This window comes from Phoca vitulina, unplaced genomic scaffold (assembly GCF_004348235.1).
Source record: "Phoca vitulina isolate PV1807 unplaced genomic scaffold, GSC_HSeal_1.0 scaffold17, whole genome shotgun sequence".
NCBI lineage: Eukaryota > Metazoa > Chordata > Mammalia > Carnivora > Phocidae > Phoca > Phoca vitulina.
This window is the reverse complement of record NW_022589720.1, coordinates 14,572,831-14,644,919: the sequence shown is the minus strand read 5'-3', so window position 1 is coordinate 14,644,919 and position 72,089 is coordinate 14,572,831.

Sequence of the window (72,089 nt, the reverse complement as noted above, 5' to 3'; positions counted from 1 at the left end):
TGTCAAATGTGTCTAAATATTTTAGTTTTTCCTTATTTTAGCCATGATCGGATTTAGCCTATGCAGCTTTGACTGGAACACCCCAGGAAATGTGTTGTTTCCTTCTTGGTGCATTATAACAGGAGGCACCTGATATCTCCTCAGGCCAACAGTGGTGATGCCCATGCCGATCACTTGCATAAAGTGTGCGCACCAGTAAATCTCTCTCCAATGTGAATCTATCATTTTGCTCTGTGTCATTAACTAGTAAGTTGTAGGGAAGTGTTTTGAGATCATGTAAATAATTTATTCCAATGGAAATCTTTTTAAAAAAACATACCAAATAAATCTGTCCACAGACATAAAGACTAAGAAAAAGGCAAATATTGGGTAATATATTGAGGATGTTGCTCTATGTAATAAAAGCTGATGCTACTGGGAATTGCTAAAAGCTTAAGAAGTTTGTTGAAGTTATTAGTCCAAAGATTGGAAGACTAGAATACTTATATCTTTGCTCATACACTGAACTCGTTGAGAGATACCCTCAAAAGTGTTCATTTGGGACTGTGGCTCCTGTGAGCTGAGCAAGTATGGGGAATTCCCAAAGCAGAAAGAATTACAATTGTCTGAGGTGAGTACATGAGTATGGTGCTGACAGCATGCACAGATGCAGCTGCATTCAGCAGCAGGCCAAGGAAAAAAGACACATGCATCAAAAGCATCTGCCACATAGCTAGTTTGTTCGTGGTGGAAAACAACACCAGATCTCTCTCATAATCGCCCTAATTTTAGGGACATCACATCACTTTTTTTCTTTTTTTTTTTTTTCTTTTCTTTTTTTTTTATTAAATTTTTTATTGTTATGTTAATCCCCATACATTACATCATTAGTTTTAGATACAGTGTTCCATGATTCATTGTTTGTGCATAACACCCAGTACTCCATGCAGAACGTGCCCTCCTCAATACCCATCACCAGGCTAACCCATCCTCCCAACCCCCTCCCCTCTAGAACCCTCAGTTTGTTTTTCAGAGTCCATCGTCTCTCATGGTTCTTCTCCCCCTCCGATTTCCCCCCCTTCATTCTTCCCCTCCTGCTTTTTTTTACTGCATACAGTCATCACTTTTGCAAAAATCAGAGATTAAAGTGTTTTACTAGGGTCTGGTCTGTGTAACTTCTGAGAAAAGGCAGAAGCTCTTGTCACCTATTTTGAGGGTCAGTGCTAGTCAGAGCAGCCTTTTTCATTTTCAGTTTATATCAAGATATAAAAGGTTATTCTCTCTGCCACACACATTGGCCACATTGTACACACTTACTCATACTGGGTTAGGACAAGATGCTAATTTTATCACTAGAACAATTATTTACCTTCTCTGGAAGTAGGAAAGCATCCTAAACACCGAACATGTGAGAATCCCCAGGCAGCATTAGGGCCCATTTTTATTAGGGATCATGATGCAGTGAGGTTAATTGACCTGCCGCAGTTGTTTATTCCAGCCTCATTGAGGTGCGTGGGTATGGAGGTGCAGATTTTGAGTAGTTGAATTCACCACAATTTGACATTGGCCAGGAAACTAGGTCTAAGATCAGAAAGGACAAGGAGTTACAAAAGAAAGTATTATTAGAACGTGCTAGATACCATTGTATTAGAATGACATTCCATGGGGTCTAATATGGAGGGAAGATAAGATGAGATTAGAATGGTATTGCCAGCCATAGAGGGGAGGGGGATATGGGGAGATGTTGGTCAAAGGGTACGATGTTTCAGTTATGGAAGATAAATAAGTTCTAGGGATCTAGAGTCACAACAATGTGACTATAATTAACCATACTGGATTGTATATTTGAAATTTGCTAAAAGGGAAGATTTTAAGGGTTCTTATCCCCACCCCCACCCCAAAAAGCAAATTTTAACTATGTAAGATGATGGATATGTTAATGAGCTTGATATTGGTGATTATTTTACATTGTATACATATATAAAAATGTCAACTTGTACACATTAGATATATGCTTTTTAGTTTCAATTATACCTCAATAAAGCTAGAAAAAAACTTTGTATAATATGTCATCTGAAAGAGTAATGTTGTATAGAAGAAATCACACCATACTTGTGTCAAAAGATATGGGTTTGCTTCCTGATCCTTTCCAGAATCAGTAATGATCCGTTAGCTATCCCCTTAAACTCTTTGAGACTTAATGTAGTCATCTGAATTATCCAACAGAATTGGCACTGTTTCCAGAACTGTCGCTAAATAATGTTACAAAACCTTGTGTTTTGAATTAAATACCTGGTAGCTGCTGTAATGAATTCTGATAAAGCAAACAGCCCCCTAACATTCCGTAACTGGTTTGATGCTTAGACTTGCTTATAGGGTAGGGTTCAGTGTTATTACAAACTGGTGTGAGGTTCACAGCTAGGCCATGTCATTATCCTGGTGAACATAAACAATCTCACAGAACATACCAATATCAGGTCAACTTTGAGTGAATGATAAAGTTAGACAAAACAAGGTCACTGTGCAACCCATGAGGTATCAAACTTCCCTTTCTGCTAAAATAAATGAAAGCTGCTTCTTTACTAGTTCGTCCTTCCTATAGCTAATATTTACTGAGATACTCAATCTTAAAATTATCCCTTTTCCTGACGACATCCAATCATGAGCAAAGCCTGCCTTCCTCGGACCTTCCCAAGAATTACCCAAAGTTCAAATCATATAATAGGCTTTTCTAACATCCTTTTACTGAAAGGCCCCACTGGATCTCTATGCTGTGTATTTTCCTTTCCTGCAAACAGTAATAAATCGAACTCTGACTATAGGTGTGTTCCTAGTAGCCTTTGGTTGGAGGTCTTTGACAACTGATATTTGTCCGATTTAAACAATCCCAATGCTTTATAATGAATGCTATTTGAAATCAAAATCAGTGGCTATATAAGTTCTTTTCTAGCATTCTTTTTATTCACAAGATTAATGACAATCTGAAACATTCATAATATTCTGCATTTACGTCTATTTCTCCTTAAATATTTAATTTATGACACTTCATGGAAATAGGAGTTTGGGAAGAATATTTATGTAAGAGTTACTATATGCTTTGAATCGTATCACCATTATGTCTTGATCCACAGGCCACATTGATTATGCTAATAAATCATCTAAATTATACCAATTTATTTCAGAAAATAATTTGACTTAATAGTTTACTTAGCTTATAATTATAGTTGTAAATGTATTGATCTTGAAATGTTTAAAGCATAGTTTTTTCTTTCTTCTTTATAAAATTATTCCAAATGGGAAATTATATTGTTTGAATTCTAAATTAATATTTGAAAGTTACTTCAGGTTCTAGGCAGGGAAAAGTATTTTTTTAAAAGATTTTATTTATTTATGTATAAAGAGAGAGAGAGATTGTGAGCACAAGTATGGGGAGTGGCAGGCAGAAGGAGAAGAAGGCTCCCCACTGAGCAAGGAGCCCAATTCTAGACTTAATCCTAAGGACCCTGGGATCATGACCTGAACTGAAGGCAGACGTTTAACCAACTGAGGCACGCAGGCATCCCGAAAAGTATTATTTTTGTGGTTGCATTATTGCATTATGGAAAACTAGCTGACTGTATCAGGTGGTTTCTATCTTATATGCTTTGGTGTGTTACATGCTAATTATTTAGTTTGAGTTATATAAGAGTTTTTTGATCATATTGACAAAATTAAATTCGGCCAATTTCATCTTTGCTCATGGCTGACTGAAGATATCTCAAAGATGACTTGGTGTATTTTCAATAGAGATCGTTAATGCATGTTTGAAATTTAGTCTTTAATCCATGTGAGAGTATTTTGACACTTGATTTTCCTTAAATAATCAGTTTCACAATTCTTGTATTACATAAATCATAAGTGTTCTCTAAAATGATTATGTAGAGATTAGAGACCATTACTTCTATAAACAAAACACATGTATAAGATATATGTGCCATGTCTGGTCATATTGATTTGCTTTTGGCATGAAAGCTCATCAACTTATCCTAGAGTTCTTATTTTAAGGAATTAAAACAAAACAAAACAATGACAAACAAATGTCTTTCCAAAAAGCTTAAAAAGTGACACAAACGTCACTCAGCTAGCAACTGACATGTTTGAAACTAGAAATGAAATGTGTAATTATATATATATATGTATATATATATTTAGAGAATAATTATTTGGCAGTAACAGATGGAGCTGTGGGGGAGCAAAATCATAGCAAAACTCAGATGAAGGCCCATGTATGAGCACACTAAGCAACTTTCATATCTTGGACATAAACCAAAGAATAGAAAACACAAGCATGAGTCACTGTGTTTGATGTGGAACAAAAGGCTGAGTTGAATGAATGAGACATGTTTCTATTTAGTGCTTCAGAGTCTGAATAAGATAGTCCACCTTCTTTGACCATTGAACGAAATATAAATATAAAACTTATACTGATAAATATATATATTTTATTCAACAGTCAAAGAAGATGGATCACATCATTCTAACTTGCACACTACATGTTTTATTCATTTAAGTCATATATATGTGTATACATATTATATACATAAATTATATATAATATTTATGATATAAGGAGAATAATGTTGCAACTAAATTATCTACAAATGCAGATGACCAGTCAAGGAATGATGAAAAGTCTTCCTTTCATTCAAAACTTAAATCCCCCTCCCCTTGCAAACTGTTATATCCAACGTAAAGAAATATCTTCTTACATAAAGTTGAAGACCCTTTAGTACATTCTAGGGCTCATATGAGTTTGAAAATAAAATAAAATAATTCTTCTATAATAATAGAAGAATATTATGTATGGTACCTAAACATTTAGTATTCAAATTCTTACCTTTATTTTTTAAACTTTAAATCTTTCCTGCTCTCTCAATATTTTTTATTTCTTATTTTGTTTCAATCATTTATCATGCCCATGATAAATAGTAATCTCATGAAGCATCATGTTATACCCTCACTGAAAATATTTCAGTGTGTTTAACTACCCAATCTGGTTGCAATTTAGTTTGTTTCAAGTGCTTTGATTCATCATGTATTACCAAATAGATTTTTGTCTCAGACTGATTCTTAGAAAAGGATTTTGACTCCTAAGGAAATATCAATTAAGATTAATGTGTTAAAGATGAGAATCCATCAAGTTAAAAAATATTTTTTTAAAAAAGGATACTTAGAAAAAAGAAATAGAGGTTAATTTATGAGCAGTAACCTGGCCCATGTCCAAGGGAAATTCATCAGGGAAGTCTCGCTTCTGGAGTTTTCTTTCCCTCGCTCATATCATGGTTCTAGATATGATTCTTTCACCTTGTAGGCTCTTCTCCCCCTTATTCAGAGCAGATACCACTGGAGAACAATTACAATTGCTGTGTTTTTTTGTGTCTTCAGCTTTCTTTGCTACATTTATTTTCTTTCTACTCCTGAATCTGCCACTCTCTCACCTTGTGATTTCATACTTGCAACTCTAAATTCAAATTATCCAGAAAGAAGATTCCATTGGTTCCTTCCAGAATATGGATTGGTAAGGTCTCCTTTAAAAAAAAACAAAACAAAGTAAAACATTGATCCATTATCCTCAATAGGAACATGGTTGTGCATGACTATTCTAATGAGATTACAGGCTGGGTAAGAACAAACACATAACAGTGGTTACTATATAATGCATTCCCCAAGGCCAAAAGTAATAGATGAAACTATCTCTTCTCTTGTTTCTTTGCCCACATTGAGTTTTATCAAATAAAACTGACTTTTTTTTTGAATCCTTTAATATTGAATGAGTTCAATGGTATGTATATTTTGAGATTCATATGCTATTTCTTTATGAATCATTGGCTAACATTATTTCTATAGTTTTTGGAAAGAGTTTTTATTTATTCTTTTCCATCCATGCATTTCTACATTATTTTTTTCCTTTATAGCTGCGTTTTAGAATCCTCTTTAACATCCATTTTTTTAAACATTTAGTCTAGATTGTTTTTTTAATATATATGTAAATAGAGCTATTTGTGTTATTTTATACTAAGTATCTGCTACTCTAAAGTTATTTTCATAGACTTACTTATTTCCTGATCATTTCAACACATATAGAAAATTCTGTTAAGAGAAAGCATTATCTATTGCTGCATAACAAATTGCCACAAACTTAGTGGCTTAAAACAATGCATATTTATGTTCTCTCGATCTCTGTTGGTCAAGAATTTTGACAGGGCATAGCTGAGATCTCTGCATTAGGATCTCTCAAAAGGCTGAAATTGAGGTGCCAACCCAGACCGAGTTCTCATCTAAAGACCTAACTGGAGACTTCTAAGTTCACGTGGTTGTTGCCAGAATTTGATTCAACCATCATTGAACCAAAGTTTGCTTTGCCTTTATTTCCCTGACAAATGGGTCTCTAAAATAGCAGCCTGTTTTATCAAAGCATACAAACTGAAAGAACAATAGAAAGAGTTTACTTGCAAGACAGAAGTTATAATCTTTTATAACCCAATCACAGAAGAGGTATCTAATTATGCTGGTTATATTCTATTAGTTAAAAGCAAGTCACTAGGCCATCCCAAATTTAAAGAGATGGTATTAGATAAGAGCACAGCAAAGGGGTCATTGGAGAGGCCATCTTAGAATACGGTCTGTGTCAGACACTGTTCAATAACAATGTTAATTTATACATGATATTGAATACATTGAAAGCTGAGAGAGAACTCTTTCTGTTAATTTCAGTGTGTTAGTAGCAGAGAGTTTCAGTGTTCTCAGAGTTAAAAATTATACTTATTTAAAATTTGTTGATAATTAAAATCCCTCTTTAAAAAAGAAGATTTTATTTATTTATTTGAGAGAGAGAGATAACAAGAGACAGAACATGAGCAAGGGGGAGAGGGAGAAGCAGACTCCCCACTGAGCAAGTAGCCTGACATGGGACTGACCCCAGGACCCTGGGATCAAGACCTGAGGCAAAGGCAGACACCCAGGCGCCCAGATAATTAAAATCTCTTATACACATGGAAGAAATATTTGCAAATCATATATCTGTAAGGGATTAATATCCAGAATATATAAGGGACTTGTACAATTCAACAACAGAAAACCACAATCCAAATAAAAAAATGAAGAGAGGACTTCGGAAGAAGATGTATAAATGGTTCATAAAAGGGTTTAATTTGATTTTTTTTCAGTTTTATTGAGGTAAAATCGACAAATAAAAATTATATGTAATTAAGGTGAACAATTTGATGTTTTTATATATGTATACACTATGAAATAATCGCCACAATTAAGCTAATACTGTATCTATTAGGTAACATTTTGGCAAACTCTTCAAGGAAATTGTATGACTTTAGAGAGTCCATTGATATTGTAATTTTCTTTGATTGCCACCAAAGTGCTTATTTATAAAATCATAAAATTTCCCTAAAAAATTTGGCGTAAGGCTTATTACATACATTTTCAAAAGATATTTCAGATGTTTAGAGAAATGATAAAATTTGAGTTAAGTTGAAAAGGAATTTTGATATTGTCTTGTTCAAACATACCCTGCTTTTAAGAATGTTTGGAAGTAGTAGTTAGAATATTATAAATCTGTGTAAATTTCACCATAATTATTTTTTATAAATACTTGTCTTAATTATTAAATTGAAGACACTTTATTTTTTTAAGATTTTATTTATTTATTTGACAGAGAGAGAGAGAGAGAGAGAGAGAGCGAGCGCACTAACGGGGGGAGGGGCAGAGACAGAGGGAGAGGCAGACTCCCCTCTGAGTAGGGAACCGAATGCAGGGTCTTAGGACCCTGGGATCATGACCAGTGCTGAAGGCAGATGCTTAACTGATTGAGCCACCCAGGCACCCCTAAATTGAAGATACTTTAGTTCATATTCACCTTTACAGTCTCACTCCCAAGCAAAGATTTGGCTACACATTAGGTAATCAAAGACTACTTGCTTAAATAAATCAGATTAGTCTTGTCCTGTGGAACTTTTGAATATTACTTTTTCTGTCTTTGAAATATTACCGAAATTATTTCCGTCTTCTTTCTTTATTTAGCATTCAAAACACCTAGTGGGTGTCTTCCTAGACATGAAATAAGCATTGAGTATACAGAGAAGACTAAGAAATATATGATCCCTGGCACATGAAATTTTTCATTAGATAAATTTGACATGTAGCATTGCATAAATTTGATACAATTATAGTTAATATGATTGCCATTGCAGTGACATTTATTATATTACATAATTATAATACAATATTGTTTATATTATATTGTGCATTAGATCTGTGTGGCTTATATACTATTTCTTACACATGCACTTTATTGTCCTCAGTTAAGTGTATCACAATCTCTTGATTTTAAAGCACTCTTTATTGAATTTGGTGCTCACCAACTTAACCATAGATTTATGAAAACAACCACTTACATGCACACTGTTTGCAAAATATACTCTTTTTCCAAAACACTAAAGTGAAAAAAAAATACTTGATTTTGTTAGATTTGGGGAAATTTATACCATATGTGTATACATTGTACAAAAAAAGTCTCCACACAATTATTGATATAAGAAAAAACAACTCTGTGAGAAATCCCACATAATTAATTTCACATGTAAATTGAAAGAGAAATGTTTACTAAATATAAACCATGGGTCATTTAACTTTTATTTATCAAATTAGTCAAACTGAAATTCATGGTTACATTACATACATCAGTAACTATATATTAAAATAAAACTATACAAGGAAGTGTCCTTGTTGCTTCCACATTTGTTGATGTACATCAGCTAACATTAGAGGGGTAAACATATAGGACAATTGGGAGTCTAAACATGAAGATGTAAAGTGGAAGAGATTGTTATTATACCAGGCTATAATTAGTGTAGTAATTGTTTTTGCTAGAAGCATTTTTTTCCAATCATTATAGCATTTTTGACAAAGTATTAATAACAATGGTTCAATTAGCTACACAAAGTGTAACTCAATGTATTTATGTTGTGGAAATGTGTTATATAAAGTGCAGAGATAGTTCAGGAAGATATTAACTGAATTTTGAGATGTAATTGGTTGGTGCTTAAACTGTTCAGTGAAGTGGTCTTACATGCTCTGGAGCAGAGCCATTGTAGAACATTCCAACTATTACTTTCAATTTAGACCATCAGCTTCGGTCCATTTACTGAGTGGTGAAATCAGAGCAATTGATTCTTCTGAATCTCTGCCAGTTATACCCCATATAGTTCATCCAAACCATGTGCCTTCAGCTGAGTGTTATATTTGGACTTCAACAAGAATTGCTCTACCATGAACTGAATAGGCATAGATTTAGGATGAGGTTCATAATTTGAAGGGCTGAAATTGCTCACCCAGGTAACAAGCAACCCTTCAGTAAATTACGGATAGAATCCTAATCTAATAAAGGCCATTAGGTTATGTAACACCTCATAACAAGGTCATTTTCCAGTCTTGTATTACTTCTCATACGAGCATTATTTGTGGATGTGAATGATGTATTTTCAGTAACAAATATTTTCACAAGTCCTTATCAATTTATGATCCATCTATTTAATAACTATGTTGTATTTTATATCTAGTACAAGTGCACACTAAATTTATTATAATCTTTGCATCTTGTTAAGTAATTATAATCTGTGGTATGGTTTACAAATGAGTTGAAAGGGGTAGCTGATATATATATGATCTCTATTATAAATTCTATATACCAGAGCACTTACTTTTTCGAGAACTAGATGAGTATTAAAAAACTTACATCATTTTTAGAAGAATTTGAGTTATTTTAAACATTTGCACTCTAATGATCTGACAGTTTATTCAGTACAATATACATGTACATTAAAACCACACATATATGTATGCATTTACTATACACTTGCATATACATGTGCATTTATTAAACAAATACAAGATCAGAGGAAAAGCAAAAAATGCAATACTGAAGCAAACTTATTCGTAGTCTACCAACTATTAGTCACTGGGCTTAATATTCTATTTATTTTTAGAATATTTTCATGTATTAATAGTATAATTTTGCATATATTTGAGAATGTAGAAAATGTGTACATATGCTTAGTGATATCATTTTTTTAAATGTAGGTAATGGGTAACATGGAGCCAATCCTAAGGAATCCTAAGCAAAATTAATTCAATTAGTTGCTTAATTCAAAAAACATTTATTGGAACTTTACAAATCACCAGGTCGGGTTCTCAGAGTCAGATGTATTACTCTGAATAAGACAGAAAAGCATCCCTAAGGATTTACAAGATAACAAAATAGAATTTCTTTTTTCTTTCTTTCTTTCTTTCTTTTCTTTCTTTTTTCTTTCTCTTTCTTTCTTTCTTTCTTTCTTTCTTTCTTTCTTTCTTTCTTTCTTTCTTTCTTTCTTTCCTTCTTCCTTTCTTTCTCTATTTATTTTAAATTTATTATTATTATTTTTTTTGTATTTTGGTAAAAACACTTACCATGAGGTCTATCCTCAACAAATTTTGGACAATACAGTATTGATAAACATAGGTACTAGAATGTATTCATCTTGTACAATTGAAACTTTATATCCATTGAAAACAGCTCTTTTCCCTCTGCCCCAGCCCCTGGGATCCACCATTGCACTCTCTGTTGGACTATTTTAGATATTTTATATAAGTGGAATCATGCAGCATTTATCCTTTTGCAACTGGCTTATTTTAGTATGATGCCCTCCAGGTTCCTCCATGTTGTCACATAGATGGCAGGGTTTCCTTATATTCTGAGGCTGAGTGATGTTCAGTTGTATATGTATTCCATATTTTTTAGCCATTCATCTGTTGATGGGCATTTAGGTTGCTTCCATATATTTTACTATGTTAATATTGTAGCATGAAGCATCTATGAAAGAAATAAGATGCCTTCCTTGCATGGATGACCAAAAAAAAAAAAAAAAAAAGTAGATATTTCCCCAATCCCTATAACAATGCTCTTGTGCCTCCTCAACCTCTGCCACAAGGTCCTTTGTCTCAGAAATCCTGGAACCCTTACCCTCTGCAACTACTTGAGTATTTATTTCACATGGTGCCATGGCATGTATTTCTCCTCCTTGAGCACTGTTGCACTCTTTGTCTCCCCATTTACCATTCAGGTAAATGGCTCAGGGTCAGGTCTGAAGGCCACATTCTGGCAGTGTGGATTGGGCCTTAGCATCAGCAGCTCCAGTCTGAGTCTAGGTCTTGGATTTCGCTGGTGCATTTCCTGGTTCCTGTCTTTCAAAGAAAAGCCAGGTCTTTCCTATTCATAGAAGGTTTGGGAAGGGAATTTGAAATCCCTCAATACATTGTTTACTATTACATTTCAGAAGGAGTTTAATCATCATTGGCTCAAATATTTTTATATAAAAATATGACTAATTACTCTTAATCATGCCCTCTTTTGAGGTAATCCCTGAAGAAATTAATAATAATAGAAATATTAGCTAATATTTACTGAATATTACCTATATGCCATGGACTGGACCAAATGTAAAGATCTATTAAATCATCTCCCAAATGAAGTAATTGAGGAACAGAGGTTTTCTTTATTTCCTAAAGTCACAGAACAAGTACACTGTGGGACTGGTGCAAATTCAGAGCCTCATGACTCTAAAGCCAGATCTCCTAAGTGCACCATTCTAAGTCTTTCCTTGTTTAATATATGATATCATGTTAAAGAAGTATTCATTAATTCTAATCTTACTTGGTAATGAGTATTGACTTTTCACCAACTACTGGGATGATCATATCATTTATTGTTTTTTTTAATCTATTATTAATAATGGTGAATTACATTAATGGATTTTCCAAAATGGAAAAGAAGAAAGAGAGAGACTAAGAGAGAGAGAAAGAAAGGGAAAGGGAGAGAACAAATGTAAATATTTTATGTACCAGGTCAATTCTCAATAAATATAGAAGAAATGATAGAGTAAGAAATAAAAATTTGGGATTTTCAATGAAGTAATTGATTCTGACAAAGATCCTTAATTCATGCTAAAGTGACGGGTGAAAGTTTGTTGGGGCAGAGGATCTAGAGGTCTAGAGGTCCATAGTATTCATATTAGTTAGCACTTCTTACTTATCAAAGAAAATAAGTACTTTTACAACAAAGAGTTTTCACAAAAACCACCTAAATCAAGTGAAAAATGACAATCTTTAGCCATTGATTCATACAATGGAAATTAAACAACCTAAACTCTACAACCCCCCCACCCTCCCCACCAAAAAACTTAAGCTCAATAAACTCAAGTGGAAGCAATTAGATAAGTCCCAGTAATGCAAGCAACCAGTAAAAAAATAGCCCGGATTACTCAAATATGTCAATGATCTGAAGCACAAAACAAGGAGAGGAAAGTTAATATTACCATATCAATGATAAATAATTGATTTATAGTAATGGTATCATGGTTATGAAGGATAATGTTACTGTTTGTAGAAATTGCATGCTGTAATAGTTTGAGGGAAAAGGTTAAAATTATTGCAACTAATAAATAAAATCTTTAAAAAAAAAAATAAAATAAAATTATTGCAACTTATTTTCAAATCATTTAGAGTATAAAACCTTCATCTATATGTGTGTGGAGAGAAAGAAAGAGAAGACAAATGAGGAAATATATTAACAACTGGTGAACAGTATATTGGAATGTACTGTATAATTCTTTCAAATTTTCTGTATGGTTAAACTTGTTGATGATAAGTTGAAATAAAAAAGTTAAAAGCACTCCTCATTCAATATTTAATATTTTTCAGACACTTCGTGCTCAGGCTAACTTGAAAAGTTCAGGTTGTGTCAAGATGCAGTTAATAAGGACCAACAACAAAGGGAAAAAATCAGTCATTGAAGGTCTCTCTCTTTTAGATGTGGTAATATTTTAATAAATATTCAATAAATATTGTATAAAACCATATGTTTAGGTCAATGTTTAAAATTATCCTAATAGTTTGCTTCTCTCCTTTCTCCTTTTTATTATTTGCCTTAAGGACTCTTTTTCTCCTTAGCTGAAATAGATATTTTTTTCTCTCTTTTTCCTATCCTCACGTGAATTCGAATTCAGATATTTTTCAGAAAAGTTTTAGTAACTTGATTTGTCGATACTAGGAACTGTGTGTTAAAACTTACAGAAAACATTTCCTGTCTTACAATGGCATTAATGAAGCTCTAAAAGTGGTCTATTTTTAGTCCTCTTTACTTAATAGAATGTTAGCTTTCTATCACACTTTAGTGGCTTTCATGGAAGGTGGGATTTTTGTTAGAAGTCAGGCAGAGAATAAGGCCTCATAGAATTTGTGTTTATACAATCTGATTTTATATATTATTATGCTCAGGTAATGTGTATTAATGTGTAGGTGCCATAAAAAATACCTTTTAAGGAAATACAATGAACATGTTTTTAGTTCTATATTTATCATCATGCATTTTTACATGGAATCTAAATGTTATGGGTAGAAAATTGACAGACTGTGCTTCCAAATCATAGGTGAAAGGGTCATAGAGAGAGGGACTTTTAACTTCTAAAATTAATGAGTTGGCAGACATTTTATGCTTAAACATGTTACCTGCAATCTGGGTAATTAGAAAACTGATTCGTTATGGAAAAACTATCTTTCATCACTGTATAAACCTTTAGATAACCTTTGTAAATATTTACAAAGAATGGTTCATCTAGGAAGCACCAAAACTGAGTAGAATGAAAGCTCTTTAGAGTTATGTATCAGTTTTCTATTGCTGACTAACAAATTACCACCAACTTAGAAGCTTAAAACAATATAAATTTATTTACAGGGTTTCTAGGAGAGATTCCAGGCACTGGTTAGCTCGATCCTCTCTTTAAGTTCTCACCAAGATTGAATCAAGGCATCTGATGAGGGTTGGAATTTCATTTTGGGCTCAGGACCTTTTCCAAGTTTCTATTGCTGTTTGCATGCAATCGTGGAATATCTAGTTATGTCTTCAAGGCCAGCAGCAAACTGGTAAGGTCTTATCCTGTTTAAGGGCAAGGTCTTATCCTGTTTAAGGGCTCACCTGATCAGGTCAGACCCACCTGGATAGTCTCCATTTTGATTAAAAGTCAATTCCTTAGTAACCTAATCACAAGGATGATATCCCGTGATATTCACCAGTTCTTTTTGTACTCATTAGGAAGGAGACTGCACAGGACATGCACACCAGGAGCAGGAGTGTTTGGGGACAGCTTTGGAATCCTGCCTACACCAACTGGTATTAGAAAATCTGAGCTTAACTAGTGACTATGTCACCAGCATTTACCTTGGGAAAATAAATAAAGTCCCTTGAATGTATTAATTACAAGGTGAACAATTATAAGATGAACAAGAAGATAATGCTCTAAATATTTCAGTTTCCTATGAAAACTGTATGATGCATTTAAAGGAATTGAGTGTTCCTTCTAAGCACTGGACCATGACTCTGTGAAATAGAGACTTGGTCACCATATTCAGTGAGTTAACAATTTGGAAAAAAATTTTTTATTATGAATAATTTATAACCTATAACTATTCAACATCATTCTTTTTTTTAAGATTTTGCTTATTTATTTGACAGAGAGATAGAAAGAGAGCACAAACAGGGGGAGTGACAGGCAGAGGGAGAGGGAGAAGGAGGCTCTCCACCGAGCAGGGAGCCCAACGAGGGGCTCAATCCCAGGACCCTGGGATCATGATCTGAGCTGAAGGCAGCCGCTTAACCGAGTGAGCCACTCAGGCACTCCTCAATATCATTCTTAATACCTCCACAAAATAAAAATGTTTTTCTATATATCAACTTTAAAAGACTCCAGGTAAAATGAGAGTCTCAAAATCACAGAGTTCAGAAACTATTCATGGTAATAGGGACTATCTAATTTATGTTTAATTTTATATACAAAGATTGAGGTAAATATCACGAGGCTGTTCAGTGATAGAACAGAGGAAAAAATCAACCCATGTCTTAGAGAAATATGGTTAAAAATTCCTCCAAAGAGTAAATGGTTAAGAAATTAACTAGAACAGGGACACCTGGGTGGCTCAGTTGGTTAAGCGACTGCCTTCGGCTCAGGTCATGGTCCTGGAGTCCTGGGATCGAGTCCCGCATCGGGCTCCCTGCTGAGCAGGGAGTCTGCTTCTCCCTCTGACCCTCCCCTCTCTCCTGTGTGCACTCTCTCTCACTCATTCTCTCTCTCTCAAATAAATAAAAAAAATCTTAAAAAAAAAAAAGAAATTAACTAGAACATTGATAAGTTGGACACATATGAACCATAAATGCAATGATTTAATATCACCTGAAATCAAATAAATAAAAATGTAAGATGTGCTATTTTTATTTTCTTACAGAGAGAGAGAGAGAGAGAGAGAGAGCAAACATGCTGGGTAGGGGGGAGAGCAAAGGGAGAGGGAGAGAGAGAATCTTAAGCAGGCTCCATGCACAGCACCAAGGCTGACCCAGGGCTAAATCTCACAACCCTGAGATCATGACTTGAATTGAAACCAAGAGTCAGGCACTTTACCAACTAAGCCACCCAGGTGTCCCAAAATGTGCTATTTATAATGTCATGTTTCCAAGGGCTTTGGACAAAAACTTGAAATTGTCTTTGACTCCTCTTTTTCTCCATTTCATCTACTCAGAACATTTCAAGATGCATCCTGGATCACCTATATCTCATTGCCTCCACTTTTAATACTCATAATAGCCACCAGTACCATGGCCCTGACTAGTGCATTAGCCTCCTAACTTGTCTCCTTGTTTTACTCTTGCATCTCTTCATTTTTTTTCTCTTCTACTATTTCATGTAAGTCCAATTGTCTCACATTTTTGCTCAAAGCCTTCTAGAGAATTTCCATCTCATTGTGAGTAAAATCCCACCATGTACAATAGTTCCTGTTACCACTTGAACTCATTTTCTACTCATTTCCAAACTCATTACACTTTTGCTTCATCAGCTGGCTACCCTGCTGTTCCTATAAAAGATGATCTCTAGCCTTAGAGAGACCATATTTTCTATTCTTTTCTGGAATGCCCATTCTCCAGATATCAACATGGTTCACTCTCCAAACAAGAAGAAATAAATATTTTAAGATAGCTACATGATGAGATTATACAGCCATTAAATTTGCATTTTAAAGATTATGTAATGACAATAAGAAAGCAAAGAAAATCACAATGATATAACATTTTAGAAAAATAAAATCCAAATTCCATAATCAACATGGAAACAGCTTTTTTTTTTTTTTTTCCAAATACTTCTTGAAAGGAACTGCAAATATCCAAAGTTTAGCATTGGGAGATTATTTTCTTAGTGGACCTACAGTGAGTATATTTTTCTTCTTTAGAATGTTTAAATTATGATAATTTTGTGGAGGAAAACAGATAAAGTAATCCCTTAATTAAAGTAAAAATAGAGATCCATGTTATCCAGGTCAAAGTTAAAAAAAAAAAAGAAGTAAAACCGCATCCAAGTAAACAACGTAAGACATAGCTCTAGAACACCTGTGAATATTATGAACAGGCAAAAATTCCTTAATCATGATGTTTTTGAAAACATGGATGTAGTTCCCAACAACATTCATCTGTTTTACATGGTCAAAGATCTCGATAAATAAAACAAGGCACAGAGTTGTGGTTTAGACGTATGTGATTATGTCTCACAAGTGGATATTCCTCACTGAAGTTAGAGGGGGTGCAAAGGGGGGTAAAAGGACACTAGTGGGAGGAAAACTACAAAAAAAAAAAAAAAGCCAAAAACTAGAAAAACAAGAGCAAATTAACAAACATAGCAGACAAACAAACTATGAGCGAATAAATGTGCTCAGCTATACCAATCAAAACAGAATCAAGGTAAATGTCTCTGGGACTTAAAAAACCCCAAACCAGCTCTGTCCTTGATTTCACCAGTGGGTATGTTGCCTAGAAGGCAGGGAATAGAATAGATAAAAAATAATTATATCAAAAGTGATAGAGGCTTTGCAGTCAGGTCCATGCTTCTGACAAAACTGAATATGAATACCAATAAAAGAAGGTGTGTCTTGTTGACTTGAACAGGAAATAAAAAAAGAGAGCCAGTTATTTTACCAGCAAATGAGTTTATTTGGGAATAGTAGAGAATTGTAATTTTGGACAAGCAAACTATGACAAACCATAGGTAAGTCTAGAACAGAGAAGAGGGGCTTGCTTTTTTGGAGGAAAGGAAGAAACAGCAAGGGGTTGTTTCAAGGAGTTCAGGTGGTGATGGCTTCACATTGGCTGAGTGTGGTGGTTTCTCATTGACTGAGTTGTTGCTGGACAAGGAGAAATTCTCCATTCGTTCTGTTGAGGTGTGTAAACTAAATGTCCTCCTGTTTGGGATCTAAGTGGTAGTGTGTGAGAGCTCCCGTGTCAGAGCTTTCTAGCTCCATTTTTAATGAGGTTTCCTTTATTTTCAATTTTCCTTTTTGTTTAAAATCTTTCTTCAAAAGCATCACTGATCAAGAACCAGGTTTTTGTTGTTGTTGTTGTTGTTTTGTTTTTTGTTTGTTTGTTTTTGTTTTTGGTATTTAGTATTTACATCCCTTGGTGCCAGGAAGGACCTTTCTTGGTTGTAATGTCTCACATGGGAAGGAAAGTGCACAGACCGAAAACTGTTGAGGTCACAATTAAATAACAAGAAAGGGCCTAAAATCCAGGAATTTCTTAGCTTGTGGCTCTGTCACTCCAGTCTCTGCCTCTGTGATCCCATCATCTCCTCTTCTCCATTTTTCTCTCTCTGTGTCTCTTGAAAGGACACTTGCTTTTGGATTTAGTGCCCACATAGATAATCCAGGATGGTCACCTTATCTCAAGATCCTTAACTTGCCTCTGCAATGATATTTTTTCCAAATAAGGTAGTATTCACAGGTTCCAGGAATTAGAGTATGGCTACAGCATTTTGGAGGCTACTATTCAGCCAACTACAGGGACTAACAGAATTTTCACTGACCAGGTACAATAACACAGGGGGTTGTTGAATACCCCCCTATCTGAAAGAGCAAGTCTGATACTCAACTGGTATGCATTGGTATGGACATCCTGGTCAACAATCTTCAGCATCTCTGGTTAGCATTCATTCAGACTTGGTCAGTCTCTGTTGCATCTTTTAACACAATGAACTTGAGGGCTATGACATTACATATATAATACATTTTGAATTTTTGGTTGACCCTCTCAACTCACTTTCTACTTTATTCATCTACTTTTTATCCCAGGAATCTGAAAAATGTATGAACAATGTCAATGTATTCTCTAGCAATCTCAATCCCTTTTAAATTTTGCCAATAGAAAGTTTTAATAAGAGACCAGAGAAAGGAGAAAGATCAGTTCCCTTCATTTTGGAGGTAAGTGTTCTCTCTCTCTCTCTCTATCATCCATCTATCTTTCTCTGCCTTTGAAGTACTCAGGACTGACTCTATTCTTTGACTGACAGCTATAGCTTCTGTTGGTTGGTCTGTGCCTCAAAGCTCTTGTGTTCCCTATGTTCTCATAAAACAGGGGTGTTTTCAGAGTCCGTGTCACTGGAGTACTGCAAGAAGTCTTGTGGTTGCCTGACATCCTACTCTTACCTTTGGAGAGAGACCTTGTTTCCAACTCTCCTCATATTACCACATTTAAGTGGGATATCTTTCTTGGAGGAATTCTAATTGAAACAGGATATCACCCTGCTATAAAGTTTCACAAAAATGGGAAAGAAGTCCTATTCTCTAAAAAGAGAAGAATCTAATGATAAGCTAATAAAACCACCTTATGTGTGAACCAGAATCTTTTAAAAATCAAAGTAGATATTGGGGAAACATAACATTTCTGTTATAGATCAAAAGTAAGTTTTAAGAAATGTAAGAGGCTCAGTATCAAGGAATACCAGGCAGAGTAGAAAATGAGAATGAGACCTGGGTCTTGAAACAAGGTCTATGTAGGAATTATTTAAACCTCCAAATTCAATCTCTGTACTTAGGTGTCAGAAATTCTGGGAAATAATAGATTCTTGTTTCTGCATGCTTCTGCATACCTACCCACCTTTATGAAGTAAGAGCCTAGAAAATCTTTCCATGGAGAATCTGGGAAATCCCAGAAAAAAAATCCATATACTTACAATGGTATTAAAAAAAAAATCCAGGCATCCCATCTAGTTGGTCACTCTTCAGTGAAGTAAACACAAACACACACGCACACACAAACACACACACACACGTCAATTGACTTTTTATTGCTTGAATTTAAGAGTATAAAGTCAGGGATGTCATATGTTTGAGGAAAGGCTTTAATATTAGCAGAACCAAAACAGATAAACAAAAGGGTCTGAGAGGGTCTGGGGAATTGGAGGAAATGGACAATCCAGGGATGAAAAAGAAAACTTTTAAAGAGAAAACACGTAATACCCTCAAAGAGTTAAGAGAAAATATTCTAGCCAGACAACTAGAACAATATATGAGATAAAGGGAAATAAGAAAGATCTCAAAATATTTATTTATACAGTCTTTATGATATGGAGGATGAATTTAGAGAATTTCTCAGAAAATATAGTAAAAATGAATAAGCGGAACATACCAAAAAAGATAAGACCAAATAACGGATGTGCTAGAATGTCCAATATCCAAACAGTGGAGGTTTCAAAATGAGAAACCAAACAATACAATGTGGAGAACATTTTCAGACACAGAATACAAGACAGATTCAATATTGAAAAGCAGACTTTCGCAGATTAAAACTGCCCACTATTTACCAAGTACAAAGAATGAAAGTATGGTTAATTAAAGATGTGTTACTAACATTTCTTTTTTTTTTTTTTTAAGATTTATTTACTTATTTGAGAGAGAGACAGAGAGGGCATGAGCAGGCGGGAGGGACAGAGGGAGAGGGAGAAACAGGCTCCCCACTGAGCAGGGATCCTGGTGCTGGGCTCCATCCCAAGACCCTGAGATCATGACCTGAGCCAAAGGCAGTTGCTTAACCCACTGATCCACCCAGGTGCCCCATTACTAACATTTCTAAATGAGAAAAGAGAGAGGGTCCTCTGATCTTGTGTGTGGGTGGAGAAACAAACTGCTCAAATATATAGGACCAATAATTAAAATGGAATCAGACCTCTAAGCAGGAATTAGAAAGTCGGGGAAAAAAATCAAACTTTTAAGGAAAAGTGATTTCCCATCTGGAATTTTTTATCCAAACTATCCATCCAATAGAAGTTTAGGAAACAAAGTTACTTTCAAACATATAGAATCTCAAAAATTTGCCTCTGCTTCCTTCTTTTTTTTTTTTTTTTTTTTTAAGATTTTATTTATTTATTTGACAGAGAGAGACACAGCGAGAGAGGGAACACAAGCAGGGGGAGTGGGAGAGGGAGAAGCAGGCTTCTCGCCGAGCAGGGAGTCTGATGCAGGGCTTGATCCCAGGACCCTGGGATCATGACCTGAGCCAAAGGCAGACGCTTAACGACTGAGCCACCCAGGTGCCCCCCCTCTGCTTCCTTCTTAAGAAGCTCCCGGAAGAAGGAAAAAATGAAAGACATGAGAGTCAGGAAATAGAAAATAAATAACTTTGTAAATGGAAGGAATGGGGAGCCCTTATGTGAGCATTTTACAACGGTCCTGGGGAGAGACTAGTCCAGGAGTTACATCTGTGTGAAAATAATAAATGGAAATAATGGAATATCTAGGCTTTTGAAGCTCTTAGGAAACATCTTGGTGTTTCTAGATCTGTTGGAATATTTGAGGAAATTTAAAAATAGGAACATAACAAAAAAACTATAAAAAAAGCATATCATAAACTTCAAGGAAAGTTTTTCTTTTAAAGGAAAATTTTTTAAGTAACATAAGAAAGGACACTTTCTGGATCAGCTATGAACAATATTTACACATTCATAGAAATTGAATCATTTATGATCAATCAAAGATGACAGTATAATAATGCTAGTGGAATAAGGGAAGGGAATGGGAAAAAATATTACATAGTCACTTCTTCATTTACTATCATAGTAAGTCAATTGATTAAAAAATTGCTCAAAATCAATAAATTATAAAATGGTCATAAAATATACATTCAAAAAATAGGGTGAATAGCAAAAGAAAAAAAGTATGTGTGGAAGTAATTGCTTCCAAGAAGCAGGGCTGGATCCTCGTTAGTATAGTGGTGAGTATCCCCGCCTGTCAAGAAGCAGGGCTGGGAAGTCAAATGTGGTCAGGTAAGACATGGTTATTTTTGTAACTCCTTAACACCACTGAATGTTTATGGTATGTGAATTTATTAATTTGATTAAAAATTAGGAAATAACTCTATATTTAGGATAAATATGGGAAAATTATTTTAGAAAGGCCATTAGTTGGTTAATATTTTAAGTAGCATAAATTTCTTCACAGCAACCAATTCCTGAACTGTTATGTTTGTCATCATGCTATAAGCTTTGTAGATAGAAGGATAAATAAGTCAAACGAGGAGTTAGCTTTCTGTTAGCCTCAAAGGTAATCTTTTTCTTGATTGTGGTTTGCTCATTTTATATCCATCTGTTGTTTTTCTTACACTGAATCTGTAGCTCTCCACTCAGAGACAATATTTATCACCAAACAATGCAAAATTCACACATAAAGAGAAACAATCATCACCTTGTCTTCAGCATAATAGTTTTATAGATTTGAATGTAGAATTTAATTAGTTCAAGACACTGATTTTTAAGAGAAAATCTGAGGCCAAGACAACTAAAATGGCAAGATTAAGGATATATAGCTAGTACTGAAAACACTTCTGAGCATATAGTGGAAAGATTTGTATTTACTTAGTATGAGTATACAATTCTTGGAATTACCATATAAGAGTGATGAGTAAACACGCTTATAATTATGGTATCAAATTAGCCCCTACATGTAAAAAAGGATTTATTTATTTATTTATTTATTTATTTATTTATTTATTTATCATACAGAGAAAGAGAGAGAATGAGGGTGCACAAGCAGGGGGAGTGGCCGGCAGAGGGAGAAGTAGGCTCCCCACTGAACAAGGAGCCTGAGGTGGGACTCCATCCCAGGACCCTGGGATCATGACCTGAGCCGAAGGCAGACACTTAACTGACTGAGCCACCCAGGCATACCTGAAATCATTTTTAATATACAGTAGTATTATACTTAAGGTTGATATAATATATTCAGTCTGTATTGGCAGTAGTAACACTGTGAAAACATTTATTGATTATAGCATTCCATTATTCTAAGAGATTTATGTGATTTAATTTATGACATTCACATACAGCAAAGAATTAGAAAAAAAATTCATTGATACTTCCTGTGGATATTGCACAGTAGATTTCAGATGGTGTGATAAAAAAAAAAGTTATTATGGAGGAAAAGATATGTTAATTAGCTTGACTATAGTAATCATTGATTATATATATTTATATCAAATCATCATGTTGTACAACTTAAATTCAACAATTTTTATTTAAAAATAAGAAGTTAATTTAATTTTTAAAATTATTTACAGGAACTAAAATTGGATAGAAGACATTATTTTAAAATACTATTTTCAGGGACAGGACTAACAATTATTTTACATGCTCTGATTCTATAAAGTCTTGAAGATATAATTTTGTCCACAGTTGTTAAAATCATATAGATAATTATTCCTATCCCCAGTAGAATCTATTACAAGTTTAACCAGGCATCAGTCTTGGACTTCACTCATGTCTGAGAAATTAGGGGGATGGAGTTCAGCACACTTAATTGTTTTCTTTCTTCCTATTTTGTTTATTTATACTTTCTCTAAGTCTCCTAATCATAATACTCAAGATTTTATTAATACTTACCTTTATATCAATGAACTATAATCCACACCCCAAACACACATTTAAAATGTGAAGCTAAGATCAAAAGTAAACGTTTGTTCTCCAACATTCTGTATTTCCCAAACTACACATACTTACATACTACAACACACATATTAATTGGAATAAATGTGACTATGACAATATTACAAAAAACCACGAAAACAAATTCCAGATTCATTCTCCTCCTCATTCATTCTTTCCCTGTCCAAGGGTCAGAAGAGAAAATGCCCCCAATTTGGCCAAAAGCAGAACGTTTTCTCAGTGTACCAATGGTGACCTTGAGGGCCCTTTCAGTTGGGTCTGATCCTTACCACTTCCTCTCCATGCTGCCATAAGTCCCTGATTTCTTCTCCTTGATTGAGTCTCATTAGGTATTGCTGTGCCATCTCAAGTCTCCTGCATGTATCAAGCATCCTATTTTTCACCTGGGACTTCAGCTATCTTTTTACCAAGCTTTTTCACCACTGCTTCTTCCTTCCATGTTGGCCCCTCCACTTGAACATAGTGGGCTACCATTCCTACCTGCCAAAAAAGTCCAGTTTGAGAAGACAACATGAACAAAGAATCAGATGACTGAGTTTGGGAAGTCTGAAGTTTGGTAGTCTTTGTTGCTTATCCTCCCAGTGTTTCATGTACACTCAAATAGTCTGCATCCCCACTGGCTCTCCTGGTTTCATTGTGTTCTCTTTCTGTATCCTTGATCCTCATGTCAGCCTACGTGAGTTGTAATTCATATCAGCCAATGAAAAGAGAAGAGAAGCTGGTGGTCTGAGGTAATTAATCACACCTGCATAGAGGCTAAATCACCTTTTGTCTATTCTATCATTTCTTGAAATTTGTGTGTCTTTTTTTTTTTAATTTTTTTTTTTTTTTTGAAATTTGTGTGTCTTATATACTGAGGTCAAGGTACTCAATTACTGTATGCCCAAATATGCCAAAAATGTGTTGACTCCATTAATGAAGGAAGGATTGATTTATGGGAATAAATTCCACTCTCCCTGAGTGCTTACTATTCTCAAAGCATGCAAGGGAGACAAGTGAATGCAACTGGGCTCCTCCAATTACTGAGAGATAAAACAAAACACTGTATTTCTATCTCTCCAAATACTGCTGATCTTATGGGATAATGCTTACATTATACCCATTCCACAATCCTTTTCTAGAATCACTAGTGAAAAATGCTACTTTCTTTCCTTCTTCTCATATGCCAAATTGTATCATAGCAATTAGATGGTATCATAATAATCAACTTAATCAACTTGCAAATGATTATAATGAGACTAATGCATTTGGGAGGAAGGGATACCTTCATAATTGAGGACTCTAAAATTGCCTTTTCACTGAGTTACGCTTCTTTTTAAATGCCCTTTTTTTTTTTCCATTCCAATTTATTCTAAGGTCACAAGACTAACATTAGTAAAAAAATATATCTCACCATTTCAGAGATCTATTTAAATTCTCCCAAACCTCCTCATTTCTTAAAGATCATGTGATGCACCTAAAAATTGTGTGTAATTACTCCATAGAGTCCCTGCTCATAGCGATCTAAATATCTTTAATGACAATGGGCAATGAAAGCAGGGGGGCCACAAGGAAGAAGACAGAGTGGCCTTTACATTTCCACTTATAACTCTGTATGCCTGTCTCTAAAACAATAGCCATTGTGCCATTCAAAAATTAGTTTGAGCATAACCTTTAACACAGGTGATCCCAATCTTCAATCTACCTGCTAACATTACCTGATAATTGCTAAAACTTCACCTCATAGGTTAGAGCAGCTACATGAATCTGAGGTGCCATTTCTTGATTTTAAAGCTAGCTTTGGGTCAAATGTATTTAATAGCTTCACCTTTCAAGAAGACTTTTTTCTTCTTTCATAGACTAAGTAACAGGGCTGACCTTATTCACATAATAAAATGTCATCCTGTCACATCAACTTGCAAACATTCCAAAACAAGCTCATTAGCAAATAATGACGCCAAAAGAGTAACTTTTTTAATGTCAGTAAATACATTTTACATCCTTCTGATAATTTGTGAAAAGCAGTGTAATTATCAGAGTTCTACCTTTCTCTGTAGAGGAAGAAGAGAATCTGTAAAAACTTTAAAAGTTATATTTAAAACATAAAGCAAATCAATGATTCTTCTTTCTCCCAGTATGAAAGATTTCTTAATGAGATTCTAAACCTTAAGTGACCTATTTACAGGACTCTGCTTGCTGCTATATAATGAGAATGAAAAGGTGATAAAAATTTCAGTAATATAACCTCCAATTCAAATGGTAGCTATGTCTCCAAATTACCTCAGAAGTATTGATCCGTAATCAAATTTACACACACGTGCACACACCACACGGCAGGAATGTTGAATGAAAAAAAAATCACCATTGACCAAATGCCATCTATTCTGTACAGTATTGGCTTTGAAATGTATCTTGGCCGCATGGACGAGAAAGTGCTGAAATATACTAGGGCAACAATCCATTTTGACAAGTTTCCCAAATACCCACATTGAGTTACCCAGTTTCTTAAGTTGTGGGTAAGTAGAAATTGACACTTGAAGAGATTATCTTTATTAAAATAGGTAACTATAATTGTAAAATAATATGATACAATAACTATTTAAAGTCTTCCTCAGTGACTCGGTACTTTAGTAATATTTGAGAATTATTTGCTATGAATTAACTAGAGATAGAGACTGGAGACAGCAATGCCATAAATAGAAACTGCATAGTATAGGCAAGAAGGCATGGAAGGAAGGAAAAGAGGTAGAAAAAAAAGGATTTTATCATTCTAAACTGAGATAATGCAGAATGTCCATTATTTCCATATGTTTTAAGGGTTAATACTTTTTTTCTTAAGTTTTTGAGGAGTGTGAAAAATAAAACCCCATGCCAGAGAGAGTAATACTTATAAAGACAATAGGGAGCTTTGGATACATCTGTCAAATAATACACTGTTTGGTCTTTCATCTGTTTTTCTAATATACAGTGTTATAAATCCTTTTGAAATACATCATATATTTGGAAGCATGCTAGGAGCCATATTTGACATTATCTCAACTTTATAAATGATTGCCCTAAGACTTAATAAGAATACATGACCTGAGTAAAGTTTATAGATTAAAATGTGATAGGATTAGAACAAAGTCCTTGTATAATACTAGTCTTAGTGTGCTTTAACAGCTACAGTGGCCCTAAGCAGAGGTAGATAATTATGACTTACATAAAATTTCGAAGTGGCTCCACTCTCTCCCCCATTTTCTAGTAACTTCTTTATACCCTACAGCCTAAGATGCTAGACATTCTAAAAATCTCCTAGTGGAACTAAAAGAGGAGAGAATATTAACAAATGATAATTACTTGATTTTTCATTGAACGAAATGAAAAATCAAAATGGAATCTGTGAAATCTAATGTGGCATGTCCTGTACAAGATATGAATTATGAATTTATATGAAATATATGAATTATGAATATAAATGGCTGCTGAACAATCAACTTAAGATAACTATTCTACAAATCTATGGTAATCAAAACAGTATGTCACTGGCATAAAAATAGACGCATAGATCAATGGAACAGAATCAAGAGCTCAGAAACAAATCTTCACATAAACATTAATATTTGGACCAAGAATATTTAATGGCAAAGGAAAGTCTCCTCAGTGAATGGTATTGAGAAAAATGCGTAATCACATACAGAAGAATGGAACTGGATACCTATCATTAGCCACTAATGAAAATTAACTTGAAATGAACTAAAGACTTAAACATTAAGACCTGAAACCATAAAACTCCTAGAAAAAAATATAAGGGGAAATTTCTTTGACATTGTTCTTAGCAATAACTTTTTGAATACAACACAAAAAGCACAAGCAACAAAAGCAAATAAATAAATAAATAAATAAATAAATAAATAAATAGGTAGGACTACATCAAACTAAAAGGCATCTGCACAGCAAAAAAGACAACAAAATGAAAAGACAACCTACAGAATGGGAGAAAATATTTGTAAATCATTATGTCTGATAAGAGGTTAATATCCAAAATATGTAAGTCATACAACTCAATAGAAAACCATTAATATGTAGATTTAAAAATGAGCAGAGTAACTGAATAGACATTTCTCAAAAGAAGACATAAAATGACCAACGGTTACATGAAAAGAAATGCAAATCAAAACCACGGTGAGATACCACCTCATACCTGTTAAAATGGGTATCATTATAAAACAAGAGACAAGTGTTGGTGATGATGTGGAATAAAGGGAACCCTTGTGCACTATTGGAGGGAATGTAAACTGGTCAGCCATTATGGAAATCAGTATGGAGTTTCCTCAAAAAATTTTAAAAAGTACCATCAGCAATTCCACCATTGGCTATATGTTCAAAGGATCTTGAAGATACATCTACATTCCCATATTTATTGCAGCATTATTCACAATAACCAATATAGAGAAACAACCTCAGCGATCATCTATGGACGAACAGATAAAGAATTGTGATATATATATATATACACACACAAAATAGAATATTATTCATAGATGAAAAAGAAGGAAATCCTGCCATTTGTGACAAGGAACAACTTTGAGGGCACTGTGCTAAGTGAAAGAATTCAGACAGAGAAAGGCAACTACAGCATAATATCCCTTATATGTGGGATCTATAAACACCAAACTCATAGAAACAGAGAGTTGAATGGTGGTTGCCAAGGTCTCGAGGATGGAATAAACAAGACACTGTTGGTCAAAGTGTGCAAACTTCCTGTTGTTAGATGATCAAGTTCTAGGGATCCAGTGCACAAGATTGTGGTTATAGTTAATAATATTGTATTATAAATTTGAAAGTTGTTAAAAGTGGATCCCAGTTTTTTTTATCACAAAGAATAATTATAATTATGTGAGGTGATGAAGTATTAACTAACCCTACTGTGGTAATCATTTCACAACATATAAATGAATTTATTCAAAACACTGCACACCATAAACTTGCACAATATTATATGTCAATTATATCTCAATACAGCTAGAAAATATTTTATAAAATGTTTGTATTATCTCACAATTTTACTACTTAATAATTACTCTTATACTAGTGGATATTGATAGTCATCATCCCATATTGCCATTTCTGTTATCATTTTCTAAGAGGACTAAGCCAAGTGTAAAATGTATGTTAGGTTCTTCCCTGTGTAAAATTTGTCACCATTGAAAAAATAAAATTAGATCCTTATCTAACTTATTCGGCTACAAAATTGACTTTTCTTCAAGTTACTGAGTGGAAGGTAAATATTAATTCACAACTTCCATTAGTATAATTTTAATGCCTATTTACTTATGCAAAAATACAGATCTTTTTAAAAGAAAATAATATTCACATAAAGGGAAAAATCAGGTTTCCAATAAAGAAGTTAAAATCACAAATAAAGTAAAAGAAAACAATAAATTTCTTGTCAATAAAAATTTGGTGGTCACTGTATCTTTTTTGTTTGCACCAAAGTCTCAGCCAGTTTTTGCTGGCTCATAATATATTCATGACAATTTCACAGGATGCTGCATACAGTCTCACCATTATTCTTCACCTAAAAAGAAAAGATAGTAACTTAATGTGAAATATAAAGAACTTGTACTTGGGATACCTGGGTAATTCATTTTGCAAATATGTATTATTTTGTTTATCATAAACATAACTTACGTCATAGATTTTTTTATTCAATTTTTGTTGATTTTTAAAATTTATTCTTTAAGAAATTTAATCCTGGAACTTGACTTTATATCATCATTGGAATTTAGTGAGTACTGTCTTCTATGCTTTACTGTCCAATAATTCTATGGTGTAATTCAAACTGATTGTCAACATGTTTCTTTTTAATTATACATCCAAATAATGATAACATGTCCTCTTAAGTATTACTGAGCTTGAATATTATTTAATTACCTAAAAAATACTCTAAGGGATTATTCTCAACACCATTGAGATCTTAACTGTATAGCCAAATGTATTTTATGTAAAATTATGAAAAATCTACTCATTCTATGGATTCTATCCTGTCATAAAATTATCTTTCCCTGATATTCAAATTATAACAGCGAAGAAATCTAGTAATCAACCATTTAAGAGTGAATGCACCAAACAAACACCTGGCCCATGAAGAAAAGTAGTATGGAATCAGTTAGGATCTCAAAATATGAGCAAATTGAAGTCAGGCCTGGAAGTTCTACATTTTTTCATGGTCCATAAAAGTCACCTCAAGCTGAAGAGAAGAGATTTCTGTGGCTTAGGAAGAGGATATGGACCAGTGAGCTATATAATAATGTTGAAAGCAATGATAAATCTGTTTTGTTTTTTTTTTGTAGCAATTGCTTTTACTTTGAAATTAGAAGCAAAGTTAAAACAAGAACTTTTGTATAAAGTAAAATGCTATAATGAAGATATATTTGTTGCACTCATAAGTTACCCACAAGTTTAGAAGACACATTCCGAAAACCAACTAGTAGGTTTCCCTTCCATTGAATCTTCCAGTGATTCTTAAGAACTGGATAATGTGATTACATGAACTGTTACCACAGACAAGACACTACCTAACCTGAGTTGCCACAAAATACCACAGGCCTGTGACAGAAATTCATTTCCTCACAGTTCTGGAGGCTAGAAGTCCTATATCAGTTTCCAGAATGGTTGGTTTCTGGTGAGGCCCCTCTTCCAGGTTTGTAGACGGCCACTTTCTCACTGTGTTGTCACAAAGCAGGGCTCATAATTTAGCCTTAAAAAAAAAGAAAGAAATCCTGTTATTTGCAGCAAAATGAATAAGCCTAGACAACATTACACTCAGTGAAATAAGCCAGACACAGCAGATAAATACTGCATGATTCGCTTATATGTAGAATCTAAAATAGTCAACTCATAGAAGCAGAGGGTAGAATGGTGGTTGCCAGGCGCAGGGAGAGGGGGAAATGAATAGATATTGGTCAAAGGATATAAAAGTTCACTTATGCAAGATGAATAAGTTCTGGAGATTTAATGTATAGCAATGTTACTATAGTTAACAGTATTGTATTGTATGCTTGAAATTTGCTAACAGGGTAGATCTTGAGTGTTCTCGCCATGTAAAGAAGAAAGAAACAAAACAGTAACTATGTGAAGTGATGGTTATGTTAATTAGCCTGATTGTGGTGATCATTTCATAATGTATACATATAGCAAAAAAGTTGTACATGTAAACATACACAATCCCTATTTGTCAATTATACATCAATAAGCTGAAAAAGTTGATGGTATGAAAATTCAAACTGAGAAAAAAAAAAAGAAAATTCAAACTGAGATATTCTCTCTCTCTCTCTCTCTCAGTCTATTGTTTTGGCTTTTCCTAATTATAGCAAAAAGTATGCCAGTAAAACTGATTATGTAGCAGTGAACATATGATAGGTGTGATTTTATTCTACTGCAAAATAAAAGTAGGCCCCAATGAAGAATTTGTTAAATAAGGTAATTCAAACGATGAGGCAGAAGCAAACTAAAATTTATAATTAATTTAATTACACATTGCAAACTCAATTTTAGTATCACGAATAAGATATTAAGGTATAAGGTATAAATATTTGGTCATATAGGTGAGTAGAAGATGGACTGACCAATGTCTCATAATTACAAAATAAAATAGCATACTAAAAGTTACATTTAATCCATCACAGGAGATATCAGTCAGACATAAGAAAGGACATAGGTTCTATCTGGAGTTTATAGATACTAATCATCATGAAGGTCACAAAAATATTGCACATATATAGACAACTATAGAGATGTAGTCTGAGTTTTTATATTTTGTTGAATTTTCATTTCTTCCTATCAAGGTCTAAATCATATTTGAAAGAAAGATACATTGTTTGGAAGCAATAATAAGTTTATTGGAAGCAACCAAAGGTTTATATCATCTCATATTGAAGAAAAAAGGCAATTGTTACATATCTCATCACCTTTTTGAGTTTAGATGCCTTCTGCCTTTAACTCTTAAAGGTATTATGAGATATATATTATATGTTTTTAGTATGAGATATCTACAATAAGGGTATTGGTCAAAGTGGTAGATTCCTGATGGGGAAAATAAATGAGAGTCTGGTGTGCGTTAGTATTCCTTCTCATGATCAGTTGAAATGTTTAGTTTATTCAGAGGGTCTGTAAGAAAAAAAAATGATATGACAAAATGCCTTGGATATAAACTAAAAAGTCCTTGAAAGGACACATGTCCATGTTTGTTATGTTGTGTAAGCTTTGAACTTTTTTACTGAAAAACTTCACATCTCACAAAAAAAGTAAAATATAAAACCAGAGATGAGACCAACATGATGGATAAAACATAGTTACTATCAAGCTGATTTAAGTGAATTGGAGGGCCACACCTGTCATAGTGCTCTATGTGGTCAAGTATTGAACAACAGATAGCACTATGATATGCAAAGCCATTAAGTTACTAATTTATGGTTTCATAACTTTTTAAGTTTGTCTCCATTGTAAATGTTAAGGCAGCTTAGATATATTTGTATATATTTTTTAATGTGAAATATAGAGGACTGACCTACTTGAAACTCAGAATTGATAGCTTATCTTTTATGCTGGATCTTTCTCTCATATTTGTTATTAATTTTTGTTTCTCTCCCAAAGGGCAGAGGTTATTTTTCATAAAACATGGAATAATATTTTTAATAAAAGCTTTTAAATGTATGTTATTTATATGACTCTCTAGGATATTTGGAAATGGCCAGAACATTTAACTACTAACCATATAAGATAGCATTTAAATATATTATGAATAAACATTTTATATTATATATAGAACATTTTCTACCTAAAAGATATATGTATACTTACAAAAATTATCAAACACTATAATTACAGCAATATGACTATTGTTCACATTTTTTGGTAATGGAGATTGAACTAAAAATAAAGTTAACACTGATGCTCTAACAAATGAATAAGGCCATTTATAAATATGCACATATGTATAAAAATATGTGTTTTAGTCATGTCACAAAAATGTAGAAGCAAAAAGTATGGGGAGAACTAAATCACCAGGAAGGGCAAGTAATTTTAAGATAAAATGTGTATGTCCTGGCCATGAACAGGTAAAGATGTCAATGGTCTCAATGAAATAGCTACAAAGTTTGGAAACCATTTGATACGGTCAGCTAGAAAACTTGGCTGGAAACCATAAAGTGCCAATTAATTGCCAGTATTTTCAGAACTAAAAAGATAGATATGCAACAGGACCTCCATGAGAGCTTAATGAGAGATAAACCTTAAGAACAGGAAACAGATTCAAAGGAAACTGTTAAAACTCAATTTCTGGTTGAGTTGAAATTACCAGTTCTTCACTCTAACAAAGAAGATGGGAAATATTTCTGGTGGAATGTGATGTCATCAGGAGGCATCCATCATTCTTTTATAACCATAACTGACATGGATAAAAATATTATGTAGAAGAAAGAAAATGTGACCAATATCAAGAGAAAAGCTATAGAATAGATGACCCACAGATAATAGAGATATTGGAGTTAGCAGACAAAAATTAAATATAAGATTTTTTACTATGTTCAAAAATATGGAAAATGGGCTTTATAGAAGAAATCATTAAGAATTTCAACAGTGAATTGCAATCTACAGAAATGAATGGAGGACTAAAACATTAAATGTCTGAAGTTAAGAATAAGATGAATGGCTTTAGCAGCAGTTTGTAATTTCCTGAACACAAAATGATGGGTCTTAAAGATAGGTTAATAGAAAATATCCAAAGTGAAGCACAAAGAGAAAGACTAAAGAGAAGAAAAAAGGAAAACAGAACAATGTAAGAAGTATCTTAGACATGTTAAGAAGTTCTATCATTCATATAAATGGAATCCCAGAAATAGCAGGACAGAGTATGTGGGAAAGCATAAGATTCAAAAGAATAATGGTGAAGAATTTTACAAAAGTGATGAAAAACAGTAATCCACAAACACAATAAACACAGCACATAAATACAGCAGAAAAACTCCAAACAATGTAAATACAAATAGAACCATATCTATGCATATAAAATAAAACCAAGCCAAACAAACCCAAAACTACTCACTACCAAAGGCCAAGGGAAAAGAAAACCTTAAAAGTAGACTAAGAACTTTTGTCTCAACTTGGAACTTAGAAAGAAATAAGATATTTTTGCTCTGTATTTAACATTGAGAACAAGCAGTGATAACATAGAAAGCAAAGCACTTTAAATTCTGTAATAGACTTCATGATGCAGAGAATCCTAAATAAATTCAAGTCCAGACATTAAGATAAGCAATGAAAAAGCATGTTTGCTTTCATGGCTAAACAGCCCATGGAGGAGAGAGAAGCCAGAAACTAAAGAAAACCCAGCTAAACTTCCTATAGATTTTTTAATGGTCAAGTGTGTTCTGGCATGAAGTTTCAGAATCCTAAGAATCCCAGATGTAAATAAAATGTGCACCAGTTTCCAACGCCTGGCCTCCACCGTGTATTCTCATGGAAATCTGTGGCTGCAATCTTAGGGAGGAGGGAAGTACTCATATTGAGCACCTCTTTCAAAATGGATTCTTCCTTGGAAGTGTTTTCCAAAGTGTTGATGAGACATAGAGAACTCATGAACGAAGCAGCAGCCTCAACTGGTGGAGGAACCAGAGATTCAAGTTCAAGGATCCTAACACAACTGAAATTCAAAGGCCAGCATACATGAAACAAAGGAGTCGAAGATAGCCTGGCTGTCATCTATCAGTGTCATCTGGGACTTCTCTTTGCTCTTGCATCTTGCTCTCAGTGTTCAGTTCCCCAAGATGTCTCTCAGCTCTGATTCCCTGCCCTCAGCCTTGGAGAACTGTCCAGAGTGCCTCAGAGGGGTTTTCCTTCACTTCCCCGCTTCCCTTAGCTCTCTTCATGCCCTGTCTGCCTGTGCTATGCTGCGGCTCTTCTCCTTCTCCTCCAGCCATTGGCTCTTTTTGCAAGTTTCTTCTGGTTTTTTGGTTCATTTCATTCTCCAGAAGGACATGCAGGTCTAGCTTCAGCAGAACTCTGTCAGCTCTCCAGGCCTGCCACAGATTAGATTTATTTATTTATATTTCCTATTGTACTGTTTAAGACCTCCTATTAGCACAATAATGAATTCATACAGTGAAAGTGGCTGTTCTTGCTTTTCTCTGTTTCCATTATTAGGGAAGATATTCTGTCTCAACATAAAGTGTGAGGATGGCTGAAATTTTATATTTTGTATTTGTTCAATACAGATTCATTGTCCAGATTCACAGCTGTGAATAGTGGGAGGGTAAGTGCAGAATCAGCTACTCCAGCATGGTTAGAATTGGAAAAATCCATTTGTTTAAAGTTATATTTATATAATATATATGTATTGTTTCTTTTCTTCTACATTATTTCACTGTCACTCTTATTTCATTTTCTATATTCTTGATATTGAAGTTTAAGTCACTGATTTTAAGCCATTTTTTTTCTTTGTTTGGTTGTTTCTGACAACCAAAAGAAAGAATATAGGTAATGGGAACACTCCAGTTCCTATGTAAAAAATTAAATGCATTACTAAAAAGCTACTAACAAAGAAATCTCAAGGCACAGATCGCTTCTCTTGTGAAATCTTCCAAATATTTAAGGAAGAAAATACAATGTCACACAGATTCATTCAAAAAAAAAAAGTATGGAAAAAAAAGTTTCTGACTTTTAATGAGGGCATGACTTTTTAAAAAATCCTTGTAAGTGCATTAGAGACAGTATAAATTAGACCAATATTTCCACTTCTTCTTTTAAAAAAGATTTTATTTATTTATTTGCCAGAAAGAGAGAGAGCCCAAGCAGGGGGAGTAGTAGGCAGAGGGAGAAGCAGTCTCCCCGCTGAGCAAGGAGCCAGATGCAAGACTGGATCCCAGGACTCTGAGATCATGACCTGAGCTGAAGGCAGACGCTTAACTGACTGAGCCACCCAGGTGTCCCAATATTTCCTCTTCTTATAAAACAAAATGCAAAAGTACTCAAATCATAAGTAAATAGAATCTTCAGATACATGAAAAGACCAATATAACATAAGTGATATTTATATTAGTTTTTTAATTAAAATGTTATTCAATTTTTGCTTATTAAACAAAGTATTCACTACATTTACAAATATGATGAGGCCATAATGAACTTAAGCAAGTCACATAAATGGAGAAGCTAATCACAACACAAATATTTAACAGAGTACATTTACCCTGAATATGTCTTGATCTGGATGAATATACATATAAAAAATCCACATGATCACCTTTATAAATTGGGGGAAAGACATCAAATGAAAAAAGTCCTTCAAATTTATGATTTAAAAGATGTTTTTAATATACTCTTCACACTAAATAAATAAGTCTATCACAAATATCATTAAAGAGAACTGTTGATAGTTTCAGTCTGAGATTTGAAACAAGTCAAGGCAAGTAAAGAAAATAAAAAGGTATAAGGAATGTTAAGAGGGAAATAAATTCATCAAAATTACAGATGAAATAATTATGTACCTATCATCCCATTTTGATTAATCTGTTTAAACAAGATCCCTGTATCCAAGGTCAACCTACAATTTTTATTATAATCTGTCAACAATGAACAAATGGAAATCAGAATGTAAAAATATATAGGTATATACCAGGTATGACAATGTTGAGAAAACAACAAAAACCTTAAAATAATTAGAATTAAAATTACAGTATATTATTGAAAAATAAAAACAAAGACCAAAATAGATGGAAGGATATAGCTTATTCATGAATTGACTATCTGGTGAATATATCAAATTCTCCATAATCTTATCTACAAATTTAATATAATTCCAACCAAAATTCCTTTGAAAATTAACAATCTTATCTATAATTCCTATAAAGTAAAAGATTAAAAAAATACTCAAGGTGATCTGGAAGCATAAATCTAGAGCACTTACACTATCAAATTACCTATTATAAATCTAGACGATTATTGAAATGTGATATCCATGCAATCATATAATGACCAATGGAATGGAAAGTCCACAAAGTAAAGAAAACTATAAGGTCACCTGATTTAGGACAAACACAATCTTGAAGCAACATAATAAAAGTATATTCTTTCTAATAAATGCTGCTGGTTTACATCTAAAACTAATGATGTAATGTATGGGAATTAACATAATAAAAAAAATCTTCAAAAAAAAAAATGCTGCTGGTTTCATTGAATACCCAAATGGGGCAAAAAATATCTGCATACTTTTCCTCCAACTATACACAATAAATCAATTCTAGACAACTGAATATTTCAATTTGAAGATTAAAGAAATAGTTTTTGGTTGTTGTTGTTCTTCAAGTAATCGTTATCCACACCAGTGTTAAAAAAAAAAAAAAAAAATGTAAAATAAAGGTTACTGGGCAAGTCTCTCAGCTGTGAACGGTGTGGTAACCAGTGAAGCAAGATTTAATACTGGATTCAATACAGCCCAAAGAGGGGGGCTTAAATTCAAGTGGAAGAAGTGACTCTCCTGCTCTGGAAATGGCAGATTCTTTAGACATTGGGCCTGAGACACATTCTCTTTATCCCCCAAAATTTTCCTCCATCTTAGTCAGCAATAAAATTTTAAAGGAAGTGATCAAATAGTTTTGTTATCCATATAGGTAGTATATCTTAAATAAGAGAAAAATGTTTTACCATTACAGAGAAACTGGTAAAATAGGCTATATTAAAATTAAGAGTATCTATTCAACAAAAGATACTACAAAGAAAGGGGAAAGGCATATCACAGACTGATTTTTACTATTTTTTTATTGCCTAATTTCCAAAACACTTTGATAATTTCTACAAATCTGTAAGAAAATGGCAACATGAAAAGAGGTAAAATACTCAAAAAGACACTTTACAAAATTGGTTACTCATGGCTAAGAAACATCTCAAAAGATATTCAGCTTCATTTGTCATCTAAAAATACAAATCAAACTCAAAATAATACACCACATATATCCACTTGTACAGCTAAAATTACATAAAAATGAAAGAACTGGATTTGGCAAGATTTTAGAGCAAATATAATGCTTATACACTCTTAATAGGTTGGGAATTGGTAAAATAACTCTGAAGAATTATTGGACACTGTCTACTACATCTAAACTCATGCACATTCTACATTACAATGATTCAATGTTTCTCAACTGGGAGAATTTGCCCACCAGGGAACATTTGGTAATCTCTGGAGAAAATTTTTTTGTCATACCTGAAGAGAAAAGTGCCACTGGAATCTGCTGGGTAGAGGTCAAGTGTGCTGCTGAACATCCTACAGAACAGTGGATGGCCTCCACCATAATGTCTGATCCAGCCCCATAGTATCAATAGTGCCAAAGCTGAGAATTCCTATAATTTCATTTCTAGAAATATACCAAATACTAATGTGTACTAAAATCTTAGAAGCATTTTTGTTTGTATAAAAACCCCAACTGGACACTCCTCAATTGCCCATATCTATACTAAAATGGCAAATTATGGTATATTCATACTGCAAAATATTCCTGAGTGTAGATCAGTAAGAAAAAAACCTATAACTACATTCTACAACATGAATCAATCTCAAAAATGTCATTGAATGAAAAAAGCACTTCCTGCAAAGATTTCACTTACACAGGACAAAGAGTATGGTCCCAGCTATATATAAAGTCAGGTGAAACTGGTCTGTCTTGTCAGAGATGATGACAGTGGTTTTCCTTGGCATGGGTTTAGTGACTGGAATTAAGAATAAGGGGGCTTCTCGGTTTGTTGATTTAGTTTCAAGTTACGAAGCATATTCAGTTTTGGAAAATACCTGTGATATGTGTATTATATAGTATATTATAGGTAAGAACAAAGCTATATAATATAGTACAATAGCATCCCATTATCTACAGGGGTCCTAAGATCCCGTGTGAATGCCCAAAACCACAGATTGTATCAAACCCCATATACACTATGTTTTTTCCTTTACTTACCTATGATAAAGTTTAATGTATGAATTAGGTACAGCAAGAGATTAACCACAATAACTAATAATAAAATAAAATAATTATAACAACATACTGTAATAAAAATATGTAAATGTGGTCTTTCTCTCTGAAAATGTCTTGTACTGTACTCACTTTTCTTCTTGTGATGATGTGAGATGATAAAATGCCTACAGGATGGGACGAATTGCAGTGAATGATGTCAGCATTGTGACATAGCTTTAGGCTACCATTGACCTTCTTACAATAGGTCAGAAAGAGAATCATCTGTTTCTGGACTGCAGTTGACCGCGGGTAACTGAAACCATGAAAAATGAAACTGCAGGTAAGGATGGGGACTACTGTATATATTAGGTGGTAGGAATCCTAAGTGGTAAGGTCTAGTGTATTAAAGAACAGGACAAATAAATAAATTTTCCTAATGTAGAAAAATCTTGCAAACATCCTAAAAATTATGTGTAATTTAGCAATGTAATCCAGTAATATGTGTCACCATGAATATGATGAATGTTTTCATTTACCTCAGATCCCAATTTATATTATTAATTGAGTGATAGATCGATAAATATGTCACTAGATGAAAAGATACACTGCTAATTATTTAGATAATTCTAGGTCCTAGAGGGAAGTTAATGCATAAGAACAAATTTTTTTTTAAAGATTTTATTTATTTATTTGACAGAGACACAGCGAGAGAGGAAACACAAGCAGGGGGAGTGGGAGAGGGAGAAGCAGGCTGTCCGCTGAGCAGGGAGCCCGATGTGGGGCTCAGTCCCAGCACCCTGGGATCATGACCTGAGCCGAAGGCAGACGCTTAACGACTGAGCCACCCAGGCGCCCCCATACGAACAAATTAAGATAAAATAGTAATTAATAATAAGCTGGAATTTAGGATTCAAATACAAATGGAAAATTCTGGTAAACTAAATTGAATTATATGGAAGTCTTCCTAAATTACTCAAAAATTAATCATCTAAGAAATAACAATAAAGGTAACCACAAAACCATTGACAGCATTTTTCCTTTGTTAGGCACTATTCTATATGATAATCTTTAACCCATTCAGACATTACAACAGCAGCTTTATGAAGTAAGTAATCTTATTACATCCATTTTTGGAGGCAAGAAATATGGAGCGCAGTGAGTCACATTGTAATCAAGTACTGGAGCCAGGATTCCAGTCCAGTAAACAAGACTTCAGAATCCTTTCTGTAATGCTCCCTGCTATATTACCTCCTTTCTCCTCCATGTACAGAGTTACACCTGGGATCTTAAGACTCTAATTTGAATAAAAACTGTATTGTGGCACATATGCCAATCAGGAGAATAAAGCAAAACTCTTTTGGTTCCAAAGACAAGTTGACTCCAGACAAAGCCACTCGGTCTGACATTTGGAGACAGAACATTTTCAGAAAATTTGAGCCTATGGCTATTAATTTAGGTAAAACAAGGGCACTTCAAAGAAACAACACATGTGTATCTTATCAGCAAGAGTGTTTGCATAATTTTTTAGGAATACGAGCACTTCATATCAGTAATTCTTCTCAGAAATAAGCTGCATGAGAGAGCAATTGGAAAGGAAGAATGGTCATTATAGTCCTAGAAGAAACAAGCAAAAATCATGTCTAGAGCTCCTGACACATTTGTACAATGTTTTTGTTTGTTTATTTGCTTGTTTGTTTGTTTTAGACAGAGCGAGTGGGATGAGGGGTAGAGAGAGAGGGAGAAAGAATGTCCCACGCAGGCTCCTCGCCCAGCACAGAGCCCAACATAGGGCTTGACCTCATGACCCTGAGATCATGACCTGAGCTGAAATCAAGGGTCGGACACTTAATTGATTGAGTCACCCAGGCGCCGCAATATGTTAAATTTAAAATTTCTCTGTTAGATTATTATTTATGCATGACAACCTCTTCTTGGAATAGCATTTTTCTATAATAATTTCTACGTTTGAAGACCTGCATGATTAGAAAAAAAAAAAAAAAACTAGTTATTATTTCAACCTTCAGACTTTATTCTGAAAGCACAAAGAGAATCCAATTCCTATTTAGAGAAGACTGAAGCACCCCAAGGTGGAAATGTACCCCAGAGGTACATTGCTATTTATTTTTTAATTGAAATGGTCTATTGAGATTACCAAAGCCTTGTAGCTAGATTGAAAGAAGAAATTTTAGAGAAGGTGAGTATAAGAAGTAATTTTGAATAAAGTTTATGAAATAGTTCTTTTTTTTTCCTTTTTCCTTCTGGGCATTGTCCAGTGTTACTTAATTCTCAAACTCTTCTAACTTCAGGGATAAATAGAGGCAATCATGTGTATATAATGCTGAGTAAATTCATCAGTAAGCAATGTGCTACCCAGAATCAGAATCAAATTTCTCACGTTTTTAAATGACTAGACAGTTCCAAAAATATTTTTTACTTTTGTAAAGAGTTACTTTTTAATTCATAAATACATAGCTTCAGTATTTTAGTATTTTATTTATTCTTAGCTCCTTTATATATAGCGAATATATATAAAGGCTGATCTGTGCACTAAGAGAGGTAGTCACCAAATAATGTTAGAAATAACAGGGTAACAGGAAAGTTTGGCATTTTTGATAAAGTATCAGTTAAATCACTTTTAGAGAACTATTTTCCTTAATTATGACATTTTAAACTTAAAAACTGTAATCATTTTTAACATATATCTCCAAAATTAATCTATTTAGTGGGCTTATTATTTAGATGAGCTAAATTAATTTAAGAAGATGGCCCTTGGTCTAAAAAGATGACAAGGTAAATGGCTCTACAGACAATAAATATGATATAATTTAGCAATTACAAATCACATTACAAAATACATTTTGATGGAATTGCCTGAAACCTGTATGAAAATAATTAGGTATAATACCCTAAATTACCTCTCCACCCATGGGTTCTCTATCTCTCTCTCTTTCAGTCTGTCTCTTTCTCTCTCTCTCTCTCTCTCTCTCTCTCTCTCTCACACACACACACACACACACTCAAACGATTTGTTTGGCAACTACAACACTTTAGAGGAAATCCCTAATAAACTATTTTTTAGGGGTCACCTGTGAACCTCGTGTAGAAATCAAGCAAAAAAATTTTAAAATACAATGAAACTTTATAATTTGCAATCACTTATACATATAATGTATAATAATATGCAAAAAAGCATTACTAAACTGATAGAGAGCCAGTTGCCTTTGAAAAATTTGAAAATAAATGAGTTCCTCAAAGGTGGAAATTTGATCTTTTTTGTAAGTACCTAAAAAAATTCCTTTACACATAGAAGGCACAAATACTTGTGGAAAATTATTTCAGTAAATAAATGAGCAAATACAATAAAGAATAAAAACATACAAAGATAGACCAAGTTTGAAATTTTAGCAGCAACATATTAAATGCAATAGTTTTTGGACACATTTATGAAAGTAAAATATATAAAAATGGATTTGAATATAAATACCTAATATATGTGCAGTGCTTTTTAATAACCACTTCATTGCATTAAATCTTGCTATGGAAAATCACTTTACTTCCTTCTTGGTCAATTTATTGCATATTTTAGAATTCTTCGTTTTTTTTTAAATCTTTCTGTGGTCTATATTTTTTGGGATAATTGGGTTTATCATACTAGAAAAATAACTTCTGGGGCACCTAGGTGGTTCAATTGGTTAAGCATCCGACTCTTGATTTCTGCTCAGGTCATGATCTCAGGGCCATGAGATTGAGCCCTGCATTGGTTCCACACTGGGCATGGAGCCTGCTTAAGATTCTCTTTCTCCCTCTCCCTCTGCCTCTCTCCCCTCTCCCTCTTAAAAACAAAACAAAACAAAATTTAAAAAAACCTTCTAATTATCTCATCTTTCACTTACTGACTTTATCATAGTAACCAATAAGCCTACAGTGGGAAAAAAATGTCTGTTTATAATATATATCTAAAAAAGTATATGAAGTGTTTGGTAACACAAGTAATTTCTTACCTAGATAGTGATAAAACTACAGAGAAGACATGGAATAAATCTACTTAGGGTCAGAGTATAATTGCACATCATACAGGGTGACTTTTTAAAAATATTAACCAGTATGACACTTTTTTTTATGCTAAAAAGTAAAATACAAAGCCACGTAGGCCTTGGTCCTAAATGTCTTATATTTGTCCCTCAGATCCAGTTTCTATCTTTCTTTGTCCTGAGTACTATGAATAGACTACATTAACAGATTCCCTCTCCTTCCTTCAAAGATATTCGATCATCACTTGCTGATTTCCAAAAAATACTCATGTGCCTGTGAACAGTCAATTTATTAACTCATAACAAATTGCCCAATTAAAGCATGCATGTTTCCTGAAAGAACTCTGAGAGAGAAGATATTCTTCAGTTTCATTGAAGGTAAGATTTGTCTTACTCTAAAAATAGCCTGATGAAGACCAAATGACCTTCATGACCTTATACTACAGTTAAATAACTTATTCTAATTATATTAGTATAATTTTTATAAAATATCCCAAACATTTCAAGATATTGATGATTGTTGTAATATTTGAAATCTTTTCACAAATTCAATGGATATGACTCAATTCGCTTTCTTTATACAATATGTTTGTTGTTAACAAGAATAGAGTTGCTTTTATGTATACCAGATACAAAAAAGAAACCAAAAGAGAAATTAGAAAGTTTCTTTAGACAAATAAAAATGAAAATATAACATACCAAAATTTATGGGGAATGGCAATTTTTACGAGGAAGCAGTTCTAGGAGGGAAGTTTATAGTGATAGTGTATTAGAAAACAAGGAAGATCACAAATAATCTAAATTTACAATTCCAGGAATAGAAAAAGAGGACCGAGGCACAAAATTAGCAGAAGGAAAGGAATAAATAAAGAGTAGAGCACAAGTAAAAGAAAGAGAGAATAGAAAATAAATTAAAAAAAAGAAAACCCCAAAAACAAAAAACCCACAATGAAACTAAGAGTTGTTTTCTGGAAAAGGTCAACTGACAAAGCTTTAACTAGACTAATTAAGAAGAAAAGAGAGAAGATACATGACTCAAAAGAATCAGAAATGAAGGCGATTGTATTACAACTGATGCTATAGAAATATAAAGGATCACGAGACACTGCTATGAACAACTGCATGCCAACACATTGGATAACCTAGACGAAATGGATAATTTTTAGAAACTACAACCTACAAAAACTGAATCATGGAAAACCTGAATAGACTAATAACAAATAAGGAGATAGAATTAATAATCATAAACTTCCCAAAGAAGAAAAGCCTAAGACTAGACCTATCAGCTAAGGCTTAATATCCAAAATATACAAAGATCTTCTACAAGTTAATAGTAAAAGAAAAGAAAAAGAAAAGAAAGAAAGAGAAAAGGAAACTCAAATAACCCTTTTAAAAATTGGGCAAAGAACTTAAATAGACATTTCTCTAAAGAAGACATACAAATGGTCCACAGGTATATTAATAGATGCTCAACATCAGTAATCATCATGGAAATGCAAATCAAAACCACAATGGCATACAACCTCACAACTGATAGGAGATATATATATATATATATATATATATATATATATATATATATATATATCAAACAAAAAAATTACCCACCTTAGATTCCAAGAAACAAAACATTTGAAGTAAAATAATGATAAAAATAATGTAAACAGTATAGATATTAGTATATGTTAAGATTAGACAAAATAGACTTTAAGTCAAGAAATATTATTTGAAACAAAAGGGATATTTCACAATAATAAAAGTGTCAATCCATAAGGCAGAATCCACAAAACATGCAGCAAAAGCTAACAGTGTTGAAAGGAGAAATATGCAATTCAAGGACAGTAGTAGAATATTTTAATACCTCATTCTAAGTAATTGATAGCATTTCTAGATGGAAAAATCAGAAAGGTTACAGAAATTTGAGGAACAATATTAATCAAATCAACCTAAATGAAATATATAGAACACTCTACCCAAAGGTTATAGAATACACATCGCCAACAAGTATACCTGGAAATATTTTTAGAATAGGCCATATTCTATGCTATGCAGGTCTCAATAAATTTAAAATGATTGAATCATAAAAATTACATGCTTGACCACAATAATGATAAATAATAAGTTAGAAAAGAACCCCCCCAAAGTTAAAGTTCTATCATATTCCTTTGCAACTTAAAAGCCCCCCAAAATCTCTTATTACAACTATACATATTTTTTCTTTTTTCTTTTTCCCTATCATCTAGAAGATCCTGTGCTAGACCTTGCCTACTGTTCTAGTTGAGACTAGACTCACGATTCACTAGGTTGACTATACTGGTCTTCTTCCTTTTACTAAAATACGCTTAACCCAGTTCTTTATCAGAATTATAGCTTCTCTGTTCCCTCTACCTAGAATCCTCTTTCCACCTGACTTTGGGTAGTGTCTCTTCATAATTCAGATCTCTCTTCAAATAACATTTCTTCAGTGAGATTTTCTCTGATTTAGTACATCCAAACAAACACACAAACAAAAAACAACACTTTTCTCATTCAATCTTTCCTTCACAGCACTTAATATTATCTAAAAGTATTTATTTATTCACTTGTTTATTCCCTGTCACTTCTGTTTCACATAAGATCTACCCAGACATCAATAGTATCATAGCTAATGTGATATATCATAAGCACAGAGTAAAATTGCAAATAAACCTTAAAGTGTATATTAAATGAGTATTTATATTGTTTGAATAAATATTATTATTGTTATATTGAAACTATTAGATCTTTGTGTAGGATTAAACAAATAAGTAATGTTACCCTAATTTAAAAATAAGAATTTTCAATTTGAAAGTAGAAACAAATATAAAACTAAGCAGGTTATGTAAAAACCTGCAATCACATTTGAATTGAAAATTGCAGGATGAATTTATAATCCATGTTTGATTTCATAAAGAACATATATTTTTTTCTCCCTAGCTAGAAACTGAAACACCTAAAAAGATTGACTCACCATTAGCAGGATATAACACCAGCCCTCAGAATGCAGTCTTTGAATACCATTTCCCAATAAAAGAAAACAGGGTTTTTTGGAGGAATGACTGATTCTAGGTCTAGAGCTAGACACATAAAAAATATGATCCTGTAATAATTTTTATACTAGAAAACAATAAAGTATCAAAGAACATGGGCTTACATTGAACATACACAAGTGTCAACTTGAAGAGAATCCCATCAGCCTAAAAAGGGACAGTACAAGAATCAAAAATAATAATATCCAGGACAGACTGAAGCACATAAAATACATATATAACCTAGGGGTTCATAAAGACGTTATAACTAAAACTAAAAAAAGGAAAACCGAGGAAAAAAACTAACAACTGCAACAAGAAAACTTAACTCTAAAGGTTACGCATACCGGCCTGTTTTATTGAACATTGGCGAAGAAAGGGAACAGACAGCTTTTACACTCCTTTTCTTTAAAAATAGTTTATGAGGAAAAATTGTAACCAAATGGTTTATAAAGAAAAAATTTTGTTTGCGCAACAAGTCAATCTAATAAATAAAACACGATAGAAATAGAATAACAGCATTTTGCAATTCCTAATGAGATGCTGGATTTAAATAATGACCATAAATGTCTGCTAAAACCATTAAATGAATGCCTAATGGAGGAATTGGTAAAGATGGATCAGGCTGACAGTGCCTGAGCCCAGTGATGGATTTTCACATCACAAAAAATAAAATAAAATAAAAGATCAACGGATTGAGTATGTCTCTCAATGTAATATGAAGGTACGTAACACCAAGTATAGCGTATTCTGGGCAAATATTGAACAATGCTTAAAGGAACTATGTAAATCAGCAAAAATCAGAATGTGGAAATACCTACATGACGACTGACGCACTTTCCTTAACAAATTACCTGGGAAAAAAATGAATGTGAAAGTCCTCTAGATTAAAAGACACATATAAAATATAGCAATCAAAAAAACAATTATTTGGACCCTGTTATGATCCAGAGCTTCTGGAAAACTATCTTTATAAAAGATGTTCACAGGACAAATGGGAGAATATTTAACACTAACTAAATGTTAGATAATATTAAAAAACTGTTGTTAAATTTGAGGTGTAACAATAGCTATGTTAATGTTAAAATAGTTAGCTTTTTAAATTGTTATATTATTGTATGTACAAATAAATCATGTAAACCTGAGGTTTGCTTAAAAATAATCCAGAAGGCAGAGGATGGTATAACTGAAACATGATTAGTTATATACTGATAATTATTGAAATTGAGTGATGGTTGAGACTTTTCTCTTTGATACTATCAATAATAAAGAGATATAGTAGAGACATAACAACTGATTGAAAAAAGTAAAAAATAGAAAGGATCTGGCTAGGAGCTAGAATTTCTATGTTTCAAGAGTTTCCTGAGTGGTGAAATTAATAGTCCCTTCTATCCCTTCTATCATGGGGCTGATGATATGCTCATCAATCTTAAAAAAAAAAAAAAAAAAAAAAGATGAAAAATTCATTAATTCATTCATCATTTTTAATATGATTTTGGAAACTCTTTAATCAGGTAGACTTTACTTACCATATTATGCTTCCATTATCCCTCTATTTTAAGACAAGAATTAGTTTCTCTCTAACTAGAACTCTGTTCAAATGGAGGAAGTGTTAACCTATGATGACCAAAATATTTTATTTACCTACCTTAAAATGTAAAAGTGAAAGAGAATTGCTGAAGATATTTAAAAAAGAGAAATATTGAACTGTACTCTATTTTTCAAATGTATAACAAATATAAAAAGAAATTTATAAAGTGAATGCTCAATTTATTCTAAAGAGAATAAAGAGTTCAGGGATACATAAGCAAAACAACTTGGAAAAAATAAATATGTATCTGTGTGATGAGCTGTGATAAATAAAAAAATAGAGTACCCTGTAATTCATTAGTCAATGAATTTCCAAATAAAATGCATCAGAGTCCCAGGATCAAGCCCCGCCTCAGCAGGGAGTCTGCTTCTCCCTTTGCCCCTCACCCGCTCATGGTCTCTCTCTCTCTCTCTCTCTCTCAAATAAATAAATAAAATCTTTAAAAATAAATAGATAAAAAAATAAAGAAGAGGCTCTTGAAAAATAATGAAAAGGACAGGAGTGAAAAAAATGGGGGAGGGGAGCTGTAGGAAAACAGTCACAATTTGAAATAGTTCTTCTAAAATAGCATAAATTTTAAATTTTATAAACATCTGAAAGAATCATGGGAATATTTTCTAAAAAGGAAGAAATAAAAGAGATGATACTGACAAATTTTATAACACAGTGTTTTTGCCTGTTATTTGTAGTTTGATTATGCACGGAGATTATGGATATGCACATATGTGCACAAATTATACACACACAATGAAATAATAAAAGATTTAAATCAGTTGTTGGGCACCACAGACAAAATTCTTCAAAAATTTATTAAATTATATAGTCTTTCATTTTACAAATATTATGTCTTCAGGCATGCTACCTAATGGTTAACTCCTTAATATTTGAACATAGCTAATTTTGATCACCTATATTATCATTGAGACTTCATTTCGAAGAAAATATAGTCATGGCTAATTTTTGAAAATTACATTTCTTTAAATGTTTCTACCTTATTTTTTAAAGATTTTATTTATTTATTTGAGAGAGAGAGTGCATGAACATGGGGAGGGAGTGCATGAACATGGGCAGAGGGTGAGGGACAAGCAGACTCCCCACTGAGTGCACAGCCGGATGCAGGGCTGGATCCCAGGACCCTGAGATCATGACTTGAGCTGAAGTCAGAAGCATAACTGACTGAGCCACCCAGGCTCGCCATGTTTGTACCTTATAACATTTAATAGTAGTATTTTATATCATTCATAAATGCATATCAGTTATGAACTTTGTAACTCTAACACTCCCTTAAGGTACTCTAAATAAGTCTGTGTTAAATTACTGAACATTTTTACCAAGGGTAAAAATTTTTACCAGCTCTAAACTTCAGCTCTAAACAGTATAATATATTCTAACAACTTGGAATCTTGATTCTCATTAATTTATTTTAACCACTACTATGTTACCTTTCAAATTTACACATTTTACTCCTTACCAAGGACATTACTCGCATTTCAAGTTTTATTCTACTTTAGGAAGTAGTCTCCCTGCCTTCATCTTGTTTTAGATATGCTCCTAGAAGAATAAGGATAAGGCAACTTCAAGCTGAAATGAAATTAGGGAATGAAGCTGAGAATGATAATAGTAACATAATAATTCCAACATCATAACTAAACATTTTCTTTCTTTCAAACTGTGGAGTATACACTAAATTATTTAAATTATGTTACCTTTATTAGTGTTTTTATTATAAGTAGTAAGAATTTATAGAAATGTTTATTATTACATAACATTTTAGTTTCATGTCCATTTTTAAAAATAAATTTCTTGTCCATGTTTTTAATAAGGTACTTGAAGCTCAGATGTCTCCTTTATGGACATTTATAGAAGGGTCAGAGCATTGATATGAATGAGCATCTTCTACTAATATTTAGATCCCCTAATAGAAGAAATGATTTTGTCTTCTTCCCTGAGGGCTGACAATGAGTCAATGAAAGTCAACTGAAATTCACTGAATTGAATTCTAAATTCCTTGTAATTCCTAGTATGCACTTATTTTCAACAAGCAATACAACTTCTAAGTTTCCTTGAAATTTAACCAACTGTTTATATTTTAGTGCTCTCTAGACAATATGATTTTACCAAAGTAAAAATTGTGGAATAATATATTCCAAGATATTGCCATAAGTTACATTTGCATATGTATGTTAAGATTTGAGAGGGTGATTTGGAAGAAAAAGAGACCGGAATTGAATTATCAAGCAAAAAGTAAAGGAAAATAAAAACTATATAAAAATTCCTGCTTTTATGGTATGATTTCATGCATTTAAAGCTTTAGTCACATAGATGTATCTATTTACTTGTACAAATAAATGAGAAAGAAAACATGCTGTGGTATATGAAAGAGAATGTACTCAGGAGAATAGAGAGCAATAGGTATTTCACAGGAAAGATATAACATAGGGAATCGCTTACATAGAATTTGAAGGGCTCAATAACAACAACAAAAAAAGAAACATTGAGATAATCAAAGTAGCAGCTACAATCACTAATGATGGGGATGAAACGGTAATTAAAGTAGCCTAGAAAACTTGGAGGAGTGAGCTCCTTAGACCTGGCTCTCTGAACTCTGTGTAAGGCCTGCAGTCAGCTAGTGATATTACCCGTGAAAAGGTGCAAAAAACTGTATATGGGAGGGTAGAAAGAAGCAAATAGCTAGAACCAATAACACCACCCTGCTTCTACTCCAGGGAGCAAACTCCTATCCTAAACTTCTATAATGAGAAATCATTAACTCACACGGTATCCCACTTTCTTTCTTTTTTTTTTTTTTATAAAGATTTTATTTATTTACTTGACAGAGAAAGACACAGCGAGAGAGGGAACACAAACGGGGAGTGGGAGAGGGAGAAGCAGGCTTCCCGCCGAGCAGGAAGCCTGATGCGGGACTCGATCCAGGGACTCCAGGATCATGACCTGAGCCGAAGGCAGTCGCTTAACCAACTGAGCCACCCAGGCGCCCGGTATCCCACTTTCTAACAACCACCTTGCTCCTGCCTCAAAATATTTTTACAGTCACCCAGATTTAGCTCAGTGTTTAGTCTCATCAGTACCTCCAGCTGATTGACACTCTTCTCTCTCATTATGATAAAATGAATAATAACAACAGTGAAACATATACCAAATATTTATTATCTGTCAACTACTATTCAACATGCTTCATGGGTAATAATTCACTTAATATAAATAACATAATATAAGATTTATTTATTTACTGGCCCCATTTTACACATGAACAACTGAGAGAATGTAAAAGTTTTCATGGCAGTTATGCATGAACGAAGCTGGGATTTCCACTCGGCAGTCTTCTGAGTCACTGATAGGAAGTCTACACTTCCTTTCTCTTTTTACTTTGCTTCTGCCCATGTCCTTTTTTTAATAATCTAGTGGCTGTTATTTCAATACAATCTTTGTCACTACTAATTCAGTCTTGCCTTAATTATTGCAATGGCTTCCTAAGCTGTCCTCATGTATACATTCTTGGCCATAAAATTTATTCTTCACATAAAAGCCAAAATGAGACATCAGATATGTATGCCTCAGGTCATTCTTCTGCTTAAAACTCTCCAAAAGCCTTTCAATTCCATCTAATTAAAATACCAAATTGTTTCAATTTCCTAGTAGATCCTAAAAGATCTGCTCCTTAATTAACTCTTTTATGTCATATGTTTCCTCCCTGTCTCTGGCTCATTCCCTTAAGCCATACTAGTTCTCTTGCTTCTTCTTGAACAAATCACATACATCTAACCTCAGGACCTTTGCCCCTATTCTAATCTTCCTCCTTTTTCCTTCCTTTATATGCATGGTTGTTCTCACAATTCAATTTTCTGCTCAAATATCACTTAATATATTGATACCATTGATAAACACTCTGTAAAATATAATTCTAATGATTCATTAGTTCCCATCCTATTTTATCTTTGTTTATAAAATTTATTTCTGCCTAAAATAATAGAACAATTGTATATTTTTGAACTCAATCCATCAGAATGTGAGTTCCATAAGAAATGTCTATATTTTAACTGTTACATCAATGTCACCCAGAAGTGTTACTGGCATGTATTAGATGTTCATTATTATTAGTTATTGGCCAAATGAATGTTGAATAAATTCATCCACTAAATCCCTTAGTGGTGGATTTAACTTTTCACTTTATTCATTAAATAATCCAATCCTGAGTGCAACTAATTTATTACATTAACCACCACTATCACAAAGGATCTAGACTCTGTCAAATCAAGTTTTCCAGGAGGGAATGGGATGGGCAGTTGCTTAAAAGTAAACTTCTCAATGAGAAATATTTTATTTTTATAATTCTATAAATTCAGAGAAACACAACCAGAAATGTGCCTTCCTGGCATATCCACTCTTTCTTTTCTGCTCAGTTATGTACATAATTATACACAATGTCTCCAAACCCTAAATTCTTTATTCTTAGCCTTGGATCTGATCTATTATTTTCATTTAGAAAATATTAACGTCCAATGAGAAATGCCTCATCTTCTGATCACCCACGGGTATCTGGAGACCATCCTCTAATCCTTTTCTCCTGTTACAACATAGAGGCTCCTCCCACTCTTAAATAATCTGAATCTCTCCACCAGTGCTTTCAATCTTTTCCTCCTGTGTTGTGAAGAACCAGCTACTACTATCCCCTTTCTCACTTCAGTATTCCACCACCCCTTCTCAGCTCAGTATTTCTCAGTAACTTTTAAACATGTTCCCATATAACAAATACAAACATATCAGAAAATCTTGACTCGATATTTCACATACCACTAGCTAAACTTACGGACTCTCCTTCCCATCACTTTCCACTTCAAAAGATTTCCTGCCACGTGTGTCTCTCTTTCTTTAACCCATTTTATTCTGGAATCTGGTCTCATCACTTAAACATTTCTTGCTGAGGGAAATTATAATATCTATATCTCTAAGTCCAGAACATTTTTATCTTATGGTTTTTAATGTTTCAGCTACATTTAATAATACTGATTACTCCATCCAAGAGACTGTCAATGCAATTGGCTTCTATGATACATCCTGTTTCTGGACATTTTTTTTCTTACATTCTTCCTGTTCCCTCTCAGTTCACTTCTCAGCTCTGTTCTCCTTTTTCACACTAAGGAACTCTCCTGAGCATCATGCTTGATGCTCTTCTTTTTTTGCTCTGTGATCTATCCCTATATGATGTCATTCACAATTCTGGCTCCAATACTACCTACATATAATTGAAATACAAATTAAAATGTGAACTTCAAACCTAAATCAGAGCATCAAATTTGAATCTCCCCTCAACACTCTACACTCTCATTGCTGTGCTCTTCTCAAAAGTTATCGAGATATTGATAACCCTGTTGCCTGAATAGATCTTAATGCAGTTGGCACATTCTTATAGTGAGACCTACAGGCATCCCCTTAAATGAGAAGTCAGACCAAACAGAGCCTTCTTACACTTACTCTTTCTTACATCAACCCTCTGGTATTTTGTATTCAAAGCACCTACCATAATCTGCAATGATAATAATAATAATAATAATATTTGTATTAATTATAGGATTAATAATAATTTTATTATTACTAATAAGTATAATAATATCACTGTTAATATTATTGTAGCAAAACATGTACAAAGCTGGAGGAAATAGAGATGTAGATGATAGAAAATATTTGCTTATGGGGCGCCTGGGTGGCTCAGTTGTTAAGCATCTGCCTTCACCTCGGTCATGATCTCAGGATTCTGGGATCTAGCCCCGCATCGGGCTCCCTCCTCTGCAGGAAGCCTGCTTCTCCCTCTCCCACTACCCCTGCTTGTGTTCCCTCTCTCGCTGTGTCTCTCTCTGTCAAATAAATAAATAAAATCTTTAAAATAAAAAAAAAAGAAAAGAAAATATTTGCTTATAATCTCTCCAGACAAATACAGCAATCACTGAGTTTGTGGTGTAATATTCTGATATGTTTCTAGACTACTGAAATTTTAATTTAACTGTGTTGATCTGAGTATGTATTTCATAGATCAGCATATGCTTAAAAGTAAACTTCCTACCAGGAAATATTTTATTTTCTTTTGCCTTCAAAATAATTAGTTACCATACATGAAAACCAAAAGATTTTAGTTTTAAAACATGGATAAAGAAACAAAATTGAAAAACTGTTTGTGGCAGGACTGTATTGTTCCATCAAAATGAGATTTCAAGTATCTCAGAGTAGACATATTGGAACCATCTGGAACAAGTCAAATGGTAAAAGAAATAAGGAATTAATTACTATTTTTTGAACTCAAAAAGAAATCTTAATTGTATTCTTATTTGATGTTGACCATATGTTTTTTAATTGTTTTTCCCCTAAAAAGGAGCATGGTTGTATACATAATATATATAATGGACTTATCTTTCATAGAAATGGAAATCTCTTTTTCTGACTTTCATCTGTTAATGTGCAATCATAGTTTTGATTTTTTAATGATATTTCTCTTATTTTTGGCAGTCTTTGTCTAATGTAGCATTAAGGCAATGATGACTTCATAAAATGAGTGGGTCGTGTTTCCCTGTTATATTTTCTGGAAGAGGTTGTATGAAAATCGGTGTTATTAATTCTTAAGTGTTTGGTAGATTTCAAGTATTAGATATTTTTTCTATTGTCTCTGTTTTTGATTTCGAGTTTGAGTCTATAATGGTCAGATAAGAAACTCTGTATGATTTCAGTTCTTTGAAATGTTGAGTTTTGTTTAATCATTCAAGATGTGGTCTATCTTGTTCAGTGTTCTAAATGGTCTAAAATGTGTATTTTTCTGTTTTGGGTGAAATTTTCTATACATGTCAATTATGCTAATTATGTTGATCATATCTATATTCTGCTGGGTTTTGTTCTGGTGGTTCAAATAGTTGTGTGAGTAACAGGGGTGTGTTGAAGTCCCAGAAACTCTAATTGTAAATTGATCTGTACTTGAGTATTTTAAACCATTTACTTACCAATTTTCTGAGTAAAACTTTTCCATCTTCTTTCTATTAGTGCTTTTCTATCTCAATTGTGTTCTTTTTGTTTTTCTTTTTTTTTTTAAAGATTTTATTTATTCATTTGAGACACAGAGGTACAGAGAGAGAGAGCATGAGCAGGGAGAGAGGCAGAGGGAGAGGGAGAAGCAGGCTCCTCGCTGAGCCAGGAGCCCGATGTGGGGCTTGATTCCAGGACCCTGGGATCATGACCTGAGCCGAAGGCAGACGCTTAACCGACTGAGCCACCCAGGCGCCCCCTCAATTGTGTTTTTATTCTTCTGGCCAGAGAGTTGTTTTTTGTTTTTGTTTTTCCTTTTTCCTTTTTTACACTTTTTTCTTGTGACTCTGATGCCCATGTGTGCCTTCAATTATGGCTCCATCCCACCCTTCTGCTGGTTCCCCACATTATAGCCATGAGAAAAATAACTCCTATTCAATTACTACTCTATAGTGACTTTTGCCCTAGGGTAAAATCTATATGAATTTTCCATATGCTGTGTTATGTACATATTCCTCACACATGTGCACAGCACAAGCATGTGTTCATGTACTGCACACATTCCAAAATACCTGATTACACAAGCTATTGTCACACAATGCATATTTTTTAATCTTTTAAATAATGATTTGCCTGACCCCCAACCATCATAAATATAAAAGAAATTCTAGATTTTTGAATATGAATCTTTTACTACATTTACAACATTTTTAATGTTTCATAGTTTCTATTTCGGCTTCTGTTTATAATTATGGCAGCATAAAAACAGATAAGTTCATAACTCGGACAGCATAACATGAAATTGAAAGTAATATAACTGCATTTATTTGAATGCCATAGTCTTAATTGTAACTGAAAAACAGATGCTAAATTTAAATATGCTACATGAATCACTTCAATTATGTTATTTGTCCTTGATATCATTTAGCTTACATGTACCTCAAAGTAAATGGTTTAGTAGCAGCTAATAAAACACTGGTAAGGTCAATTTGACTCCATAAAATTTACATCTTTCGGTCTCCTTTAGTGTTAAATTTTTCTTTTTTATTTCCTTTTGTTATTCCTTTGGTGATGCTGATGGTGATGATGATGCCCAGAGTGGTTCTGCAGAAATCCAGGGCATTAGCATCATAAAACATTGGCATTTACAACATGTCAAAACAGCCAGCCTAGAGATTGTTTGAACCCAGTGAAAAGAAGAGAATGGAAGAAATGATTCATGAGATACTTCTTTTCATCCTGGTATAAAGGTTAAATGACATATATACTGAAACTTTTACAAACTCACTCTATTTCTTTTTAATATATTTTACTATTGTGGGTCAATAAAAAACTGGGTAGTCATTTAATTTTGAAAACAATGTAAACTTTTCTGACTAACTTCATGTCATATAATTGTACATATGATGGTTTTGATATATGTATATGTGTTGTGTTAAAAAGTTTGCTGATATTAAAAAAATTAAATTCAGAGGAAACAAAATTTGAGTTTTTAATGCATCCCATATTATATTATCTTTAAATGTGATGCTCATTATTTCAAGTATTTTCAAATGAATCAATACACTTTCTTATTAGATTGATAGATGTCTGTCTGATTCTCAGGAGAGTCAGTGAAATGCTCAGTCATCAAAAAATAATTTTGTTACTCTATTTAGACAATCTGTCTCTTTCCTACTAGTACTGAAATTTTTATGCCAAGAATCTTTTATCGACAAAGTATACAGGCATAAAATTCACTTAAGAAGTGCAAACTCTGTATAAACATAAACTTGAAGGGAATTTTGCTGTTCTGGGCTTCCTTGTTTATATTAGGAGAGATTCCTGTATTAATTAACTAACTTTAAAAACATGGGTGAAAGTCTACGGAAATGAAACCAACATGGAAGACTTTGATATTTTAAGAGGTCATTAAATATTTAGGAGTCATTTAGAGTATTGCTACCCAAAATATGTTCCACCTATCAGCAGCATCGACAAAACCTAGGAGATTGTTAGAAATGTAAAGACCCATCGCCTGGGTGGCTCAGTTGGTTAAGTGTCTGCCTCAGCTCAGGTCATGATCCCAGGTTCCTGGCATTGAGCCTTGCATTGGATTTCCTGCTCAGTGGGAAGTCTTCTTCTCCCCCTCCTTCTGCTGCTCCCCAATGCTTGTACTCTCTCTCTGTCAAATAAATAAATAAAATCTTAAAAAAAAAAAAAAAAGAAAAGAAAAAAAATGTAAAGGTCCCTATCCAGAACTACAGAACTAGAATCTACAATTCAACAACATCTCCAGGAGTTTTCCTTGCACATGAAAGTTTAAAAAACACAGATTAGGAGGACAAAGCAGATTAGTATAGCCTCACAGAGACTGGGTAGTTGTCTGCAGGAAATGGGATCCTAGATAATATAAAGCTCAGAGTATATACTAGCCAGAGGTCAATTGATTTCAGAGGAAGTAAGCATACAAATGACAAAGGAAGGTCACACATGTGATTTAGAGAACTAATACTCAACTACTAAATATTTTGAAACAAAAGTTTAGAAATCATAAAAAGTAAATATGAGCAATAAGATATTTCAATATTAGATTTAACACTTTTTAAAAAGACAAATAATATACTTAAAGTCAATTATCTAAAGAAAATAGGGGCACCTGACTGGCTCAGTCAGTAGAGCGTGAGACTCTTGATTTTGGGATTATGAGTTTGAGCCCCACGTTGGATGTAGAGATTACTTAAAAAAAAATAAAATCTTTTAAAAGTTGATTAAATGTCTTGATTTTGGCTTAGGTCATGATCTTGGGGTTGTGGAATCAAGCCCCATGTCTGGCTCTGGGCTCTGTACTCAGCATGGAGTCTGCTTGTCCCTCTCCCATTGCTCCTCCCCCTGCTTGCACGAACTCTCTTGATCTCTATTTCTAAAATAAATAAATAAATAAAATCTTTAAAAAAATTACCTAAAGAAAATAATAGGCCAATCAACTAGAGATGGGATTCAGCAAGATAAATAAAGGACAATAAACAAACAAAAAGCCAAAACAAATAAATGAGCACATACGGGTAGATGTAAAATTGTGCTTTTTTCAACTGGAGGCTGTATCATTGAATATATCTCCTAAATCTAATCATTTAACCACCTTTACTGCTACTATCAGTCTACATCCCCATCATCATCCCTGTGGATTATTCCAATAACTCCTTAAGTGCTTTCTCCACTTTCTCCCTTAACCATACCCCACTACTGTTTCCCTCCATGGAGGCCAGAGTGATCTTTTTTAAAAATGCATATCAGATAATGACATTTCTTTGTTTAATACTCTATAATAGTACAGGATCATATTAATTAACAGTAATAATAGCTTATAACTTCCATTACATTTATTAATGATAATAATAGCTAATGGGTATATGATGTGTGCCATCTCTATATATGTTAACTGATCAAAACTAAAAAGTACTTTTTCCCCAAGCGTGATGGTTACGTCCAGGAGTATATGAGAAAATGGAGGTGGTGTTTGTTACACAGCTTGTCCTAGCACACTGGTGATATGTCCTGCATAAAGATAATCCAGCCTCCCACAGATATGTACCTGGAAATCATAATAACCTTATCAAATAATTGGGATATTCAAATATTCAAATAAAAAGGAGAGATCATAATAACCTTATCAAATAATTATGGATATTCCATTTTGATACTGTATCAAAATTCAGTGAGTGTTAATTTATTAAAAATTAGTTACAATGTGGAATGTGAAAACATCAACAAACTTTTCAGACTATAATTCTAAAACATTATTCTGTCTTGCATTTTTAGTAGATCTTCCACCCATACATGATTTTGATCACCCATACATGATTTGATCACCCATACATGATCCTTGGCCATTTTGAAAATAATGATTCTGAATTCTACAAATCTTTCAAATGCTGACCATTTAATAATATTTTTTTTCTTTTTAATTAAAATTTTTATTCTCTCCACTGATTTGATTAGCAAATCTTTATTTTATTTTGGGAAGCTGTCAAACACATGTTGACAACATTTACCATTTGTCACCATTGAAAATTCTATTTTTATTTGAGAGCCCAAATGTTATTATTGACAAGTACTGTCTGTTGTTTTCCTACAAATGACATGCTCACTTGGTCTGTTTGCAGGAAACTGCAACCAAAAACAGAAATCCGAATAAACCTAGTTTGTCAGTCATTCTTTCAAATAAAAATGGTGTTCCATAAAAAAAACAAAGACAGCTATTTCAGTTTCCACTGCACACCATCTCAGACGTGTATTTTTCTTGAGAGACCATTGTACTTTCGTATGTGGCAGAACTGCTCTAGATACGTTCCATTACATCAGTCAATATGTTAAAATTATGTCTACCCAAGAGTTGAGGTTTCTCTTCTGCTAGGTAAAAGAAATCCCTAGTTAAGACCAGCCATTACTGCTGCTGCTTCTTTTCCTTTTTCTTTCTCCTTTTCTCCAAAGAAAAGGGAAGAACTGTCAGGAGAGGAACACAATGACTCCTAGGTCCACGAGGTGTCAGTGTTGTGACTTGTGCAAAGTCACTGATAGTTTTACCCACAAGTGCTTTGGTGCCATCAATGAAACGAACATGGTAAAAAAGAAAGAATACAAAACTAAACAGAACAAAACCCTCAGCATTATTTCAAAAATAATTTTAACGTGCAGACTGCTGATGAGTCTGAGTTGTACAGACAGCTACTATGTAACACTTTAAGAATTGTTAATTTATAGCAATGACAAATGAGAAGCATCCATTCATACACGTATGTTTGCAGCTAATTTGGAGGTACTTCTACAGTTCTCCCAGAAACTCCCTACAACATGTTTTTTTAAAGATTTTATTTATTTATATGAAAGAGAGAGCGCGCACAGAGGAAGAATGAGAGGGAGAAGCAGAGTCCCCACTGAACAGGGAGCCCCACTTGGGGCTCCATCCCAGGACCCCAGGATCATGACCTGAGCTCAAGGCAGACCCTTAACCAACTGAGCCACCCAGGTGCCCTTCCCTACAACATTTTAAGTATTCTTTATAACAATGTTTACTTAAGTGTGTAGAAAGGAAATCATTAAATAATAAAACTGATAAATAAGTATAAGGAAAAAAGCAAAAACTAAAAACGATGTCGAACCTCCTGAACAAAATATCTGAAGCAATGGTTAAATACCAACATAACTCATGCAGGGCATGCCCCGAATCTAGCAAGAACAAGGGAGACTCCACATGATGGGGCTCTGCTCTCGGCAGGCTCACATACTGGTGGTCGTAGTGGATCATTTGACCTGAAGTCAGAAACCATTTGCTTAAGGGAGGTTCTTACAGAAAGCAAGGAAAATAAACAGAAATAATGATGTGACATTTTCCTGAACAAATTGAAACAAACAAACAAAAAATTAATCCATAACTGAAAATTGTTGTGGAGCCTATAGGATATTAGATGTCATTATATAATGACTAAATTGATTGAAATGATAAAAATGAAAATTCTGACAATCACGACTGAATATGACTGCTATAAAATACCTTACATAATATATTCGTTAATAAATCTGAGCTTCCTCTTCAATTCAACTAATTTTTTTTTTTTTGCTTACACTTTTAACACATTAGTCTCCTATTAAATCTTATATAGAGAGAGGATATCTGATACCAAAGAGCTTAGTTTAAATCAGATATATTTAAATAGCTAGTTTTTTTTTAATGGGTTGGTTTGCATTCAAAATAATATTACTCTTCACCTATATTCAGCAAAATAGGATCTTCAGATAATTACTTTTCTCCTTCATTAAAATTAGTTTTTAATTGTGCAAGCAATAAATATATCTTAGTATCTAAATAAGCTTGTTATTCAAGATAAGACAAACCTCCCCATTGAAAATGACCTTTCAATCTCATTAAAGAAAACAATGGTTAGTTTTAAAGCATGTGTTTCCGGATATTTTCTATACTTCTACAAACATGGCTTTATCCATAAAAAAAACATAAAGCATTGCTTGATTTATTTTTATTTGCATAAATGTTTGATACACATAATATTTTTAGAACTTTATCAACACTGAACAATTTGCTTTGGAAATATATTGACATCAATATATACACACAAACATAAATAAAATATATAAATAAATTATATGTATATGATATGAATATACATGGATACATATCCCATAGTATGATAAGTGATTTAGTCATTGCCTCATTGACAGTTTGCTTATAGTTGTCCACAATAGCATCTTATGATACTTTAAACTTCTGTGGTGTCATTTGTAATCTCTCTTTTTCATTTACATATCATTTTTTCTTTACTTGGGCCAGCTAAGTGTTTGGCAGTTTTGTTTATCTTTCGAAGTAACAATTCTTAATTTGGTTAATCTTTTCTATTGTTTTTTTCTGTTCTTTGTTTCATTTCTTTCTGCTCTAATGTTCATTATTTCTTTTTCATTGTTGTTAATTTTGAGCTCAATCAGTTCTTTCTCTAGTTGCTTAAATTGTAGGATTAAACTGTTTAATTGGGACTTTTCTTGCTTCTTAATATACTTGTCTATTGCTATGAACTTCACTTTTAGAACAGCTGTTGTTGCATCTCATAAGTTCTGGTACATTGTGTTTCTATTTTTTCTTATCTCAAGAAACCTTTTAGTTTTCCCTTTAATTTCTTCTTTTATCCATCAATTGTTCAGGAGAGTGTCATCTATTTCCCACAAATTTGTGAACTGTCCAGTTTTTCTCTTGTTGGTTCCTAGTTTTATAAAGATACTTGGTATGAAAATATTCCATGTGCACTTGAGAAAGAATGTATATTATGTTGTTGAAGAAAATGTTCTGTATATGTCTCATAGTCCTCTTAGGCTGATTCTCTGGATGATCTATCCATTGTTGAGAATGGGGTATTAAAGTCCCCAATTATTATTGTATTACAATTTATTTCTTCTTTTAGTGCTGTTATTTTTTGCTTTATATATTTAGGTGCTCTATTTTGGGTGCATACATATTTATAATTGTTAATCTTCTTGATGTATTGATCCCTTTATTTTTTTTAAGATTTCATTACTTTATCTGAGAGAGAGAGAGAGAGCGCATGAACGGGGGGAGGGGCAGAGGCAGAGGGAGAGGGAGAAGTAGGCTCCCTGCTGAGCAGGGATTTGATGTGGGCCTTGATTCCAGGACCCTGAGATCATGACCTGAGCTGAAGGCAGATGCTTAACTGACTGAGCCACCTAGGCATCCCAACACTTTTATTATTATATAGTGACATCCCTTATCTCTTTTTATCATTTTTAGTTTAAAACCAATTTTGTCTAAGTATAGCTACCCTTTTGTTGCTGTTACTATTTTCCAGAAATATCTTTTTCCACCCTTTTAGTCTCAGTTTATATGTGTCTTTAAGCATACAGTGAGTCAGCATATTGTTGGCTCTTTTTTTTTTTTTTTTTAATCCATTCAGCCATTCTAAGTCTTTTAATTAGAAAATTTAATCTGCTGGGGCGCCTGGGTGGCTCAGTTGGTTAAGCGACTGCCTTCGGCTCAGGTCATGATCCTGGAGTCCCTGGATCGAGTCCCGCATCGGGCTCCCTGCTCGGCGAGGAGCCTGCTTCTCCCTCTGACCCTCCCCCCTCTCATGTACTCTCTCTCTCTCTCATTCTCGCTCTCTCAAATAAATAAATAAATCTTAAAAAAAAATAAAAAAAATAAAAATATCAGAAAATTTAATCTGCTTACTTTAAAGTAATTATTGACAGATAAGGACTTAAGTACTGCCATTTTGTTAATAGTTTTTGTTGTTTTATAGATCCATGATATTTGTTTCTTATCCTGTCTTTTTTTGTGTTTCAATGTCACTTGGTATTAGTATATTTTGACTTCTTTATTGTGTAATTACTATAGGATTTTTCTGTTATTACCATGAAGCTTACAAAAATATCTTAAATTTATAAAAACCTATTTTAAACTGATAATAATGTAACTTCAATAGAATTCATAAACTTTACACTTTACTTCTGCTTCCCCTCACATTTTAAGTAATTGCTATTCAATTCACATTTTTTTTAATTATTGTGTAACAAAAAAACATAATTATAATTAAGGTTAATTTCATTACATTATTTTCTTTTTTTTTTTAGCTTTTAGCCTAAAGTCGCAAGTGAATTATGCCCTACTGTTACCATACTGCTGAGTCTAATGATGACTATATATCCTTTTACCATTACCAGTGAGATTTAAACTTCCTTTTTATGTTTTTATGATGCTAATTAGTGTTCTTTTACTTCCACTTAAAAAACTCCTTTTATCATTTCTTATAAGGCAGGTCGGGTGGTAATGAACTCTCTCAGCTTTTGTTTGTGTGGACGTTTTTACCCCGTCTTTGTTTATGAAGGACAACTACACTAGGTATTGAATTCTTTTTTTTTTTTTTTTTTTTTTTTTAAGTAAGCTCTACAACCAGTGTGGAGTCCAACATGGGCCTTGAACTCATGACTCTTAAATCAAGACCTGAGCTGAGATCAAGAGCTGGATGCTTAACCAACTGAGCCACTGGGGCATCCTTGGGTATTGAATTCTTGATTGACAGTTATTTTCTTTCAATATTTTGAACATGTCATCTCCTCTTCTGGTTTTCAGTTTCTGTGGAGAAATCCACCAATAATCTTATAGGATTCCCTTGTATCTAACTTCTCTCTTTCTTTTGTTGCTCTTAAAATTTTTTCTTTGTCTTTGATTTTTGACACTTTAATTATACTGTGCTTTGGTGTATTCAAATTCAACCTATTTGGCTTCCTTTGGGCCTCATGGATCTGGATGTTTATTTCTCTCCCCAAGTTCAGTAAGTTTTCAGCCACAATTTTTTTAAATATACTTTCTGTTCTGCAAATGAACAAAGCCACTGGTTGGGATTACCGCTTGGGCACTGCAGGTATGAACTCAGTCTGCTAAGAAATATGTGCTGATTATTACAATCCCCTTCCCACTTCTCCGTCATAGTCAGATTCTCAGCAGTTAAGCCTCATAGATTTCCCTGAAATCCCCATGCTGTGAGATCAGAATAGGGGCTCCCACAAAGCAACCCCAATGCTAATGGGAGCTTATTGTCTCCCTTGGGTTCTCTCTTCCCATTGGAGGAACCAGAGGCTAAGGGGAGACTTCTCCATGTGGTGCTGTACTGACCTGGGAGTAGGGAAATGCATTTAATGGGTAGTCACTTATGCAGTTTCTCTTGGTCTCTGTGTGTAGAAGAGGTGCTTTAGCCTCACGCCTGTGTTCTAGAACTCTGTCAATGATATTTTATTCTTGAAGAGTTGTTAGTTGTACTTCCTATGAGAGGGAGTAAAGTCAGAAACAACCTATAGCACCCTCTTGGTGATGTCACTCTTACAATTTCTTAGTTGAAACTATTGTATTTACTGTGCCATTGTCTCTTCATATTTTACATGGAAATCTGAGTTCATGTTAAGAAAAATCTACTATGACAAGGGAAGAGAGAAAGTAAATGAAAATTATGTAGAAGATTACAGCACCAAGAGAGACAGGCTGAAAAAAAATACACCAGCACTTCTGCACTAAAGCCAAAAGCTGTCAGAGCTAATATGAAACATTTCAAACTCTCTCTGAATTTTACAACACAACTTCAACATTCAAAACCCTGAGCAAGGACATCAGATTGACTGCACATGCATTTTAGCTGTGAGTTTTTAGAGAGATAAAGGATCTGGTTTCTATGTGGTGAAAACCTCTCACTATCAGTCACCACCAATGGGTTCTGCAAGATAAGGAGGGGGCCTATTATCTCAAAAGTAACAGATTTCTAATTTGGTTTCTACACTTAATTATCTTCATCAATGTATAACATTATTGTTGTGTTTTCAAAACCCATATTGTATACTTTATAATTACATTTTTAATGAAATAATTCCTAATACACATTTTTATTTATTTATTTATTTATTTTTTATTTTTTCAAAAATTTTTTTAAATTTATTTTTGAGAGAGAGAGAATGACGGAGAGAGAGAATGAGAGGGGGGAGGGTCAGAGGGAAAAACAGACTCCCTGCTGAGTAGGAGCCCAATGCAGAACTCGATCCTGGGACTCCAGGATCATGACCTGAGCCGAAGGCAGTCGGTTAACCAACTGAGCCACCCAGGTGCCCCCTAATACACAAATACACATTTTTAAAGATCAATTGCACTTAGATCATATTTTTATTGAAATGTTTACATAGGCTGGGGTCACCTGGGTGGCTCAGTCGGTTAAGTGTCTGCCTTCAGCTCAGGTCATGATCCCAGGGTCCTGGGAACAAGTCTTGCATTGGGCTTCTGCTCAGCAGAGAGTCTGCTTCTCCCTCTCCCCCCCCCACTAGTGCTCTCTCTCTCTCTCTCTCTCTCTCACTCTCTTTCTCTCTCTCTTTCGTAAAAATAAATAAAATCTTTAAAAAATATTTACATAGGCTGCATTTTTGTTCGCAAAATTATGTATGCAGAGATGTATGCATACATTCCCTATGAACAAACTCTGTATCAAGGAATTTCCCTCTTCTGCAGAAAAATATCCAAAGTTTACAAGAAAATTGAGAACCAACTAGAAAATCCATTGTGGAGAAAATTAGGAAAAGTACTATAAAATATGTGTTAGGGTTGTCAAAAGCAATGCATTTGTGTGGGAGCCATGCAGTAGAGGAGAAAAACCACCTCAGAGAAATTTCAGTGTTGAGAACCCAATATCAGAGCAGCAACCACAGTTATCTTTCCGATCTTAGCCTTTTGATTAAATTGACAAAGAGAAGACAAGCCTATGTTGAAACTTGAAGATAAAAGACACATGAAAATAGTTTTGTCCTTGAGGAAACTGGGAAGTAATTCTTCATATTGTGACACCTAGATAAACCATAAAAACCACTCTTGAATCTTGTGTTCTATAGGAATATTTTACAAATAACTGATCTAGGAAACCTAAATTATTCAGTGAGAGTAACAAATAATACTAGAAAATATCTTGTCAAAGAGCAGAAGAAAATTTTGGACAAGTAATTCACTGTGGGGAGTAGAGGGAACTTAATTAAGCTTTTGGTGGAAATCAAACAAAAATGCAAGAATGTATCCTATCAGATGTCTAACAGATATCTTTAAAGGAATATTGCTAAAACAGAATGCCTGATTCTGCTTATTCTTAATGTGCTTTCTCCCAGTCTTCTCACCATCAAATGCCATCATGATGGCATATTTGATTAAATCATAATTCCTGGGGTCACTCTTGTGACTTTTCTTCATTTCCTTTAGCAAGTCCTAAGGGCTCCAACTGTGTAAAATATCTCAAATCCTCCAGAGATGTAAGACTTCATAGTTCTTTTCAAAGTATTAGAAAATTAAATACTATGCTTAGAAGATATTTGTATTTTATTTATTTATTTATTTTTTAATTTTTATTTTTTTTAAAGATTTTATTTATTTTGACAGAGAGATAGCAAGAGCAGGAACACAAGCAAGGGGAGTGGGAAAGGGAGAAGCAGGCTTCCCACCAAGCAGGGAGCCCAATGTGGGGCTCGATCCCAGGACCCTGGGATCATGACCTGAGCCGAAGGCAGACGCTTAACGACTGAGCCACCCAGGCGCCCAGATATTTGTATTTTAAATTGGATTTTCCTTGGAGAGTCATTTTTAGCACAAAGGAATTATTGGTGCTATACTAGACAACGGAAAGATACTTTGTGAAAGCAGGATTTCCTAGTGCCCCTGAGGAAACAGTACATAAATGAATATATATAGTTAGACATTAATTTTGGCAGATCACTCCAGTGCTTTGTGCATTACTGGACCTGGAAATAAATGGTAGCATATCACTTCCTTGTGGAATGTGCATAAACTTCCATTATCTAACACTATGGGAAACACTGAAGGGAAGAGTATGCTGCATTCTGATTCTGGATGACATCATAGCTTATATTTTCTTAAGTTCAAAGGAAAATCTAAAGGTTATTTCTTCTGAAGAGCATAAGAAAGTGAAATTAGCTAACTTCATTTTAAAGTATTGATTAATTTAGTGTGTCTTATGGTCACTATTACACCTAAATTTCCAAGTTGCAGAATCCAAGGATATTTAAAAGATCTAATTTTATAAAGTGATTGAGATATTCAGCACAAAAAAAAAAATTTCTTAAATACAAGTATTAAAGAAGCTTATTTTCTACATATGCATAATATTAAACCATTTGTCATTTAATTGCTGTGTTAGGCTCATAGGAGAGTCACTTTTACATTTATACATATATCTCAACATTTGAATGAATATAATCATCATTCTTATTAAATGGCATTATATCCTTCATGTACTCAATTATTAACTAAATCAATTGAATTAAATGAGTTAAAAATAAAGAAAAAATCCATAGTAAATTAAATGAATTGTATTTTTAATAGTTGTTACGTATTTTATTCTTCTACAAGTACTGAAAAGTGTACATTTCTACGAAGTAAATAATATCTTTGCCATGAAATATTACTTATCTCAAGAATATATTGAACATATAGGACAGGGAATAAAAAAAGATACTGGGGAATTCATTTCTTATAGGGGATTGATCAACTGTGTATTGCATGAATCAGAATAAAAAAGCAGCAATTTCAAGACTGTGCTATATAATCCACTAACCTCCAGAACCGTCTTAAATTGAATACAGTACAAAATGAAAACTGATGGATAAGTAATATTCCTGGAAACACTTATTATCAGAAAAATAAAAAATATATATATTTTGAAATTATTATCTTTCTTTCCTAAATTTGCAAGCTGATTCTTTTCCATTTACAGGGTTAAATTGTCCTGTATTAGTCTGATTCTCAAACTTTTAATCTCCTCCCCAAATAACTTCACAGAAGACTGGTTATCTGAATATCCATCCTAAGTACTGTTGCCAGATAAAATACAAAACATCCAGGTATATTTGAATTTCAGACAAAAAAGAATAGTTTAAAGTTTAAGTATCTCAAATATTGCTTGAAATGTACTTACATCAACATATTATTTGTTGTTCATCGGAAAAATAAATGTAACTAGTCATCTCATAGTTTTATTTGTTAAACCTGCAATGTTAATCCTAAGAGAATATTTAGAATTTCTTATTTATGTGTATTTACATGGAAATTTCCCTGTAGGTATAAAACAATCTCTTCAACATGCCTAATTAAAATATTCCATGCTTGACACAGTACACCTGTTAGGAGTTTGTTGTTGTTAGTGTTGTTGTTTTGGTTTGGTTTTGTCAAGTTGCTGTCTCACATTCAGCCATTCGAGGCAGAAAAAAATCAGGTTTCCTTCTTGTTGTAACTTCATAAATGTGCTCTGAGACATTCAAAATTCAGAAACAAGAAAGATACACTATTCTCACAAAACCTAGGTGTTTGGAACTGTGAGATCATTAAGTTCTTCTGCTGTGTCAAAAATATTGTGAATCTGTCATGAAATGGGGGCTAACAACAAATTAAGTTTGAAAATAAATGGGTGAAACCATGAGAGTCCTGGTGTTTCAGATGCAAAATACTAGTCAAAATGAAGTCTAGTATTCAAACAGTATTTGAAAAAAGTAGGCCGAGAGACATTAAAGCTGTTGACTATTAATATACATCTAAAATAGGCATCTAATATTATATTCTCCCCCAGGAGTTCTCTACTAGCTCATTGATTTCTTCATTTATTCATTAACATATGTGAAGCAGCTACTATATTTCAGACACTGGGTTAGTTGAAAAATGATGGACAGAATAGATCAGACTCTTACCGAGTTTACCATCAAATTTAGAAGAGAGATTACTGAACAAGTAATTACAATAAGTAATGTGGAAAAATCTTAATAACTTCTGTAAGTAAATAGTTCTTTTAAACTATAAAATTGTATTATCCTCTCTTTTCTTCTTCTCCTTCCCCTTCTTCTTCTCCCTCTTGCGTTTCTTTTTGTATGATTTCTCTCCCTCCATCTGCTCATTGTCTTTGAAGTTGTGTTGGTAAAGTAAGACAACACAGGAAAAAAAAAAAAAAAGACAATCTTTTTTTCTTAGTTTCCTACATGATATGAAAGGAAAAGTTTGTTGACAGACAGACTTACATACTTTCTAAATTTCCCATTTTCTTTATAAATCAAAAACCATGATTGATGGTGACCAAGAAGGCCTTGTATGTCTAATTATAGTCATGTTTCTTCCTGTCTCTAGAATCCTGACCTCCCTTTTCTTAGAGAATTTACTTCAGAAAACGTGCAATTATAAATTCTTTCTCTGCCCCTTTGGGATATAAATCTTGGTAAAACTTTTTTGCCAGTGTTTACAAGCCAGGGAGGTCTTTTCTCAAGACCTGGGAACTATCCCTATGAACTGTCGTCATCAGGGAAGATAGTGCCCCTGTCTCCCAGTTTGTATGGGAGAGTAGAGGTCTAACTTCTCTGGGTACCTCGCTGCAAGTTGTAAAACTACTTTCCGTCAGGAAAATAAAAGAGTTCTCTGTTCCTGTAAGTAAATCCACTGTCCCAGTTGTTGACAACTCTACCGTCTTTTATTTCGGACTGAGCTCAGGCTGTGCTCTGGCCTCTCACTCCTATTACAGTAGCCTTGAATAAAGTGTTCCTTGACTGTTTAATTTTGTCTAGTGCAACTTTTGCTTTGACAGTAAATCACGAGAGTTAGAAAACATGATGTAAACAAATATTCCACTAGTAAAAAGAGGATATGATATAAGTGAAGTTCTCACAACAAAGAAAATGAAAATAAGAAAGTCTTATACTGCACCTAAAAAGAAAAAAAAAAAAAAAATCAAAGTATTTAAAAATGAGGGCGCCTGGGTGGCTCAGTTGGTTGAGCAATTAACTCTTGGTTTCTGCTTAGGTCATGATATTGGGGGTCCTGCATTGAGCCCTTCGTTGGTTCCCTGCTTAGTGTGAGTCTGCTTGTCCCTCTCCCTCCTCCCACTTGTGCTCCCTCTCTCTCTCTCTCTCTCAAATAGGTAAGTGGAATCTTTAAAAATATATAAAAATAAAATAGTTAAAGATAATTTAAGAAAAAAAGTTATTCAATTAGGCTGTAGTTAAGAAATAGAAAGTTATTGGTTCCATCTTCTTCCACTTGGAATTCTGGTAGCAAGGTGTTCCATTGAGTATCTCTGTGTCATCATGGGGTAAAATGGCAGTGTGCTATATTTATGCAGAGAAAGGGGGCATGAAACAGTTGTCCATGCTGAGTCAACCTTATATTATTTATCAGAAGAGATATTTTTAAAGTCCCATTCTCCTCTCAAGAATTCCAGGTTGGTACTTGAAACCAGCATGTTATCTAGGGATTCTGTAAGTAAAATTCTGTAATCACTCAATGTGGCAAGGGAATAATTAATGGAGCTGCAGGTTGGAAAGCCTAAATCTGGGGAGAGAAGGGTGAATAAAATTTCTGTGAACAAATATTGTTACTGAGGGTTGATTAGGGGCAGGGCAGGGGGAAGTGTGAGGGGTGATATGACATAACGTTGATCTAACTTTCTGCTTTCCATAAACAGAAAATATAAAATTAACTATGCTGTCACTAATACTCTAGCAAAATGGCACTGAAGTTCAGAACCTCCACTTATTGGAGGAAATGACATCAAAGTTGAGTCCCAACTATTGTTGTCATGCAGATAAAGGGGATATCATAGCCATATTTGCATTTAGTTGGCTAACTGTGTCTGCATTATGTAGACTATATAGGAGCTCATCAAAGTAAAAGATCATTTAGAAAAGTCCAGGAGTGAAAGGTCATGCAATAAAACTTGTTTCAAACAGCTTACATGGAGAAAGGGAGAGAATGCTGGTTAGGGAGTAAAACAAAGTGTGTGGAGAAATCTGGTGGATATAAATCATATGTATAAGACTCCATGACTGATTTTATAGAGCTTGGCATATGAAAGTAAGAAAAGAGTCAAAAATGATTTCCAGTTTCTTGGCATGGGCAACTCCTAGAAAGAGAAAGAGTCATGTTACTTACTTCAAAGAGTCATGTTATTAACTTCAGAAACACTGGATCTTATTCCTATTGAAGACATATGACACTCAACATATAGATATTTAATTGTTGATCTTCCTAATATCTAAAAGAAAAATTTTGGTGTAGGCATTATTATTCCCAATATATAGATAAAGAAACTGGGTGTCATATTGTGTAGAGCAAGCAAGTTGTGAGGTCAATTTACTGCTTTATTATAATTCTCTGACTCTTTCTATTCAGATATGCTGTCTCTCTGGAGGAAAATACTTTCAAAATTTGGGAGAATAAAGTCCCAAGTTTCTAGAATGTAAATAATCTCTGGAAAGAAACTTTAAATTCAGGAAATAAAGATAAGAATTATACCAAGGGTGGGACTACATATAATTTAGCTTCAGTTTTTCTTATTTTTTTAACTTAAGCTTATTTTTTTTATCTCACAAGATAAAGAAATGTACTATACTTCATAAAATAAAATTAATGTGAGTATACGTGGCCTGAATTGATACCCTGAATAACTCTGATGACAAAGGGACTTAGACTCTGATTTTCTAAAGAAAGTGAGCCTAGGCACTGTATGACTTCTGTAAGATCAGGATCATTGTTTTATTTTTATTTTTCTAGCTTCAACTTGTCCTAATATTTACAGATTCTAATTTAATTCTTCAATTATTGTTTACATTTATACTCCTATGTTAAATAAATAACATAATAACTTTACAAAAGAGGTTGTTGAGGATTAAGAGATGCAAACATTTCTTTACACGAATTTCTGAAATTTGGATGCAAAATGTTTAATATTGTACTTAAGATAAACTCTGGAGATACGTATGACTATATAACTCATCGTTTTCAGAACACTATCATATGATTTCATTAAATTTAATTCACATAAATTGCCTCAAGCCATTATGCAAAGTTGCCTCTGTAAATGCCAACACAGAACTATATAATGGGATTCAAAATGTTCTTGTCCCTATTAATGAATATTTAGTCTATCTTCATTTACAATTGGTATTATTTTTTTTGCCACATGGACTTTTTCCACAGATAAATTTTCCTACTGATACGGTGTATGTATTCGCTCTTGCAAATTATCTAGCTTATCAAGTTTATTTAATTTGTTTAAGGCTATTTAAGGGAAAGTGAATAAAGCTGGGGTTTGAAAACCCGTGCTAGGATTCCCGATACTCAGTCTCATCAAATTCACTATGAAAACTCCTATCAAATTCTTCACAGTGTGCCTCATTATTTCCAAGGTCATTCATGCTTATCTAACAGGCAGGCTGCCTGATAACAGACCAATCGGATATATGAGAGTGAAAACAAGAAAAGAGCTCTATTAATAGGTGCTTTAGATATAAGACATGGATCCCAAATGTAAAACATTTTCCATGTATAAAAAGAATGCATTGATTCAATGCATTCTCTGGTGAATTCTGAAGTTGGTTAATCACACTAATTAGGTGCCACTTGATGACATTCATTCATGATCACCATCATGAGCACTGTCACAAGCAGAATTTTCTACAGCTCATTAATGAATGTCTGTGTCATCACATCTTAGGAGGCTTTTTTATTACCCCGTATTCTTTCAGTTTAATAAAACATCGCTCCTACTGAAAGAAAAGATTTCAAGAAAACCTATGCTGGGGGCGCCTGGGTGGCTCAGATGGTTAAGCATCTGCCTTCAGCTCAGGTCATGATCCTGGGGTCCTGGGATCGAGCCCCGCATCGGGCTCCCTGCTCGGCGGGAGGCCTGCTTGTGTTCCCTCTCTCGCTGTGTCTCTCTCTGTCAAATAAATAAATAAAATCTTTAAAAAAAAAAAAGAAAACCTATGCTGAAAGCTAAGATGTTTTTAATCAGTCATTAGTGTCTCATAATTTTTTTTTCTGTTCCAAAATAACAGTTTGATTTTCCAAGTAGTAATATTTCTTTCTTTTTTTTTACCCCCCTTTGGTGTTTCCCTCAGACTTGCTATTCAAATATTAAGCTTCCATTAAGAGTGACTTCTTAATGACAACAATTAATGTTTATATTTTCTATTAGTGATATAGGCAAAATGATATACATCAGATTCACCTGGAGAAATTTTTTCTGTTTTTTTATTATTATTATTATTAAATTCCTGTTAGTTAACATACAGTACAATATTAGTTTCAGGTGTAGAATTTAGCAATTCAGCAGTTCCATACAACACCCAGTATTCATCACAATAAGTGCCCTTTTACTCCCCATCACCTATTTAACCCATTCCCCCACCTACCTCCCCTTCACCTGGAGAACTTGGGGGGATGTGGTAACTGGGTGATGGACATTAAGGAGAGCATGTGATGTGATGACCACTGGGTGTTATATGCAACTAATGAATCACTGAACACTACATCAAACACTAATAAAGTACTCTATGTTGGCTAATTGAATCTAAATTTTAAAAAAAGAAAAAAACTTTATTGAAAAATACATACAGATGACTTGTTTAACATGACTAAAAATTGGCCTTTGAGAATATGTGTATTTCTTAAAAATTCCATATGAGTGATATTTCATATAATGATATGGCCTAGTCTC